Source organism: Solanum stenotomum, chromosome 5 (genome assembly GCF_019186545.1).
Source record: "Solanum stenotomum isolate F172 chromosome 5, ASM1918654v1, whole genome shotgun sequence".
Lineage (NCBI taxonomy): Eukaryota > Viridiplantae > Streptophyta > Magnoliopsida > Solanales > Solanaceae > Solanum > Solanum stenotomum.
The window spans coordinates 37,708,895-37,780,983 of record NC_064286.1 but is presented as its reverse complement, the minus strand read 5'-3'; the positions used below and the strand labels follow the sequence as shown (position 1 = coordinate 37,780,983).

At 33.8% G+C, this 72,089-nt stretch overlaps 6 protein-coding genes across 7 annotated transcripts; 3 read left to right on the top strand and 3 right to left on the bottom strand.

Moving 5' to 3' along the window:
• The first annotated feature begins 19,091 nt into the window (after window positions 1-19,091).
• Window positions 19,092-24,188, top strand: LOC125865926 (polyadenylate-binding protein 2-like). 2 transcript variants are annotated; one of them, XM_049546187.1, is made up of 7 exons: window positions 19,143-19,255; window positions 19,386-19,488; window positions 19,884-19,954; window positions 23,303-23,494; window positions 23,610-23,740; window positions 23,866-23,956; window positions 24,048-24,188. In XM_049546187.1, the coding sequence occupies exons 1-6, from the start codon at window positions 19,211-19,213 to the stop codon at window positions 23,912-23,914; spliced, it is 591 nt and encodes a 196-aa protein (XP_049402144.1). In that variant the 5' UTR covers window positions 19,143-19,210; the 3' UTR covers window positions 23,915-23,956; window positions 24,048-24,188. The 2 variants fall into 2 exon arrangements, with proteins under 2 accessions (XP_049402143.1, XP_049402144.1); XM_049546186.1 differs by having other exon boundaries at window positions 19,092-19,255; window positions 23,866-24,188.
• Window positions 24,189-32,040: 7,852 nt separating this feature from the next.
• Window positions 32,041-34,570, top strand: LOC125865205 (lysine-specific histone demethylase 1 homolog 1). The gene has a single exon (XM_049545411.1). It carries the CDS (start codon window positions 32,093-32,095, stop codon window positions 34,529-34,531), a length of 2,439 nt encoding a protein of 812 aa, XP_049401368.1. The 5' UTR covers window positions 32,041-32,092; the 3' UTR covers window positions 34,532-34,570.
• Window positions 34,571-35,056: 486 nt separating this feature from the next.
• Window positions 35,057-36,254, bottom strand: LOC125865580 (uncharacterized). The gene is made up of 4 exons (XM_049545780.1): window positions 35,631-36,254; window positions 35,464-35,556; window positions 35,313-35,380; window positions 35,057-35,235 (listed from the first exon to the last, which is right to left on the bottom strand). The coding sequence occupies exons 1-4, from the start codon at window positions 36,252-36,254 to the stop codon at window positions 35,121-35,123; spliced, it is 900 nt and encodes a 299-aa protein (XP_049401737.1). The 3' UTR covers window positions 35,057-35,120.
• Window positions 36,255-45,970: 9,716 nt separating this feature from the next.
• On the top strand, window positions 45,971-50,054 carry LOC125864490 (putative late blight resistance protein homolog R1A-3). The gene is made up of 3 exons (XM_049544511.1): window positions 45,971-46,503; window positions 46,978-49,223; window positions 49,586-50,054. The coding sequence occupies exons 1-2, from the start codon at window positions 46,066-46,068 to the stop codon at window positions 49,198-49,200; spliced, it is 2,661 nt and encodes an 886-aa protein (XP_049400468.1). The 5' UTR covers window positions 45,971-46,065; the 3' UTR covers window positions 49,201-49,223; window positions 49,586-50,054.
• Window positions 50,055-63,776: 13,722 nt separating this feature from the next.
• Window positions 63,777-65,186, bottom strand: LOC125863912 (uncharacterized). Its single transcript, XM_049543884.1, has one exon. The coding sequence runs from the start codon at window positions 65,184-65,186 to the stop codon at window positions 63,777-63,779; it is 1,410 nt and encodes a 469-aa protein (XP_049399841.1).
• A 45-nt stretch (window positions 65,187-65,231) lies between these two features.
• LOC125863911 (uncharacterized) lies at window positions 65,232-66,122 on the bottom strand. Its single transcript, XM_049543883.1, has one exon. The coding sequence runs from the start codon at window positions 66,120-66,122 to the stop codon at window positions 65,232-65,234; it is 891 nt and encodes a 296-aa protein (XP_049399840.1).
• Between the last annotated feature and the right edge of the window lie 5,967 nt (window positions 66,123-72,089).

Below are 72,089 nucleotides of genomic sequence, written 5' to 3'. Positions count from 1 at the left end.
AATCAAGTTGGATATCGACAGAAGAACCACCAAATCTGGAGTTAAAAGCCCTACCCTCTCATCTCAGATATGTCTTCTTAGGAGCCAATAATACTTTGCCGGTAATTATCCCTACCAATCTTCTTGAAAAGGAGGTGAAATTGCTCATTAAAGTACTGCAGAAATATATAAAAGCTATTGGATGGACAATATCCGATATAGTAGGAATTTCTCCTGGCATTTGTACTAACAAGATTCGGATCGACAGTGAATGTAAACCTAGTGTGGAACATCAATGGAGATTGAACCCTCCAATGCAAGAGGTGGTAAAAAAGGATATCATCAAGTGGCTAGATGCGGGAGTGATCTACCCTATTGCAGATAGTAAGTGGGTAAGTCCGGTGCAATGTGTACAGAAAAAAGGGGTATAACCGTAGTCCCAAATACAAAAGGAGAACTTGTACCAACAAGACCAGTGACTATGTGGAGAATATGCATGGACTATCGAAACCTTAACTCATGGACCGAGAAAGATCATTTTCCAATGCCTTTTAGGAATCAGATGCTCAACCAATTATAAGAAAGAGGGTGGTATTGTTTTCTGGATGGGTACTCCGGTTACAATCAAATCTCTATTACACCAAAAGATCAAGAGAAAATAACTTTTACTTGCCCTTACGGAACATTTGCATTCAAAAGGATGTCATTCGGGCTATGTAATTCCCCAGCAACATTTCAGCGTTACATGCTGTCTATTTTTGCAGATATGGTCTAAGACTCTATGGAGGTGTTCATGGACGACTTCTCAGACGTAGGGAATATATTCGAAGAGTGCTTGACTCACTTAGGATAGGTACTCCAAAGATGCGTGGAAACGAATCTGGTTTTGAATTGGGAGAAATGTCACTTTATGGTAAAATAAGGTATTGTTCTTGGGCATAAGGTGTCACAAAAGGGGTTGGAAGTTGACAAGACAAAAATTGAGGTCATTGAGAAATTACCCCTCCGATTTCAGTAAAGGGTGTTCGCAGCTTCTTGGGACATGCAGGATTTTACAGAAGGTTCATTAAAGACTTATCAAAAATTGCAAACTCTTAGAAAAGGAAGTGACATTCCACTTTAGTGATCCTTGCATGGCTGCATTTCAGTGTTTGAAAGAGAAACTAATATTCACTCTGATTATCATCAGCCCTAATTGGTCCAAATCTTTTGAGCTAATGTGTGATGCTAGCGGTATGGCACTGGGGTTGTGTTGGGGTAAAAGTGCAACAAACTGTTTCACCCAATCTACTACGCAAGCAAGACTCTCAATACTGCCCAGCAAAATTATACGGTCACCGAACAAAAGTTGCTTGCAGTAGTCTATGCATTTGAAAAATTCAGGGAATACTTGTTGGGCACCAAAGTAATCGTACACACTGATCATGTTGCACTTATGTACTTGATGGCAAAGAAAGATGCAAAACCACAATTGATTAGGTGGGTACTACTATTCCAAGAATTTGATTTCGAGGTAAAAGATCGAAAACGATGCGAAAATCAAGTGGCTGATCATTTACCTAGGCTGGAAGCAAGGGCGAATGTTGAGCATGAGGTTGACATAGATGTTTATTTCCCCGATGAACGGGTGTTTGCAATATCCTTCAAGCATACGCCATGGTATACAGATTTTGCAAATTACATTATGTGTGGGCTGATGCCGGATGAGTTGACCTTTTACCAACAGAAAAGATTCTTGTTCGATGTTAAAAAGTACTTTTGGGATGAACCATACTTGTTCCGAGAGTGTGCTGATCATATCATTAGAAGGTGTGTTTCGGAAGAAAAAGCGGTAGAAATTCTCCATGGTTGCCATACATCCGCAGTATGAGGTCACCATGGTGGTGTTCGCACCGCCGCTAAAGTTCTCCAGATTGCATATTACTGGTCGTCACTCTACAAGGATGTACATGAGTTTGCAAAGAAGTGCTCTAAATGTCATCAGCAAGGCGAAGTGTCTAAAAGACACGAATTACCTCTCACTCCTATTTTAGAGGTCGAGCTATTCGATGTATGGGGGATCGATTTAATGGGCCCATTTGTGAGCTCGTTTGGAAACAAATATATTTTAGTGGTTGTAGATTATGTTTCCTAATGGGTGGAAGTCATCGCACTTCCAAACAACGAAGGAAAAAGCGTTGTCCAATTTCTGAAACGCTACATCTTCACGAGATTTAGCACTCCGAGATCAATCATTAACGATGGGGGATCCCACTTTTGCAATAAGTGGTTCTCAATGGCAAGGAGTGAATATGGGGTTAAACATAAAGTGGCAACCCCATATCATCCCCAAACAAGTGGCCAAGTCAAAGTGTCGAATCGGGAAATCAAAACCATCTCGACAAAGACAGTAAATGTCAATAGAACTAACTGGTCTAGGAAACTCGATGATGCACTATGGGTATATAGGGCTGCTTATAAAACACCTATCGGTATGTCTCCATATCATTTGGTTTATGGTAAGGCTTGTTATTTTCTCGTCGAGTTAGAACACAAGGCACTGTGGGCATTGAAAGCTTTAAATTTGGACTAGTCAAAAACTTCAAGGGAGAGAGTAGAGCAGCTAAATGAACTGGATAAATTTAGAATCAGATCATATGAAAGTTCAGACATCTATAAAGAGAAGATGAAGAAATGCATGATGCTCGGATACTCAAACGGGACTTCACGGTAAGAGATTGGGTTTTGCTATACAACTCACGACTTAAATTTTTCCCCGAAAAGCTCAAATCCATATGGTCTGGACCGTTTAGAGTAACGCGAGTGTTCATCAATGGTGCCATAGAAGTTGAAGATCAGGAAGGACCTCCATTTACAGTGAACAGGCAACGTCCGAAATTGTATCTGGGGATTGTCAAGAGATTTCATTGGTCGAAGTGGTATATCTGGAAGATGCCTGAAGGCGTTATTGCGTCGTGCCGCGACGTTAACTAAGGCGTTGTTTGGGACGCAACCGAAATTCCCTTTAATTGCTTTTTTATTATTATTATCAATACTTATTTCCTGGTAATAGAATGGTATGTTGTTTGTGCAGGTGAAAGTATGCGAGGTGTTTGAAAAAGTGAAGGATGGAAAACAATAGATCGTGTCGACGAGTCGCCAAAGGGGTTGGCGAATCCGACCTTATCCACCGTTTAACACAAGACCTCGTCAACACTGAAGTCTGTAAAACTCGGCGAGATTTGGAGATTATTTGCGAATCACCAACCATTTCGGTGATCACGATGAAAACCGCCGTTTGGACCTTCCCAATGACTAAAGATTCTGTAAAACTTAGCGAAACAAGTAAATGTTTGGAGACACACCAACTAATCTAGTGATTCAGACTGATATCTCCGAGTACGTAGAAATTAGACGACAATTGAGTAAAGCTGAAACAAGGTGGCTATGAAGCATTCGAGAAAGTGGTTTGACAATAAGCGTGTTGGCTTGTTTAGCGATGTTGTGGAGAGCTTGCTGAATTACTCAACCACTCACTTAACGTCCCCACCTCGCCATCTTTTTAATGCTAAAATGGTGGAAGGTCTACACAGAAAAGTCACAGAAGAACCATGCCACCCTGACAGATGGAACAACCGCATAACCACGATCACTTCTTTACCTCTCTATTTGTCTTACTTATTTTTAGTGTTGGGTGCTATTATTTGCATTTGAGGACAAACGCTCTTATTTGTGGTGGGGTGAGGCCCACCTTGTTTTGCTTGTTTCGGATACTTGAGTTTTGGTGTACATTTGGGTTGTCTGTTTTTAATTGTGTTTTTAAAACTGCTTTGCGATTGTTTGATCTTGTGGCTCCATTTATTTTTATTTGCAAAATAATTTTGACCTTTCCAAAATTTTTTGAATTTTTCGCACATTTTTGCCACCCCTTGTGAGTTGATGGGGCTGTTCCTTTGCAAAAATTTTGAGTCCTGGTTTCGATCAATAGCGAGGAATGGAATAGTCCTCTCAATCGAACGAACATGAATGTACGGCTACAATGAGGTCAAATGAATTTGCAAAGACAATATGTAAATTCTTTGCATCTCATTGTGATTAGTCATTTATCGAATTGATTCTCTTGTAATGACTGTTGCACACTAGCGAAAGTGTGTGGTCTTGTTTGACTTAAGTGTCGATGCCTTGTGTGATTAGCTTGCTTTGAACCTTGCATGAATAAACCTAGAATTTGCCCTGTTAGTCTGATTGATTTAGAAAGGTATGCTCTTGAAATGATCTTAGGCAACTTTAAAGAGTGTGAGCCAAATTTGACATATACTTCTTTTGTGGCCTACCCGTGAGCGTGTAGAACTCTTATGAACACCCTTTGAGCCTTACCTTTCTTTGAAAGAACCTTGATGAACCCTAGACCTTACTTGACCCATTACCTATAATCCTCTTGATTTGTGGTTTAGAGAATAGCCAACTTAGGCCAAAAGCCTAATTGGGGGTGTGGTAAAAAGGAAAAGGAAAAGTCAAGAAGTGCAAGAAAAGTCCCCCTCAACCCCTGGTGTTGCAGAACAATGGAAACCCTTCGAAAAAAAACATATTTGTGGAATAAAGTACCAAGGAAATCGGGTTTCCAAGCAATCCATGGAGGTGAATAAAAATATGACTTAGAAGCACTAGAAAAAGAATTGATAAACGAAAAGAAGGGAATGCCTTGAGAATACCAAATCTCACGAGGAAAAAGTTGTTGAGCCTAAATGACCATACCTTTGCACTCATCCCCATTACAAGCCTTAGAAAGACCTTTTTTATCTTGAGTAAGCCGAATCGAAAGTCAATTGGAAAATAAGGGCAAACGTATAGGTAAAAACATGCATTGTGTTCCTCTTTTTAAGTGTGAGCATTGCATCTGAATCCTGATCTTGAATTGATTAACCTCTTTGTGAATATGGAATCATTATTTATGTAAGGACATTTAGATACTTCATGTTGAGCTTGATTGCACAAGTAGCATGTATTGCGAGAATGAGAATCTTTGGTAATGGTGTGTCACAACTTGAATCTTTGAGTACACAATTGATTCTTGCATAAGTAAATTTGAGTATGGTTGTGTGAATTCATGATTTAGTCTTGTGTAGCACTATTTGAGACACCTTGTTGAACGGCTGAACTTGAGTTTGCTTGAGAACAAGCAAAAGTTTAAGTTGGGGTGTTGATGAGTCCACAAATTGGACTAACTTAGGGCTTTATTTTGATAGGAATAGTGTCCTCAAATGCTTAGTTTGTCTCAATATCCGATGAAAACTCTTAAGTTTCAGGTATTTGAAGTTTTAGTGGAAGCATGGACTTAGGCACAAAAAGGAACAAAAAGGCTGAAAAGAACGAAGAAGCTAAATCCTGAGCATCGCCAATCACACTTGCGATTCACCGAAGGGACGCACTTCGCCCTTTGTTCCAGTACGCGAAGCCTTGAAGGAGGAGGATCAAAAAGGCAATTAAAGGAATAGTCGGCATTTCGCCGAATAATTCCACGAAGCAGTACTAGGTCACCCAATGACACAGAGCATGACGATGCTGAAGGCTAGTGCAAAGGGTGAATCACCGAGTTAATCGGCGATTCTGACTAAACTCGCCGAAAGATCTGCCAACACTATTTTCTGAAGTCTATAAATACTAAACTTGTTATTAATTTTTAAGAGTCGAACATTTATTTTAATTTCCAGAATAGAATAGTACTTTTTGGGATATTTTCACTCAAGTTTGGAGAGGGTTTTTGGGAGACTTGAAGAAAGAAGGATTTCATCTTCCCCAAGTTGGAAGTGGGTCTTCTCCATTCTTCTTCCTTTTATTAAATCACGGTTTAATTCCTTATACCCATTTGATTTTAGTATCATTTTAGGTGTATTTTGTTATTTCTTGATGTGTGACTAAAAACCCTCATTCTTGGGGTGTGATTTAGCAAATATGTGTTGATATTGTTGTTGGGTCTTGCTTGCTGATAGGATAGATGTATTTTAATGGTGATTTCACCAAGTGGTTGTGATTTAATTTAATGGGTTTGTAGTTGCAAATACAAACCACCCATGTATTTTTGGCTTTCCCGAGAGGAAAGTCGCGAAACCAAGACCGCTAGATTGATGGCCTAAGAAGTTGGTCAACATGAGGTTCAGCCCGAGAGGGTGAGCCCTAGTCCCATATCCTAACACTCAGCTCGAGAGAGTGAGTGGGGTAAGGCGTAGGCTGGCCTTCATGCGGCAAATGGGTGTCCGAGAGGAACGCATTTGAAACGGGGTAAGTTGCCCGAGAGGGAACTTATTTCCATCTTAAGCTTATCCTAGTCACTATTAGCTTGTAAATTTCCTATCGAAAGCATGTACCCAACGATTTATCTCAACTTGTATTGCGGTCACACCCCAAGAACTTGTCCCCATACTTGATCTTCTGATTATTTTTGTTGTTTTTTACTACTTGTGACAAAACACCCACTTGATATTTGACACATTTGTGTCACCCCTTTTAATTTACAATATTTTTAATCGTTAATGTCTTTAGCTACGACTAGTTTGAACTTAATTTTATTTTTCTACTAATTCTCAAAACCACTCCCTTGGGACACGATCCCAACCCTTGGTTGGGTTACTATATTATCGACAATCGTAGACACTCGTAGTATAGGTTAGTGTCGTTTGTCACAATAAGAATCAAATAATCAAACACCATATCCTTATCGCAAGAACTCAACGAAACCTCATACTTAAAGAATAGATCGCAAACTTCAAGAACTCATCAAGAATTTATCCACAACTCAAATATACTCAATCTTATGGATGAAATTCGAATATGTGAAATCATGATTGGCGTGTGGGTGAATGAACCCAACACTATGAAAACTTACATACCTCGATTTGGCGAAACAAATCCTCGATTTTCAAGAGATCTTGTTCGTTTCTTCCTTTTCTCCTTTTTTCACTTCTTGAACTCCTCTCAAAACCATAAGCGTAAATTAGGATTGATAAACTGACCCAAATCAAATTTGACCCCAAAATATTACTAAAAATCATTTTAATCTGATTGGGTAAGGAAAAGACCAAAGTATCCCTCCCTAATTCGGGTAACTTTCCTTAACTGGACATGTCAATTTCAAACGGTCATATCTTCCTTATACGAGCTCTAAATTTAAGAAACTCAGTGAAATTGGAAAGAGGATTCCAAGACCTTTCATTTGATATCTCATTGGCCACCTAACTTGTAACACCCCGACTTTTGGGAACTCTAATTTAACTTGTACCTTCGTGGAAAGACAAAGAGGGTGAGTAATAAATTAATAATGATGTGGTATGTTATATTTTAAGTGTTCAAGGGTTGTATCTCAAGTTTTGAAGCTAGGTAAGTGGCAAAATAAAAGTTGGCGAAAGTTATCGTAAGTTCTTTTTTAAAGATTTCTCTATAATTTAGGTCAAATATCTCAGAGTTTTTCTCACAATCTATAAATATTTATGGTGCCCAAGACCTATCAAATAGAAGGTCTATGAGTCTAGTTTCCAACACATCAAACCTTTCATTGATACAACTTCAGAATAGAGAGATATTTACGTTATTGCGAGACTGCACAAGTAGGCACATGAGGTGGGTCCCCTAGGTTGGTGGAACCTTATAAGATAGCATCTTCTTCATTTTTCATCATGTCAGCTCGTAAGAAACCCACAAAAATCAGAGAATTACTCCTCAAATCATCCTTGTGTGTTCATGATCTCTTCTTGGCTCCTTATCGAAAATTACCCTACATCGCGAGCTCGTCATTTTGGTATAATTTTCATGGTAAATTGAGCGGTGTAGATCCGTGGAGGCTGTGGCAGCAGGGTTTTTTCAGTTGTTTGATATTTTTCAAGTGTTCTGGGAGTGTAAAGAAAGTGGTGAGGACAAAGGTATTTTCAGCATAAATTATAAAGGAAAAGGTATGTTAAGGCTATTCCCTTCGTTCGGCATGTTTCCTTAAAGCTTAGGAGTGATATAATATGGTAGTTAATGTTGGTGATCTTGTGGATGCAATTGTGAGTTGTTGGGTGATTGAGTGGTTATAAACCCTCATTTTAGGGACTCATAATTTGTTAAGAACGACCCTAAGTTAGGAATGACTTGGAGACTATTCATCATATTATTTATAGTTAAATTGCTTGCCTTTAGCCTATTCAATTGTTTTTTTGTCGCCCTTGGGGCTACTATGGTTAGTTGTTGAGCTATGAACCGCCTAAGGGGGCTATGATGTTGTCTAATGTGACTATGTTATTGCCTAAGAGGGCTATGTGTTGCCCACGGGAATATATTGAAGCCAAAGAGTGTTATGTGTTGCCTACGGGGCTATTTTGATGCCAAAAAGGGCTATGCATTACCTACAGGGCTATGTTGATGCAAAAGAGGGCTATGTGCAGCCCACTGAGCTATGATGTTGCCTAAGAGGGATATGCTATGCCTACGGGGCTATATCATTGCGAAAAAAGGATATGTAACTTCTTACAAAGATAAGGGGCTATCGATAGGGGTATGTAGACTGATTTGGCACCTTCTGGGCTTATGGGGGCCTAGGTAGGTGGTATATTATTTGTACCTGCCGAGATTATTGGGGCTTGGTTAGGTTGTTGTTTGATTATTTTTGTATTTTTAGATTCAGTATTGGGTTAGCATGCTTATCTAAATTTTGATTTCCTTACTTGATTGCTTTCAGTATAGTATGATACTTGCTCATTTAGTTTATAGCCTTTCAAATGTTGTACATTATTTCGTATTGATGCCTCATGGACTGGGGGGGCTGCATTCATGCATGTAGGTCTCAACAGACGGCCCAGTAGACCTCCTCAGCAGCAGGATTGACTTCTCCCTTGTTGGCTAGCCCCTTCCTCCGGAGCTGGTAAAGTTGGGAGGTTTGTTAGCTTTTGTTGTATATATTTTTATGGGTAGGTTAGGCCCTGTCCCGCTAATGTTTACTACTCTTAGAGGCTTGCAGACTAGTGTGTTGGGTGTATAGCTATGTTATGGCCATGTTGGCCTAGTTTGTTGGTTTGCTGAAGCTTGTGAGTTGTTTGATATATTGTCTTGATATATACCTGCTTTCAGTTTTGGTATAGAGATCATGGTGGCCTCGACGGACCAACTCCAAGGAGCGAGTTACTTCTCTAAGATTGACCTTCGGTTGGGTTATTACCAATTAAGGGTGAAGGAAGATGATATTTCAAAAATGGCTTTTAGAACCCAGTATGGTCATTATGAGTTTTTGATGATGTCGTTTGATTTGACTACTACTCCGGCGACATTTATGGATTTGATGAATCAGGTGTTTAGACAATACCTTGATATGTTCGTAATTGTGTTCATTGATGATATATTGATTTATTTGAGAACTGAGGATGATCATATCAATCAGTTGAGGATTGTGTTGCAAATTCTCAAGGACCAATAACTCTTTGCAAATTTTAGCAAGTGTGAGTTTTGGCTAAGGTTCATAGCTTTTCTTGGCCATATTGTTTCAAGTAAGGGTATTGAGGTAGATCCTAAGAAAACGGATGCGGTCAAGAGTTGGCCTAGACCTTTATCCCCTTCGGACATAGAAGTTTCTTGAGTTTAGCTGGTTATTACAGAAAATTTGTTTAGGGGTTCTCTATTGCCTCTCCATTAACAGTTTTGACTCAAAAGAAGGTCAAGTTCATATGGTCCGAATTATGTGAAAAGAGTTTTTAAGAGTTGAAAGATAGACTTACTTTGGCTCCGGTGTTGACTTTACCGTAAGGAACCAATGGTTTTGTTGTTTATTGTGATGCCTTACAAATTGGGTTAGGATGTATGCTTATGCAAAACGAGAAAGTCATTGCCTATGCTTCAAGGCAACTTAAGGTTCATGAGAAGAATTATCCTACCCATAATCTTGAATTAGCGACAGTGGTTTTTGCCTTAAAGATTTGGAGGCATTATTTGTATGGTGTGCATGTAGATGTGTTTACTGACCACAATGAGCCTACAATATGTGTTTAATCAGAAAGATCTTAGTCCTCACCAAAGAAGGTGGCTTGAGTTACTTAAGGATTATGATATGAGTGTTCTCTATCATCCCGGTTAGGCAATGTAGTAGCGGATGCTCTTAGCCGATTATCAATGGGTAGTGTTGCCCATATAGAAGAAGATAAGAAATAATTGGTACGATATGTACATAGATTGGCCCGATTAGGTGTTTAGCTAATAGACTCTACCAAGGGAGGTGTTATGGTTCAGAATCGTCTTTTGTGACGGATGTGAAAACTAAGTAATGTATTGATCTAACTTTAGTAGAATTGAAAGAAGTGGTGCTTAAGAAGTCCGTAGAGGCTATCTCCCAAGGGGGAGATGGTGTACTTAGATATCAAGGTCGATTATGTGTTCCAAATGTCAATGACTTGAGGGAACAGATCTTGTTAGAAGTCCATAGATCTTGTTATTCTATTCACTCGGGAGCCACCAAGATGTACCATGATTTGCGGGAAATCTATTGGTGGAATGGGATGAAGAAGGCTATTGCGGGATTTGTGGCTAAGTGTCCGAATTGAAAATAAGTTAAAGTTGAGCATAAAAAACTGGGAGGTTCATCAAGACATTAGTATCCCTACTTGGAAGTGGAAGATTTGAATATGGACTTCATAGTTGGGTTGTCACGCACCCGACAACAATATGATTCGATTTGGGTAATAGTAGATCAAATGACAAAATCGGCCCATTTCATTCCCGTCAAAGTTTCTTATTCGGTGAAAGACTATGCTAAGTTGTATTTGAGGGAAATGGTAAGGTTACATGGAGTACTTGTCCATTATCTCCGATAGAGGTACTCAGTTTACTTCTCAATTTTCTAAGTCTTTCCAAAAGGGTCTTGACACTAAAGTTAAGCTTAGCACGACTTTTTCATCCACAAACCGATGGGCAAGTGGAGCAAACTATCTAAACTTTGGAAGACATGTTGAGAGCATGTGTCATCGATTTCAAAGGAAATTGGAATGATCACTTGCCATCGATTGAGTTTGCTTATAATAACAATAGCTATCATTCGAGTATTGGTATGGCTCCATTTGAGGCTATCTATGGTAGGAAGTGTAGATTTCCTATAGGTTGGTTTGAGGTGGGTGAATTTGCCTTGATGGGACCCGAGTTAGTTCATGAGGTCATGAAGAAAGCCTGACTTATTAGAGAGAGGTTGAGAACCGCCCAAAGTCGACAAAAGTCCTATGTCGATGTTAGAAGGATAGACCTTGAGTTTGAGGTTAATGATTGGTTTTACTCGAAAATCTCACCCATGAAGGGTGTAATGAGGTTTGGTAAGAAAGGGAAGCTTAGTCCCCGATATGTAGGCCCGTATCAAATTGTGAGACGTGTTAGTAAGGTTGCTTATGAGCTTGATTTGCCTTATGATTTGGCATTTGTGCATCCAGTTTTTCATGTCTCTATGCTTAATAAAGGTGTTGGAGATCCGTCGTCCATAGTTCCCTTGGAAGGTTTTGGAGTTGATGAAAGCCTTTCTTACGAGCAAGTTCCAATTTAGATTTTAGACTGGCAAGTTAAGAAATTGAGAAACATGGAAGTTGCTTCCGTGAAAGTATTATGGAGGAATCATTTAGTTGAGGGTGCTACTTGGGAGGCCGAGGCCAATATGATGTCCCAATATCCTCATCTTTTTCCTTCTACTCCTACTCTAGCTTAAAGTAATGAGTTCCTCATGATTTGTTAATTGTTTTGGATGTCATGTGTGTTTTAGATATTCCCATGATTTCCTTATGTTATGCATGTTCATGAAAAACTTGTGTTGTGAAAGAAAATGAGTTTACATGATTGATTTTCCTCATGATTATTGTGCATGGAGTATGAGTTGTCGTAGACTTATGAGATGTGTTGTTGAACATGCTTAAGCTATGCTTTTTGAGAATGAATTGTATATATGCTCCATGAGATTGTGATGAGCATGCTTTTAGCTTGGAGATGGTAGTTCCTGCTTGAAGATGAGAAATTCTGAAATTTCATGCATATTGGGTTGCTAGATGTAGTTCATACCTTCCTTATGGTGCATTAAGTGTGTTTAAGCTTGGAGTCAATGTTTCCTACTTGATTTGTGCACTTAGATGAAACTGCATGCATGATGGGCTGCTAGTATTGAGTCTTTTCTTTCGAAAGGTGTCTAGAATTCCATTCGAGGATGAATGTTCCCAAGGGGTAGATAATGTAACACCTCGGAATCTAGTAGGCTAAGCTAGGGCCAAGTGAGAGGGAATAAGCCGAGGAAGTGATGCTTGGGAAGCCTTCACCAAGCCATGCTCACCTCTGATAACCATCATAACGCCTCGTGGTGGGGACCACGGGCCGTGGTGCTGGGCGTGGTGTGCTTAGGCAATGAGCTCCCAAAACTTCCCAATAGGAGACCCTCCCCCACGAGCCACTTGATGGCTCGTGAAGGCCACCACGGGTTGTGGGAGAGGTTGTGGTTTAGAGATATATAGTTTTTGGGAATTGAGGGGTGGCAAGTGAGGCCACTGGTCAAGGGACCACAGGCACCACCATGGGCCGTGTGACCCTTGACAGCTCGTGAAGCCCCTCGTGAGGTGGGTTCGGCACACTTTAGTTCAGGGGTTTTTGGGTCTTTTCCAATTTTAATTAAATCAAAGCTATGTCATTTTACCCAAGCCTAGGACCCCTATATAAGTGATTTTAACCCCAAAACCCACCCATTCAAGTCATTATTTCCAAAACTTAAAAGAAATCCCAAAGTTCTTCTCTCAAATATTTCTCTCTCTAGAACTTGAAAAAAAAAAGACAAAGTTCAAGCTAGGATCAAGGCCAAGTTTACAATCCTCAAGCATTTGTGGGCTTTGTTATCAAGGTATGATGGCTTTTCATCCATGGAATCCTTTCATCCATGAAGCCCTTAAGATTCCCCAATTGAAAAGTAGAAATTCCATAATTTTAGTTAAGGTTTTCTTCTAATATTATGGGTATTGATGAATGTTGATCCAATTGATAGGGTAATGATTGTTTATGCTTGAATTGAGTAGAATACATGTTTTTCGGATGAATTTACATATACACATGCTTAACCCGTGTTTCTAAGTTAGAATTGATATAATCGGGTTTGATGCCAGAAAAGGAGAATTTGTGGGTTTAGATGTATTCTTATAGGATTGATGAGATACATAAGGATTGCTTTGATATTGAAGCTTATGAGATGATTATGATATTGATTGCTTTGATAATGAAGCATATATGATGATTATGAGATGTAGTGCTTTGAGAGTAAAGCTTATGTTATGAATTGTTGATTATGGATATAATTGTTGTGGAAGGGATAGTTCCCACATGAATTGCTTAAGTATGAATGTGAAAGGCTTGCTTACATTGAATGATTCTAGGTTGAAAGGATTGTTCACCTAAAATGAATCTAGACTAAAGGACTTAGAAATTGAAGAGGCTAGAAGTGATTACCCTTAACCTCTAATTGAGAAGGATATGAGGCGATTCCCCATATTCTTTAAAGGAGAGTAAGAGGTGACTACCCTTATTCCCTAATGTTGGACATGGAGGAGAATACACATGATCCCTGATTGAAAGATGTGGATGTGAATACCCGCATCTTATAATGAAATGATGTGGAGGTGAATATCCGTGTCATATGATGTTGGGCATGGATGCGAGTACCCATGATCCCATAAGATGGATATGGAGGCGAGTACCCATAACCATATAAGTAAGGCAAGAGACGACTACTCATTAGCCTTTATAGGAAGGCAATGAGGTGATTCCCCATGTTTATAAAAGATAAGCTAAAGATGAGAATAATAGGTGATGAGTTTGGATGATTGCTAAGGTTGCCTTCTATGATGAGTAAAACTAGGGAACGATTACCCATGTCTTGGCTAAGTATGTTTTGAGGTTAATTGAGAAGTATTCCTTACATGTTGTTATTATCTATTATTGTGCATTAATTATGCTTATGATGTATTTTGTCTAACTTTTATGTTTATGTTGATGTTTACACAAGCTATCATATTTAGTACATTCTTGTACTAACGCATACTCTTGCCTACATTTCTTATCCAAATGTAGGGTCCCGTGTTCCCGACTCTCATCCTCGTGGCTAGGATCTTAGTAGAGGCAAGACTCGAAGATTGGTGAGTCCTCACAGCATTCAAAGATTTGACCACCATTTCCTTATGTTCTTTCATTTTATATTTTGAAGATTATTGTATGGGTTGTGTCCCAATGACTCTTTGTATTAGATGGTTTTGAGACAAGTTGTATGAGACTTCCGCTTCGTTTATAAAACTTTGATGTCGTTGAAAATGTTTTAAATTTTATTGATTTTCTATTATCTTGACTAGGAAAGCTAAGTGGCTTATATGAGACCTCTCAGGGTCTTGTATGACATGTTACATCTAGGAGTTACCCCTGGGTCGTGACAATAAACTTGGAGCGAATTTGGGATTTTAAGTGAATGTGAGGGAATTGATGGTTTTTGAAGAGTAAAGGTAGTTATAGGACTTAGTTATAGGGTCAAAGCGACATAGTATAGAGATATATAAAGGACAGGAAAAGACCCAAAAGTCCTTGACTTGAAACTGTTGAAAAGGTTCTACGGCTTTGACCTATGGTTCATAAGAATTTCTATAGATCGTCGAGTCAAGTACTGGAACCTAAAATCCCAAACAATTTTCGCAAAACTCTCCTATGAGTTGTCATAACTTCTACGGTTCATAGACCCCACCCGTAGAACTTAATTACTAAAAATCTTCCAAGTCAAACATCTTTCTACGGGCACTAGTCTACGACTCGTAGACACTTCTATGACTCGTCTTGTTAAACCTAGACCTTCATTTGGGAATTGACATTTTTCCCTAAAATCTAACTTAGATTCTAGACTGCCATCCTACAACCCGTAGAACTTTCTACAGTCCGTAGGTAGGCTCGTAGAAACTTGCACCAACAACTTTTCCTGCAACTTCTTTTCCAAACTCAACTTATCAAATTTCGAGGTGTTACAATACATGTTCAATATATCTTGTCCAACCTCTTCATCAACTTCCTTGATCTCTTGAAGTTGGTCTTCAAACTCCTCTAAAAGTGAGGACCATACAACCCACCACTACAACTTCATTAGCTCACATTTACCTCATCTTTTGCACCAATTTGCCTTAATATATCTTGCACAATATCTTTGATGTGTTTCAGGCAAAACAACCCTTACTGCATCAAGCAGCTCTTGAATATCAAATGAAAATACTTAAATTAACTGAATCAGTTCAATTGTATTAGTAGTTTCTAATGAATTGCAACTAAGTAGTATTAGTGTTTAATATTATCTTCTACATATCTGAATGTCATTTCTTTACCATTATGAAGATCAAGTGAATATTACAACTGCTTCATGAACCAAGTCCAAGTCCATGTAGTCTCTTTGTCTACCACAACCCAAGCTAAAGGGTAGAAACAATTCATATTGTCTTGACTAACATCAACCAATACTTGTTCCTTAGCTTTTTCTTTAAAAAATGTAACATCTAACCAAATAGATGGTCTTAAATTTGCCTTAAAGATATACATCCTAAGAAGTTTAGATAGCGCCTTCTTAGATAAGTTAATCACAATATCAGACCCTGGATTGCAACTCCTCAATTCAGTAGCATAAGCCTCTAATTTATTGTAAGAGTGTAAAGCTACCATCCAAAGAATCTAATATCCCCCTTTTAGTTCTATTGCACTTGGCTTCACTTACGTTTAACTCAAACACTCTATGTAAGTCAACCTTCATATCTTTGACCTTGTACTTAGGGTCACTTTGCAATTTCTCCTTTAAATACTAAGTTATTGTTATATAATCAATTAAAGAGTTGTCATATGTTGTTCCACACTCTATATGATCTACTAATATTTTGACATTAACCTCAGAAGTGGTCTGATCCCCATAAATCAAACATAGAAATGGACATTCTTCAGCACCACATTTATATCTCAATCTTGTTTTTATCACTCTTTTACACAACTAGTTCTACCTTCTTAGCAATATCATAAAATTTGTAAAATTGTTTTGCTTCTTCTATGTCCTTGAAGGTCATACCCTTAATGATCTTCTTATAATCTTGCAAATCATTAGTTATTGTTATTTTCTTTTTTGTAGAAAATTTTTTAATTCATCAATATCATATTCTAAATAGCTAATAACCATTTCATTAGTATTGTCATTTTCACTACAGTCTACCTTCATTAGCTATTGGTAAAAGTAAAAGATGATCCATCATGCATAACAATATCATCAACTAATTCATAGCCATCAGTAGCAAACAAATGAATGGATTAATAATCCTCAGAGACAAAAGATAAAATGTCCTAACTCCTTCATCTCCTACTAATTCAAAATATTTTCAAGAAGAACCAAGCACAATAAGTTGTTGTGAACTTACAAAACCTAACTTATAGGTGTATTCATTAACTAAGTCAATAAAAGAGATAATATCATAATCATATCCTCTCTGATAATGGATTCATCTTTTATCATAATGTGGTTCTGGATTGTTAAGCAACTTACACCATGATGAAGGTATAGGTTAACATTAACCATTTTAGTAACCTACAAAGATTTAAACAAAGTAATTATACGCCACTAGATAGACTGTTATGTATTAATAAACTATTAAGTGTTAAAGATAAGCCAAACTATGAAGAGTTAACAAGTCATATTAAATTGTTAAATATTTAAGTTAATTATACACTACTACATCACAGATAAGCTAAGTGAAATAATTAAGTGTTAAAGCATAAAGTTAGTTAGTTAGTTGGTCCTCACATTAAGAAAAAGAAGAAAAAATGGGCAATGGCAATGGTATTGAAGTTAAGTATTCACATCACTTAAATTTTTAGGCATTAAAGTTAAGTCACTAATTTACTAGATAAATTGTTAAGTGTTAGTGTTAAGATAAGTTAAACTAGGAAGAGTTAACAAATCATATTACACTGTTAAGTATCTAAGTTAATTATACACTACTACATAACAGATAAACTAAGTGAAATAGGTATGTATTAAAGTCTAAAGCTAGTTAGTTAGTTAGCACTCACGTTGGGAAAAAAAACAAAAAATGGTCAGTGACAATGATATTAAAGTTAAGTATTCACATCACTTAAACGGTTAAGCATTAAAGTTAAGTCAGCAATCTACTAGATAAACTATTAAGTATTAAAAACGGTTAAGTGTTAAAGATAAGCAGACAGGAAGAGTTAACAAATCATGTTACACTATTAAATAATAACAAGTGATGTCAAATTGTTAAGTAAAAAGCAAGTGATATTAAACTGTTAAGTATCAAAGTTAAGTAAAAAATAAGTCATATTAAACTATTGAGTATTTAAGTTGATTATATTATACATTACTACTTGATTATTTCTTATTCATGCACAAGGCCAAAATAAGGAAGGAGTTGCTTACATAATAAAAATTCTCTAATTCTAAAACTCTAACATAGCTCAAAATTCCTGATTAATGATGACGAGTGGGCTTTTCCATATTAAAGTATTTTAGGTCAACTCTAGAAGGTGGAAAAGAGTTGAGAAAGAAATTCTCATTAAAAAAAATAAAATAGATTCATTTAGAAAAGAATTATAGTTTTGCAATGGCCTCCAGGTCATTTCTATATTTATGTCTCCTATCCATCGTTTAGAGCATTCCTATCGCCATCCCAATTCATTTATGACTTGTTGGGACTGACAGTTTGATCGCATGGTTGTTTATTTGGTTTTTATGCAAGTTTTAGTGTTTGGAGCTTTTTAAACCTTGAACGGTTAGTTTTGATCAAAAGTTCAAGAAAATGACCTCAAAATCCAATTGTGACGATTTCACCAGCTCTGGAAGGATTATTTTAGTCTAATAGCATGATCGTTTGTTTGGTTTTTATGCAAGGTTTGACACAAAAAGCATTATTTGTTCAAAGAGAATTTTAAGAGTATAAGTCGGTAACTACAAAAAATATTTGAAGAATTAAAAGTTGTAAATTCAAAAAAATAATATTGATGAATCAGATTAAGTTATATTGAAGATTATTAGTTAGTAATAGAGAAGATATTAATTGAAGACATATCATTAAATTGAGTTTTGATAATTGAAATATTATCAAGTAAAATACTTATTTTGTATTCGTGTAAATTTCATCTGCAATAGAAAATCAAACTCAAGATATATGGTAAAGTCTCGTGTTGATAATGTATTTATGAAACTATAAAACATAAAAAGAAGAAAGTAGGGTGAAGAGTTTTTTTTTTCTTGAAGGAGGATGATTTTACAATAAAGAAAACTCCTTATTTTTCTTAGGAAAATTAAGGGAAAAAGGTCTGAAATATATCTAAAATTTGATCGAAATTGTTGTGACGATACCGAACTTTCGAAATGACATTTTACCGCCCTGCACTATTTAATAGTGTATTTTAAAGGTATATATGTGTCCACGTGGACATCATAAATATTGCATCATTATAAATAGTAACATGTCCACGTTGACACATATATACCTTTAAAATACATTATTAAATAGTGCAAGGGTAAAAGGTTCTTCATAAAGTTTGATATCGTAACATCAATTTTGGCCAAAGTTAAAGTATTTTACAGACCCTTTTCCCGAAAATCAACTTGATCTTATAATTTCTAACCTTTCTCCAAAGAAATAAAGTAGACATTTACTATGACACAGTAAATATACTCCCTCCGTCCCATTTTATATGTTACATTTTTACTTTGCACTTGCATTAAGAAATAATGTAGTTTTACTCTTCTACCCTTATTTAATTTTTTTGGAACTCAAGTTTTCAATCAATGAATATGAATTAATTTATTTTGATTAATTATTTAACCAATGAACATGAATCATTTACTTAGCTTTTCTAAGTTGGTCAAATGTATATTTTCAAGGCTAATAACTCACAAGGATATAAAAGGAAGAATATGATAATTTATGCATTGATTTTATAAAATGACAAGTATGATGGATCAATTATTTATAGAAAGGGATGACATATAAAATGGACGGAGGGAGTATTTATTTTATATTTATAACAAATAAAGAATTTAGGGATAGTAATTAATTGTAATTTGGTAAATAATAATGATTAAAAAAAATCATGTTATTTGGGTATTTTTGTATAGTTTCCATATGTGGAATAAATTTTTTGGTGAGAGAAAGAAATCGCTGTATGTGGCGCTGCTGAGAAAGAGGCGAGAGGAGCAGCGATGGAGGACGACGTTGAGATGGCAGCGGGGGAAAACAGCGCCGGGGTGATTCTTCTCTATTCCTCTTTTTTTTCCTACGCTTTTCTCTTATTCTTCAGTTCATATGTTGTTTTCTCCTGAAACCCTAATTCATGATATTCGCATTTATAATAATATAAATAATGTGTGTAAGCAGGAATTGGATGACATGAAGAAGAGGTTGAAGGAGATGGAAGATGAAGCGGTTGCTCTCCGTGAAATGCAGGCCAAGGTCGAGAAAGAAATGGGCTCTGTTCAAGGTCTCCCTCTGTTTTTGTGTGTGGTGAAATTTGACTTATTACTGAAATGTTTATTTGTGCTGCTATTTTCATTTTTATAGTAGATAATTGTAGAATTGTTTTACGGCAACGACGAGATAGCTAATTTGATCTTATTGTATGGTTCGTATTACCTTTGATCCTATTGATAAGTTGAAATTACTTAAGTAGCTATCTTTTCCTTTACAGATTGAAGTTTTAACCTACATTTTCAAAAGATAGTGTTTCTGTTTGGATTTCATGGGGATGTGCAATGATGGTTTCTAAATTCTTTTAGTTGATTTATTTCTAATTATGAAGAAAGCTTAAAGTTTACTCATACCTCTGTTTCTCCATTTATTGCATTTTATTTATTTGTTCACCTCAATTGAAGGCAGACCCTGCTGCTGCTGCTGCAAACCAGGCAAACAAGGAAGAAGTGGATTCTCGATCTGTCTTTGTTGGAAATGTGAGACTTCTGCCTTCCTAAAACTAATGACATCTCATATTTGACCTTTTTTCTGCATAGCTTAACTTTTGTGTTTCCCCCTGAAGCACAAAATTCAATTGCAAATGATAAATTATATACTTTGGAGTTTATCCTCTAGCTTATTGACATCTTTGTGAAATTCTGTGTACAAGATCTATATCTCCCTTTTCCTTTCTTTTTCCTTTAAAATGGATGCTTATCCAACTATTTGTTTTCTGGCCTAAATATAGTGGTGTATGAAATTGTGGGAGAGCAATTATGCAACAGTGGGTCCATTACTCTCACTTTTCATGATATCTTCAAAATTGGAGAACTGCTCTTTTTTGTACTATTTTCCATTTTAAAAAAAACCTCTTTTTATCAATTTTCCAAAATTTGCCCATGTATTTTGCTTGTATTAGCTATTTGCCTTTCTTGACTGGTATTTGGTTTGATCTGTGTAATTATGTGTAATTTATGCCTGTTGAAGAATATGTAACTGGGTAAAAGATGTCAAAAATAGAATCACAAAAAAGGAACAGAGTAAACACACCTGGTTTTTTGATGCCTATGGGGATGTGTTAGCACCCAGTGCTCACAAGGAGCAGAATTCTAGGAAAGGTGGTGGGGGGAAGAAGCAGAATTCCAAGGAAATATAGCTCACAGTTGAGGAGACTCTTCAAATCTAAGGAATGGAAGACCTACGTAAAGTATACAAGATGTGAATAGAAACAAGAGAAAAGGAGTGTGATAGCATATTTTTGTAATGGAGAAATCCCCGAGAGCCAATGATATATGGTTCAAAACTTTGTGGATAATGGACTTGTTCCCCTTTATCCTTCTTTGCTTAAATTCAAGGCTTTTATGTGCGACTGATTCAAGCTCGTGATGTACCCTAGCCCAACATTACAAGCTACACTCTTACCCCTAGACCAAAACCTTGGGGCATTAACTTGTTTCTATTCCGACTTCTTTTCTCATCTTTACATATTCATGAACTAATGTTTCTATTGGTATCACAATCTACCTTAACAAATATTAAACTAATTTGGAGATAAGGAATTGGATGAACTGACATGTGAAGGCTACAAGGAGAGAAGTTGGTGGATGTGTCGGAAAGTAGCTTTGCTATAGGTGTACTTTGGTTTAGTTTGTAAAGGTTGCAGTCAGCTCTTGTGTTTGGATAACTATCTTCTTATTAGAAGGATGGTCCTAAGAAAAGATGAAACAAGAAGAATGTTGAAATGTGTGACAATCTCATCTAAAAGTGTAAATTGTTTGAGAGAGCATTTTATTACTTAATTATGACTTCTACAGTTATACTTGCCTCTTCTCATGCAAATCTGGTTCTGTTTGATGGACTAAATACGTGGTAATTCTTTTCGATAATAGGTGACAGTGAGAGTCAAACCCATGACCTCCGCATGCTCTGAAACCATGTTGAAGTGTGGGATTTAGATGAGATAGTCCCACACTTCAACATAGTACCGTAGCCATCTCTTAACAGTTTCTAACATGTTTTTACAAATCATCTTTTTTGTTTTTATATTTGTTAATTACGGTGTTAACTGACATCTTTTAAGTTGATCAGGATTGGATTATTTTGACTTCCATTATAAACAAGTCACAATTTTATTTCAAAAAGAGAAAGAAACTTACTTTCTTAAATAGGTAAGGGAGAAAAAGAAACATATGTACAAAATGCGTTAGAAAGAAAAAAATGTGTTAAATGTTTTGTATATCAACCTCATTTATAATAACCAGATGAATATGACATACTACATTTACCAGAAGCATACATAGCAGAAAACATATCCAATTTTTTGTTCTACTATAAGCAACGTAAGGATTTAGGTAAAAAAAAGTAGTTTCTTTTTCTTTTAAATGGAAAAATTGTTGATTTTTAGGTATTTCCAATATATAATGACAACTAAATACCATACAAAAAGTACTAATTACAACTAAGTGAGATTGAAATGGTTTTGGTGTAATGCTTAGTTCTTTTTCTTCCGTTTTTGAATGAGTAGTTATTTTTTTTAATTCTACTCTCGCTCTCTTATCCCATTTCCCATATATCTACTTGTTCCAATTTATACTTTTTCTAAATCTGAATCAGCATTAGATTAATTTTATTTTGCCTTCACATATACTAAAGATGAATTAGAGCTTGTATTATGATATTATATTGGTTATAAGGACGGGACAGTATGGAAAGAGAAGATGTGGAACCTAATAGAAATTACTACTAGTTGAACCAAAAAAGATTTTTTCAAGCGATTGTGTGATAACTTTTTCTTCTTTTCAATCATTCAAGATATTATGTGAATTGATATAGTACTAAATCGAATGAGTTTACCTTAAAAGACATAGTTTGCTTGTAGATTAAGTTATTGGTGGTGAATCTTGACCAATATACCAGGGAGCCTCGTATGTTTGGGTGAGTATAACTGGATGTGATCAGAATCTTAAAACATGCCTCCAAGACAAATAATGAATAAGATATCAACCCCACCAATAGCCAAAACTAGGGGATGCTGGATGGTTTTCAATATTGTGATGCTCCTGACTAATAGTGTTGGGAGAAAGTCATTATTTAATAGCAGTGATGTGTGGATCAGTTTGTACTTTGTACAGACTTCAACTACTTTACTGGGTAGTCTTATCCTCCCACCATATAGGCACTGGCCCGCACTGCTTAATTCAAATTTAGTCTGATGGGAAGAAATTACCAACTTTTATGATTATACAGTGATACAAACCTTGGTATCCCCACAGTCTTCATCCAACTTCATCGATCTTCATGTCCCTCTCTTGGAGTTGTTATCTGACTCATATGTAATAGTTTAAGGGCCCATTCGGCCATGTGAGATGAAATCATGATATGAAATCATATGATATGAAGTTGATGTTCTGTTTGGACATGCAATTTGGATTTTTAAGTTGCATTTTTTGCTCATAAACATAAAAACCCATAAGTTGTGCAAACTATCAAATTTGCCCCACAAGTTCTGGTCAGGGGTGCACATGTAATTATATTGGAACTACTTTTTGTAACAAGTACAGGGAAGGAATATCCAGTCATAGTTGCTTTTTAGGTAGCTATCGTGGATAAAGATTCATATTAATGCTGTAAAAAGTAAACTATGTACAACTATTCTGTCTGTAGTTGTTTCGTTAAATGAATGATAGTGTTGTTGCTATTTTCGTTGGTTTTATTTATTAAGCATGTCATCCAGGTGGTTGTTCCATTCAGTTTTTTCACTGTCAAGACCTTTGGGTCCAGTCTGAGACCATCTCTTGTGTGTTTATTTGGGTCAAATGGTTTGAGATGCTAAACTTGTTTTATAGGTGGATTATTCATGCACTCCAGAGGAAGTGCAGCAGCATTTTCAGGCATGTGGGACGGTAAATAGAGTTACAATCCGAACTAACAAGTTTGGGCAACCTAAAGGATATGCTTACGTCGAGTTTGTTGAACCGGAAGCTGTCCAAGAAGCTCTTCTTCTGAATGAATCTGAACTTCATGGCCGCCAACTTAAGGTCAACCAATTCGTCCCTAAATCGACTTTATTTATATGGTCGATACATTTGAACATAAAACCTTTCATTTCTGTCTTCATACCCTTTGTCATCTGTGATTGCGAATGTTGTGTAGGTATCAGCTAAGAGGACTAATGTTCCCGGTATGAAGCCATACCGTGCTAGGCGTCCTAACCCGTATATGGGATTTCGAGGCCGGACACCATTCATGCCTGCTCCTTATTTTTTCCCTCCTTTTGGATATGGGTAACTCTATTTGTTCTAATTCCATTTATGAAAGTATCATTAGTTATAAACAATTTTGTGTTTGCTACCCTCACTTTCTGTATATAATTAAATTTGTGACATGACTTCATTAATTTATGCTGCAGAAAGATTCCAAGGGCTAGGGCGCCGATGCGTTACAGCCCCTACTTCTGAGACTCTGTTTTGTTTTTCCGTAGACGTACATACCTCTGGATGGTGGGACATATCATTAAAAGCAGTAGCTTCTTATCCCATGTATGGTTAATTGCCTTTACAAATCTTATTAATCCCGAAGTTGAGTTTTAAGGTGAGCTTTGTGGCAAATAGTGTGATGATGAATCCTTTTGGTTTTGTGTCTTTAGAGTTGTTGAGAACATATGCATGTTTGGAATTTCCACTGTAATGTTGCATTCCACTGCAGAAAAGAAAGAAAGAACCGTTTGGGCCATTATTGTGTGGTTGTGTAGAGCTTTTAATTTTTATTGGATTTTGTGGTATGTGTAGGTTTCCGGTCGCACCAATCTGGTGAAGGAAAGTCTTTTCTTTTTCCCTCCAAAAGGGAGGCGCCTGATGAAAGATGGTACAGTTGGTTTAATTTTGATATTATTATGCAAAACTAAAATTTTCAATAATTGAAACAATGTGTGTTGTATCTGAATTTCAACCTATCCGTGCGGTTTATAAGGAATCATTGTGATATCAGGGACTACAAGTTTTTCAGGTGATGAAAATTGCAATTATAATTTGAAGAAATTGTGGTATAATGAACCATTTGCTTTACAACTCCCCTCCCGTTTAGTAGTATTTTTTATTACACGAAGATCTAAGGACCATGATTAAAATTTAGTTAGCTTTCTAGATCAGTACTAATGGAATTATTGCTGGGATTTCCTTCTGACTCTGAAAGTGTTTCTTGCCATGAAAATAATTTTGAAGACTTGATCCAGGAACCATGAGATTATTATGCCAATAGAATAAAATACATATCTTGTGAGGGAAGCAAGTGTAGGATAGGATGTTGGCTGAAAATTTTCGTCTACATTACTGCTGTCAGTCGGTAAAGATAAAAGGCATAACCCATCAATGGCCCCTTAAAATTGGCATCAACTTTCACTTGGACAACCTAACTAGGCTTTGTTCATTTTGAGCATCTCATGTCAAATCTCATCGTGTCATTTTGACACTTTTTTATATTTTCAAAACCACCTTTTAAGTTCTTACATCCAGACGCCTCTTATGTGAAAAAATAAACGAATCGTTATGTGACACGTGGAAATTTTATTTTATTTTTTAAAAACTTAATTTTACTTTTGTTTTTTTTCTTCCAAATCCCAAACCCATGCCCCCACCTCTTTTCTTCTTCTTCTTCTTGTGCCTCCATCCCTTTTTCATCTGTTCTTCTCCGTCAAAAAGGCAAGAGCATAGGTTAGTTCACAAAGTAAAATACGTTGGGAGCATAAGAGAAATCATATCAAATCGAAAGTTTTTGTATGACATTTAAAAGAAGTTGATTTCTTGTGCTACTACGATTGGGATTTACAATGAAGGATATGTAAAATAAATTTCTTTTTTTTTTCATTGGAGGTTGTTCTTTTTTTTTTTTTTATCCCTTGAAATCAATTTAATTTCGTAGTTTCAATGGAGAAGGTAAGAATATAAATCAGTTTATCCATTTGAAAGAAGTTTATTTCTTTTTTTGTTCCCTTGAAATCGATTTTGTTTTTGAATATGAATCAAGATGCAAATTCGATTTTCAAAAGAAGATGGAAGAATCAAAGAGTGTAACCCAATAAAGTATTGTATAAATTTTTTTTTAAAGTTGTGTGGTGATGGAGGATGGTAGAAGGTGGAGAAGGTGGAGAAGATGGAAGGGAGAAAGCAAGGAAGAAGAAAGAGAAGAAAATTTTTACAAAGAAAGTCGGAATATTTACAAAAAAAAGTTTCTGACGCACTTAAAATTCGTGTAGCACACGTACCATGCTTACTCAGCGAAAAGTGTCAAAATGACACAACGAGACGCGACATGAGGTGTCTAAAATGAACAAAGCTTAGGGCATCTCCAACCCAATCCTCTATTTTACTCTCCAAATATAGAGTTCTCTATTTTTTCAGACAACCAATTCCAACCCAATTCTCTATTTTACTCTCTAAAAAGAAATCTTTTTCTCTCTCCTCAATATTATATTATTATTTCTATTTCATTCTTATTTTCTTATTTCATAATATAAATCTTTTATTACTTTTTTCCCAAATAATTACTTTATATAATTATTAATGTGCTATAAAATTATTTTTATTCTAAATTTTTAAATAACATAAATTGCAAGAAAATATAATATAATACATAAATTAGGGGACAAATTCAAATTAAAGTGACATACAATTACATAAACACTCAATTTTCAAAATTATTACGTTGCTCCCATAAATGCTCTATTAATACATTACGGAGTTCAAAATGAGCATTTTTGTCTTTAATTTTTTTATGTCTAGCTAAAAATTGTTCAAATCGAAGATTTTCATCTATCACCATTTCTATAGTTGGAGTTGGAGCCTCTACTACATCTTGAATTGGTGCATTGAGATCACGTTCATCCTTAATTATCATATTGTGCAGTATAATACATGTAATCATTATATCATGTAGCACTTCGTTTCTCCAAAAACGTGATGGTCCTGCAATAATTGCAAAATGTGATTGCAAAACTCCGAATGCACGTTCAACATCTTTTCAGCACGATTCTTGTTTCATCGCGAGATATTTCTTTTGTTGGGAATGAGGATCACGAATAGTTTGAACAATTGTAGACCATTTAGGATATATACCATCAGCAACAATTCTCGGAATCATATCCTAATTTTTTTCCAAATAGTGCTAAGTCTGGAAACGACCTACCGGATTTCTAAATTATTGTTGTGATCAATTAATTATTATGTTATGTATTGTATTTTATCTTGTATTTAAATTATTATGTTATGTATTATATTGTATTGTTATATTGTATTTAAATTATTATGTTATGTATTGTATTGTTATCTTGTATTTAAATTATCATATCATGTATTGTATTTATAAATTAAATTTTTTCATCTTGCCATTTTAATTTTGCGTATTCTTTATAATGAAAATTAATAATAAAATAATTATTCACAAAAATTAGAAAAAAAAAACTAAAATACTATTAATTTGAAATTAAAATAGTATATATTAAATAATATTTTTTTAAAATATTATATTACATTTAAAAAGGAATTATGAATATTAGATATTTAATTAATAGAATTATATGTAAAATAATATGTTAATTAGAAAGTAATAGAAATAATAATAAAATAATGAAAAAGTGAAATAGAGAGTGTGAATAGTAGTTCTCCAAATTTGGAGAACTACTATTCAACTCTCTAAATTTGAAGAGTAGAGGGAGATTTGGAGGTGGGTTGGAGTGCCTATTCTCTATTTTACTCTCCAAATATAGAGTATGGAGAGTAAAATAGAGGTGGATTGGAGATGGTCTTAGTTGAAGTGTCTAAGTGAAAGTTTGTACCAACTTTAGAGGGTCACTGATGGGTTAGGCCAAGATAAAACAAAGAACAACTGAGTTTTAATCATGATTTAGGGGATTATAGTAAGGCAAATATTGACCCCTATGTATGTCCTTAGTCCTCTACTAAGCAAACGTATGGCACTTGACAACTTGTTCATGATCTTGTTATGCCAAGTCAGTTTAAAACTCTAAGAACTTTACATGACACTTATGTGGTGTGATGATGTGGTGGGTTGTCGCACTCTCCCCCACCTGATGCTGTGACGACCATAGTGCATTACTGCTGCATAAACTATTAAATCTTATCTTTGAATAACCACAAGTTCTCATATTGTTCTCGTACAGCTTCATTCGACAATTTCTCTTTTCCAATGGACGTGGAACACGACAATAACCTTTTGTTTGTCTCATTCAAAACTTGTAGTGGTTTCTAAGAACATCAACCCCTCCTCCTTGAGCCTCTTCACAAGTTGAAAGTTGTGCTTGATTTTGTTCGTGTGGTATATCTAGTTATTGTAGGCAACATGCAAGCTCCTTCTCGTTCTATGACCCAGAGAAAATTGAGGTAGGGATCGATCAAGGAATGACATTGTGTGAAGAACTCTTTCCCTAGAATAATATCAAAGATATCTTTGGAATGATAGAGTTTGTTATACCTTTGCAGTAGCCCAATTTGACATCAACGCCACTAGTAATACCATAAGCATTTTGAGGATTAGCATTCACAATCTTAACACTAGAGTTAGTTGAAGTATGCTTCAACTCTAGTTTGTAGCCTTGGACATAAAATTATGAGTTGCTTCACTGTCAAACAATGCACGAGCAAGCTATTGTTAATGATAAGGTCCACGTACTAAAATTTATTATCATTAACTTGGCTAGCGGACTTTGTGATGGCTCCATATAGTACAATCACTCCTAATTGAGCTGTGACCTAACTCGCTCCTTGCACTTGCTCATTTTGTTCACGCACAATAGCTGGTGCGGATCCAGAATTCTTAGAAAAGGGTGTTGATGGTTGTAGTAAGAAATTATAAAAAATATTTATAAGGCCGATAAAGCTTTATCACACAACCTTAAGGAAGGTTTGCAACCCCTTAACCACTAGACTAAACCTTTCACATGCGTCAAGAGGTGTCAATACTTTTATATATATTTATTAAATCAAAATTTGACCTTTATATACAATGTAATTTTTCGGCGAAAGGGTGCCGCTTGACACCCCTTTGCCAAGGGTGGGTTCGCCCATGACCCAGGGATAAGACTCTTTAAGTTGGGACAACTCTTGAAACTATTTGTGGCCCCCTACATATGTAGCATCCTTTCGTTCGAACTTCCTTGTAGTATTGACGATCAACTGACTTCTTATTATCGACCTTGTGGGTATCTTGAGTCTTGTATTGTTGTTGATGTACTTCCTTGCTTTCATCACAGTCTCCTTCACCCTTGACAATGATATTCTTTGACTTATTACCTCGGTCTTTGTCATTCTTCTCATTCCTGAAATTCATCAAAAACTCGGCTTTCACTATAACTTGGTCTACATTAGAGAATCGTCGGCGTTGCAATTCTTGCTTAGCCCAATTTAGAAACCCATCCATAAAGTGAACAACAAGTCACCGTTGGTGAGATTGGAAATTTGAAGAATAAGGATAGTGAACTCCTTAATATAATCACATATGCTTCCATACTACTTCAACTCTCGAAGTTTACATCTTGCCTCGTACAAGATATTATTTGGGAAAAATTATTGCTTTAACTCGGCCTTGAACTGATCCCATGTGCTAATAGTGCACAACCCTCTTTCAGCATCAGCCAATTTACGTCTTCACCATAGCATGATAGTCTCTGACAAATTCAATATTGCAGTGTTGATCTTGGCATCATCGTCCCTTACATTTTCATGTCAGAAATAATATTCCAAGTGCCAAAAAAAGTTCTATACTTCCTATCCATCATGAACACCTTTGAACACTAGTGGCTTGAGAGCCTCGATCTTAGCCTCCCTCATCACATTAACATTCCTGGCGAACTCAATCATGCCAATGTTTACCTGCACTTTGAGTGCCTCTATTTTTGCCTTCTTGGCATCGATAGTGTTCAATGCCTCTATGAGCCTACACTCTAATGTAGCAATGGTCTGCCTCGTCTCTATCTCAGTCAGCGTATGCCCATCCAAGTCACTCTGGATGCTTTCGATCGCTTCAAAAGTATGTTTAGAACATTTAGAGTGCCTTTTACTTTCCCCAACCATTGGCAAAGTATTTCGACTACCTCCATTCCTGCATTAACCTTCGTTGGGCAGGACCTCTACATCATCCTCGTTGGCCTCAGTGGTTGAAGGTTCTTGGGATGTAATCCCTTCATTTGGCTCAACCTCGAGCGTCATCTCTTGATTTTTGTCAGTGATATTCTTCTTTTTGCCATAGCCCTTCTTGTCGGTGGCATCCTGAGTGACATTGGCTTCGGTGTTAGTAGCGTTGATTTTTCCATTGTTTGTCATTCTCTTAGTTAGGACCTCACTCTGATACCATGTTGTCACGTCCTTAGTCTTCTACTAAGCATACGTGCGACACTTGACAACTTGCTCACGTTCTTGCACCACTTGCTCACGATCTTGTTATGACCAGTCAAGCTTAAACTATAGGAATCGCTAAGATAATGGAAGAGAGCACGTACAAATATTTTTAGGAAGAATTATGTAGAGAACTTTGATTAATTCTTAATTGATTTTTGCTTGATGATTTTAGAAATGGGTGCTCCTCTATTTATATTACTCATCTAGGGGCTAAAGTGTTAATAATAATTTCTACATAAGTCCCCATATATTTACATTAGAATCATTTACTCTCTACATACTTAAAATATTCTAGAGATCGTCTATGCAATTCTATAATTTTCCATCAAAAAAGTTAAATATTTCTCTAGAATCATCCACAAGGACAATTATTTCTCCTATGTAAGCTCTCCACATGAGTCACTTTATGTCATAGGCATTTATGTGGCAATTATGTGGTGTGATGATGTGGTGTATCGTCACACCTAGATCAATATGTGAATAGATGTAATAAAACTGAGTTTTAACCATGGTTTAGGGGAATATTTTAGTAAGGCAAATATAGACCCCTACATCAAAGTGAATAGGTGTAATAATATTGAAAAAATAAAAATAACTAAGTAAACATTTACTAGTGAATTAATTAATATAACTATAGTTTCATCTAATCACAATTAGTCAGTATTGTTTAATGAAAATTGCTATGAACGATTGGGACTTACCAAAGTGATTTGTATCAAAACTTAACTGTCTTATATTTTGCTGATCTTCCCATTTATATAAATCACACTCTCTCTCATTTTACCACTTATTAATTTTTTTCCCCCTAAAATCACTCAACGATATCAAAATTTGTATTTTGAAAGGTATCATTTCTCCCTACTTCGTAAATTTCAAGTAGTTTTTGGCGGTTTTCAAAGAATATATATATATATAATTTTGTTTATCCATTCATAAAATTTCATCCCATCTTTAATTTTTCAGTTAAATTAGAAGTTATATATGAATTATGGCTGAACAACCTTCATCTCTAAAAGAAATTGCTTATAGTAGCAATTAATTGAAAACAACTGATGGTGTTGATTCTGGGTCAATGGATCAAGACATGAATAAAGAATTTGAGGTGTTTGTATAATCTAATTTTGTATTTTTTGTGATTGTATTTGTATCAATAAACTCGAGACTATGTTGTATATAACTCTATGAATTTATTTGTATCAGTTATATGGCTAGAACTTACTATTTGTATAATTTTCTTTTGTAATTTGTGGTTATATCAATAAATTCAAGATTATGTTGTATATTACTCTATGAATTAATTTGTATCCATATTTTTTTAAAATCTTATTTGTATCAATTATATGGCTAGCACTGAGTATTTGTATATTTCTAAAAAAAAAAAGATTTTTCTATATCTTATAATATAATTAATACATTTTAATTTGTATATTTACATCATTTTTGACTCACGTGTGACTTTTTAGGGTTCATATTTGTATATTATCAGCAAGTACACGTTTTAGTTATTTTTTTTTATAATTTCAACATTTATATATAGTCACTTGTTTTTATATTTCAATTAATTGTACCCATATACAAATAACTATTGTTGAATAGCAAATGAAGAACTTAAACGAGTTTTTTTTTTTTTGAATTAATCAAGCTTTCTTGATCTCATGAACTTAGTGATTATGGTGTTTTTTGTGTGACAGAAGTCTTATTTGATTAGAAACTCTTATAAGATTACACTAATAGTGATTTGTGAGATTGTTTTCCATTTTAATAACCAAAATTATAGCATATTTCATTAATTAAGTTAATATTTTAATTTATATAAAAATTTCCATTTTAATAACCACAATTATTGCATATTTCATTAATTAAGTTAATATTTTAATTTGTATAAAAATAAAATTTTCAATCAGATATACAAATAGAGTAAGGCATAGCTACTAAAACTATAACTACATTACGTAATTAGACAAACTATAGCTAAAACGGTTTGTTATATTTTAACTCGCTATTTATGAAATTTGCTTGCTTAATTAAAAAAAAATTAACTCAAATCTTCTGTTTCAAGTTGAAATTGGATAAAGGACAAAATTGAAAACATCAAAAATCTCTATTTTATTATTTGTGCATAATATTTATCGATTTTTAAGTGTTTGATTTAATTTGTTCGTTTCATTGTTTTTTCCATTTATTTTATACACCCTAATTTTAGCCTCTGTTCAACTTCTCTATTCCTCAATGGAAACATCCGCCGGACACCCGCCGGAAACATCCCACAATGTTAACTCCGACGAAATTCTCCGTCAAGACAACCACCACAATGCCAATTCTTCCCCTCCCCAAACGACACCCGAAGCTGCCGTTTCAGACTCTCAGCTTGACGACCTTCCAAAATCATCCGAAACGAAAATATCCTCTGACTTGCCACCTCCCACCGGAGTCACCCCACCCCAAGTGAAAAGACGACGTCGTAGAAAACGATTCTTCACTGACTTGATTCCACCCTCTGTTTCCGCCGCCGCCGTGAACGGCCTTCGTGTTCTCCGCCCTAACCCTAAACCCTCCACTGCGTATTCATATTCCGAGACGGAATTGGCCACTGGAGACGACCTCTCTAAGAATCACAATCGCCGGAGAAGGATGTCTGATCTTGCTAAAGAAGTCGATGTTGAGGCCCTAATTGCTATCTCTGTTGGGTTCCCTGTCGATTCCCTTACAGAGGAAGAAATTGAAGCTAATGTAGTTTCTCAAATTGGGGGCATTGAACAAGCCAATTATATTGTCGTGCGTAACCACATTCTGGCACGTTGGCGGTCTAATGTCACTGTTTGGCTCACAAAAGATCATGCTTTGGAATCCATACGAGCTGAACATAAAAATCTTGTGCATTCTGCTTACTCTTTTCTCCTACATCATGGGTATATCAATTTTGGTGTAGCTCCAGGGATAAAAGAAGTGAAATTTAAGCCACCTGAAGGGGCCTTAAAGGGGAATGTGATCGTTATTGGTGCGGGGCTATCGGGTTTAGTTGCTGCGAGACAATTGATTTCTTTAGGACTTAAAGTTGTGGTTCTTGAAGGAAGGGGTAGACCTGGTGGTAGAGTGCGATCCAAGAAAATGACAGGTGGACAAAATGGGGTTGTTGCTGCTGCAGATTTAGGTGGAAGTGTATTAACTGGAATAAATGGTAATCCGTTGGGTGTTCTCGCAAGGCAGTTAGGTGTTCCACTTCATAAGGTGAGAGATATATGCCCTTTGTATTTGCCAAATGGTAGAACTGTTAATCCGGATATGGATTCCAAAGTTGAAGCATCTTTTAATAAATTATTAGATAGGGTGTGTAAACTTAGGCAGGCAATGTTGGATGAGGTTAAGAGTGTAGATGTTTCATTAGGTACTGCATTAGAGGCGTTTAGGCATGTGTATAGAGTGGCTGAGGATCCCCAAGAGCAAATGCTTCTGGATTGGCATTTAGCCAACTTGGAGTATGCTAATGCTTCGTTAATGTCCAATTTGTCTATGGCGTTTTGGGACCAGGATGATCCTTATGAAATGGGGGGTGATCATTGCTTCATCCCTGGAGGAAATGAGAGGTTAATTCGGGCTTTAGCAGAGGACATTCCTATTTTTTATGATAGGACGGTTGAAAGTGTAAGATATGGTACTGACGGGGTTTTAGTGTATGCTGGTGGGCAGGAATATCATGGGGATATGGTTCTATGTACAGTTCCCCTGGGAGTGCTTAAGAAGGGTAACATTGAGTTTGTACCAGAGCTTCCTCAGCGTAAGAAAGATGCAATTGAGAGATTAGGATTTGGATTGTTGAATAAAGTTGCAATTCTTTTTCCCTATGACTTTTGGGGTGGGGAGATTGATACTTTTGGACACTTGACTGATGACCCGAATATGAGGGGTGAGTTTTTTCTGTTCTATAGTTATTCTTCAGTTTCAGGTGGACCACTTCTAATTGCTCTTGTAGCTGGAGAAGCAGCAGTCAAATTTGAAAAGATGTCTCCTCTTGAATCTGTTGTGAGGGTTCTTGAAATTCTGAAGGGTATATTCAGTCCAAAAGGAATTGCTGTTCCAGATCCACTTCAAGCAGTTTGTACACGTTGGGGACAGGATCAGTTAAGTTATGGTTCTTATTCCTATGTTGCAATTGGAGCCTCAGGGGATGACTACGACATCCTTGCTGAGAGTGTTGGAGACCGAGTTTTCTTTGCAGGTGAAGCAACTAGTAAACAGTATCCTGCAACAATGCACGGGGCGTTTCTCAGTGGGATGAGAGAAGCTGCTCACATACTTAGAGTTACTGATAGGAGGATATCTCCAGCTGATACATCAAATATTTGCAGTCAGGAAAACACTAGTGTTGTTGATAAGTTCTTTGATACTCCAGACCTTAAATTTGGAAATTTCTGTGTGTTGTATGATCCCATGTCAACTGACCTGGAGTCTAATTGCTTAATACGAGTTGAATTGCAAGGGGAGAGATGTTTACATTTATATAGCCTGCTCTCCCGAAGACTAGTGCTGGAGCTAAGCAAATTAGAAGGGGATCTGAGCAGGATAGAAATGTTAACACGTGACTTTGGGGTGAAATTGGTTGGTTGGAATAATTTATCCGTTGCTGTAGGATCTCTACTCACCTCCATTGAATCGGCTAGATCAGTTTGAATTTGGAGCTACTGGTTATGGTTGATGCAGATAAGATGAGATACATTAGTAGTTTAGGACCTCCTCAATTCAAACTGAATTAGTTTGAATATGACTGTTGTAGATTCAGGGACAGAATCCCTGTCAAATTGAACTGCTTCGATGTTACTATTAACGTGTTGTACGCACTGTCCTGATCAACTTTTGGTAGTTAGCTGGTTAATAATACTGAAAAATTGCAGTCACGGGATTTTAGAGGTTTTCAAACAAGCTTATCACTTATCAGGTGACATCACTCTTTGTTTTGTAGTTTTATGTTCTGAAGCATTTATCAGAAACCAATTTGGAACTTGTTGCTGACAATTACAATGCAATGAATTTTATGGCACAAATGTACAGTTCAATTGAGAATGAAAATTCTACAATGTACATCAATCCCTTATATCGATCTTTTTCTTTTCTACTTGTCTTTAAATAATTCTGATAATTATCCGTGACTGATTCAACAATGGGTTCAATAAAACCCAGTTATGAAAAGCGCATATACAGTTATACATTTGAAATTTGAATTCTAAATCCGTCACTAGCTGCAGAATGGTTGTCCAAATTATCAATCATCAACAAGAAATGCCTTCAATTGTTTAGTGAACTCCTTTGGTTTCTCCAAGTTGACTGCATGCCCCGCATTTCTGATAACTACTAACTCAGCATTCCCTTCAATATGCCTATCATTTAGTGTTGTAACATCAGCGATTGATGAAATAAAGTTTATGAAAACAAAACATGAGTATGTTGTTGTTACCTCTGCAGTCTGTACCCCAGTTCTAATGGGAATATCCTGTCTTGTTCTCCCCAAATAATTAACGTCGACTATTGGGAATAAGAAAGAAACCAAATGAACAAGTGAAAATAAACTAGTACTAGAAGAGAAAAGAAGTTGGGAAAATGCAGACCTGGGAAATCTTAGGAAGATTGGAAAGTTGTCTATCTCTAAGTAAATTTTGTATGAGCTCTCTTTTCTCGTTCATATAATCGTTGCACATCACCTGTGTAATGTAGATATAAGCATTTCTGTGATAACATATATTGTACGTAGCCTATTTCATTCATATATACTTACATCTATAAAATCAGAAAGAAAGTAGGAAGGCATGACTTTCACAGGCTTAAAAAATGAAAAACGCATCAATTCCCTTAGTTTCTCAGGTGTTTGTGGCAATAAAATGCTAGCAGCTTCATCCAAATCAGAAACCTGAAACAATCCATCTTTCATATCTTTTTCCTCTAAACAAACGCCTGCACAACACAACACCAATCTCTCCACTGCCTCTGGATATTGAGCTGCAACGCTATAACCAACAAACCCTCCATAACTAATACCTACAAGACTCGTCCTAACAACACCATGCACCTCCATCAATTTCTTAACACATGTTGCTTGAAAAGTCTCGGTCCTTTCAGGGCGTTTGGTGGAGGAGGCACCAAAGAAGAGGAGATCAGGAAGGTAGACATTAAAATGAGGAGTAAAATGTCTTAGAAGATCACTATATTGCCACATTGCATTGGCACCAAATCCATGAACAAGAAAGAGGTTAGGTTTTGTTGGTTCATCAACTTTAGGTATCCAACAATGCATTGTGGTTCCATCTTCAAGATCCGTTGTAACGGAACGAAGTCCAGAAAAAGAAAAGAAATATCGATAAAAACGATCTCTTGAAGCTGTGAAGCTAAGGCATTTGGCCATTCTGTATTATTCAATCTCACAACAATATTCAAAATTCCTTTCTTTCAACTTCCCTTCATGACTATTATTAATTGTGATGACTATTATTAGTCTACCAAAATTTAGAGGTCTACCATGAATTTCGGTTTTATCTTTTGGAACATATTTCATCACCTGTCAAAGAACTCACTACAATTAATTTGACCAAGTCTAACATAATGTCTACTCTATTTTTTTCAAGTTAGAGACTACTGTGAAATAAAAGTTGGAACACAACTCATGTTAAGTGTAATTTAATTTTATTACTAGTGATTAGTAAATGATAATTTATTGATTAAAAATATGTTTTTTTTTATAGATATAATTGAGAGAGAAGAGGTAGTAAATTTTTCCATACGCATCCATACAAAAATCTATTGTGTATAGGGATGAAAACATAAGAATATATATTTCTTAAAAGAATTAGAACTAAGATGATTTGCATTTTTCATTTTTTGTTTCTTTACAAAATTAAGGAAAGTTTTTAATAAAGTTTGTCACTTCAGTCTAAGTATATAATATGTTGTAGGCTAATGCTAGCAACCCCTAATCTTTTTTATTAAGAATGAAAAGAAGTTTGATATTTTATAACCTTAGTAACATGCAATTATATGAAAATCTTATGAGCTCTACAATATCATTGAGTAATCCCCACATAATAAATGAATTCAGCAAAGACCTATATTTATAGACCTTGAAATGTGCTTAACATCTTCTTTTGAGGTAGCTTGAACCTATCTGATTTCTGGTGACTTAGAATGATAAACTAAGTTACATGTAAATTAGTTTAGTATGTCCTAACACATCTTAACTTGTCAGGTGACGACTCTTCTTGTTTAATTCCTAAAAGAGGTTTCACATGTCGAAGGCTCGTCTTTTGCGGGTAAAATTGTAACACCCCACTATTTGAAAGAACTAGAATTAGAAAGAAACAATTTTTGGAAAGATTGACAAAATTAAGTTAAGTAGGAGTTTTGGGTCAACTTCAAACAACCATAACACCTAGCTCAGGATGAGTTAGGTGTACTACAAGATACCGTAGGAAAGATCTTTGAATTATCTTTCCAACGCCGAGGAGTTTGCACGATTTCGAGTTCGTATGAGGGAGATATTCCCATTTGAAGTTGGGTTGTCTAGATAAAGAAAATTAAAGCTGGATTTTAGAAGGGTACTTTGGTCTTTTCCCTACCCAATTATTTAATTTCATTTTTTAGTAATTAAGTTGGGGTCTAAACTAATTTGGTTCAGCTTACGCTTCATAAAAAAGAGTTAGGGTTTTGAGAGAAGAGAAAAGAAGAGGAGAAAAGAGGAGAAAAAGCAAGGATTCGTCGATTTCTTGAGGAATTGAGTGTAGATTTCGCCAAGGATTCAATACTATGAGGTATGTGAGACTTTCATAACGTTGGGTTCGTTCACCCACGTGCCAAACATATGTATTTCAGCGTGAAGTCGTCATAAAAAGATTGAAAGTTTGAATGTTCTTGATGTGTGCTCTTGAATTGCTTTCGTTCTTGAATTTGGGTTGAGATTGAGGAGTTTCTTGAGGTTATATTGTTGTTTCCTTGAGTTGTTTGAGTTAGATTCTTGTGTTCATATATTGGGTATCTGAATCTAAAGAGGAATTGAGAAAGATAATCTGTCACGACCCGGGAGCACCCCCTAGTCGTAACCGGCGTACTCGACCTCGAAGAGGTCTAATACAAGCCTCTTAGCATTCATTCATCGCATAGACACCAAAACTATAAGGAATTAAAAACTTTCTTCACACACGAAGATACTTTCAATAAATAGCAAGCGGAAGACTTTCTAGACTTTATACAATATGTCTCAAAACCATCTAATACTTGAATATAACATTGGGACTAAGCCCACTCAAAACCTAAGCAAATACTAGAGAGACATAAAAAGAACATGTTGGTTATTGCCCTCGAATCTATGAGGACTCACCAAGTCTTCATCTTCAACTCTTAAAAACCTATCAAGTAGCCATGACATATCACCATCTCCAAATCCCTACACTTTAGTCAAAAAGCGAAAGAAAGGGGTTAGCACAATTAAGTACTAAGTATGGAGACCATGCAAGAAAATATGCACAACGGACATTTACAAGAAATGTATGCTTTCATGTCCTTTGATAAAACCTTTCCTTTACAAGTATAAGAGACATAATACAAGTCAACATTAACATATTAGACCATAGCCAACCATACATATACTTAACATAAATCCATATACAACCCATGCTTAACTTTAGAAGGACACATGTCATTTCATTACCATAGGACCTCTACCTAATATAACCTTAAGACACACTTGAGTGAGACAAGAAGTGACCGCCCACACAATCCTCTTCAAGCACACTTAAGTGTTCCCCAAGATTACCTTAGATAAGGACTTTATAGGCAAAGTGCATAATCATACCCGATAGATAGCATATTAATGAGATGATATGTATAATGATGCTTACATAAAATAAATCATATTTAGTGGGGCATAGTACATGTGTGGTGAGTGACCATCAATATAGTATTTCCAAGGCCTACCACCCCCTTGGAGAGGCGAAAGAGGTACAAACCCCTCAATGTGGTTACCCGGGCCTACCACCCCCCGAGCTAGGGACCAAGGTACAAACCCCTCGATATGGTTATACGGGCCTACTACCCCCCGTACTAGGCAACCAAGGTACCAACCCCTCGATATGGTTATACGGGCCTACTACCCCCCGTACTAGGCAACCAAGGTACCAACCCCTCGATACGGTTATACGGGCCTACTACCCCCCGTACTAGGCAACCAAGGTACCAACCCCTCGATATGGTTATACGGGCCTACTACCCCCCGTACTAGGCAACCAAGGTACCAACCCCTCGATACGGTTATACGGGCCTACTACCCCCCGTACTAGGCAACCAAGGTACCAACCCCTCGATACGGTTATACGGGCCTACTACCCCCCGTACTAGGCAACCAAGGTACCAACCCCTCGATACGGTTATACGGGCCTACTACCCCCCGTACTAGGCAACCAAGGTACCAACCCCTCGATACGGTTATACGGGCCTACTACCCCCCGTACTAGGCAACCAAGGTACCAACCCCTCGATATGGTTATACGGGCCTACTACCCCCCGTACTAGGCAACCAAGGTACCAACCCCTCGATACGGTTATACGGGCCTACTACCCCCCGTACTAGGCAACCAAGGTACCAACCCCTCGATACGGTTATACGGGCCTACTACCCCCCGTACTAGGCTTGGTCGACTCACAACACTTATATAGAGAAAATCATATACATGTGTCCATTTCATCATCATTTCAATAATTATATAACTATTCGATTCATAGGACGTACATTGGACCTTCCATTTCCTAAGGATTCTATAAATGGGCATTTTATCAAACACATGATGGGCTATTGTTCATGTAAATGAAATCATGTACTTCAAGAGTACTAAGTCCAACCAATTTCGAAATACATATAAATCAGCCCACCAACAACATACATATATATATCAACCTTCATAATTTGATCATGGAAGCATGAAAACCATAAACATCACATAATAATTCCATTTCATGATAATATGCAAAATAGACCATAATAGGATCATCACAAGATCACATAAACTCATTCACATCATACCTTCACATATAGCTTCACATAAAACTCATTCACATCATACCTTCACATATAACTCATTCACATCATACCTTCACATATAGCTTCATATAGGACTTTACATCTAGCCTCATATGTGTATAATAATACAACAATATAATAACATTCACATAATGCCCTTCATGGCCTCAATTCACAACAATACAACAAATAACCACCTCCACCAAAGGTGGATCAAGCCAATCAATAACAATATTATTAATACTAAGAGATCAAGCCATCTCACCACCCTTTTCAAAGGCCATAAGCCACAATACTCAATTCCATGCCAATTATACAATATTTATCAAGTTTGATCAACTTACCCTCTTTCCATGGCTATCTTCATCATCCTCATCTTCCAACAATTTAACAATACAATAACAATGATAATAACAACAATCAACTATACAAGCTAAGCTAAACAATATCCAATAACCAACATAAAGTCTAAATCCCAATTTATGACCATTCAAGGCTACTACCTCACATTATACCATTCAATAACAATTTCTAGCAACTCAACATAGCTAAGATCATATAAGAACAGCCCACATCAACCACTCAATAATCCTACATCAATTACTCAAAATCATTAAACTCACTTTAGGCTAAATTTAAAGAATTTGAGAAGACATGGGTTCACAAATATTTCTTTCTTAAAACCATAAATAATCATTAATAACCACATGAAACATCATTTGAAATTATTTAATGCAAGAACCCATGCTTAGAATTCGAAATAGGATTTTTGTGTATTTGAAAAACCTTGAAAACCTTTTGATTGGGCTCCTTGAAAGAAAGAATAATCAAGGATAAAGGATCCCCATACCTTAATCTTCAAGAACCAAACGAAATTGGTGAAGAAATCAATAGCCACCATCCACCCTAGCTTCAACTTTCACCTTAAGCTTCCTTGGGGTTTTGAGAGAGTTTTTGAGAGAGGGAAATGTTTTTTTAGGGATGGGAATTGGATTATGGTATCTAGGAAATAATATAAGTCCTTTGAAAAAAATGGTCCAACACTTAAAAAATAAAATGAGGCGGGTGAACAGTAACCCCGCATACTGGAAATTGTCATTTCCTACCGGACAGATTTTACGAAAATGGGCATAACTTCTTCGTCCGAACTCCGAATGAGGTGAAACGAAGTGCGTTAGATAGCTAACTCCAAGGGCTTTCCATGGATATATTATTGGCCACCAAATAATTTGTGTGCTAGGAGATATGACCCTCCAAAGTAGACCCTCGAAAAAGGCTTCACTTGGAAATTTTGGATTTTGATACGGTTGCTCTAAAATTTGGGTTAGACTCATTTCCCACTCAATTTGACCCCCTGAATAAGAATACGAAGTCGAATTTCCGAAATGATGCACGGATTTTGAGATATATGGAAATTACAATTTATAGGTGTTTCCGAAGCACATTTTCGGGCATTTTTGGGGTCGTTTCATAATCGAATTTAGGTGAATTGGGGTTAGAAAATGAAGAAGGAACAAGTCGGGAAAATCTGGGTAATAGGTCCACGTCGCGGACTTGTTCCTTAGGATTGGTAAATACTCTCCCGCGTCACGAAGCGGTCACAGACTGTTCTGCCTCAAAATATATTTCGCGACCAAATAATTAAATGCATCTCCGCATCGTGGACTTGCTTCCAGGCAGTGATTTCTTGATCATTTCTCATGTTTAACTATCTAAAAACACTCCTAACATCATGAGATCTTTCCTATCACAAATCACAATCCTTGAATCCATAAATTCAAATTCAAGGAAAGTTAAGAGCCAAGTCAAGAGAAGTTCATAGAGTCTTCCAAAAGTCTTTTGCAAATGTTTTAACTTTATTTTAAGACCTAAGTTTTGAATTGAGTAAAGAGTAAAGAGTAAAGATTGAAGTTCATCTCTTCAAAGAGTATATGGGGACTATGTATTCCCAAAGAGTAAAGAGGTTTTCACATTTAAACAAGAAGGAAACTGAGATTTCCAAAAAAGCCTTTGAGCTAGTTTTCAGTAGAGAGTAAATGCTTTCACAATTAAGCAAGAGAGGAAACACTGATTTCCAAGAGAGCATTTGGGTTAGTTTTTGAGTAATTATCTCAAACCACAGAGTTATGTTTTTAAACATATGAGCTAGTACATTTTGGGAGTAGTATTGAGCACCGATATGGGGGGGAGTTCAGACAACTCCCAGCCCCCATAAACCATGCAGCCATCATGGGTAGAAAAGTGTAATACTTTTTAGATGATTCCTTAGTGCTTTCTAGCATAGACTAGTGGATCCACTTAATAGTTAGGTTCTATACCTTCTGCAAGGTATAGGACGACCCTGGCAGCGTGAGGCAAAACGATGTATCATCACAATAGCTCTTAAGTGATGGTTGTCGGTTAGGGAAACTCCTACATCAGTATTTTGTATTCTTATATACATTGAGTTAATTGTATTTTTATATACATCCAGAGTTCATTTGTATCTTTGCATACATACAGAGTTATTATTGTATTTCTAAATACACAAAGTTGTTACCCATGTTTTAAAAGTTTTTCTTTATATTGCATATATAGTATTGTTTTATATTGAAATGAGTTAAGTTGAGTTGAGTTGAGTCCATCAGTTCCTTTCAAGATTATGTCTTGTTTTAGCATTCCCCTCGCATGCTCGTACATTCAATGTACTGATGCCAGTTGGCCTGCATCTTTTTATGATGCAGATTGAGGTAACCAGGATCAACATCAAGCGCATCGTTGATCCAATTGAGCTTCAGAGTTGTTGGTGAACCTCCTTCCTTCCGGAGGATCCACTTTTCATTACTTTATCATTTTAGTTCATTAGGATATCGTGGGTCTTGTCCCGACGTCCATCTCAATTGTTAGAGGCTTCATAGAGACGTTAGTTCTTGAGTGCCATTTTGGCTAGTGAATGTTCTTTATACATTCTAAGTTATTTATTGAGCAGTTCAGTTTACTTTTTAAAATATTTTATCATGAATAGGTCTTTCGCTAAGAGTTAAGCCAGGCCAAGGGTTCGCTTGGGGCTAGCAATGGCTCTCGAGTGTCAGTCCCACCCAGGATGTAGGCTCGAGGCGTGACAAAAATAAGGTGCGATGATAACAATGTTATGTTTCAGGTTGAAAAGAAAAAACAACAACTGCACATTGGTATAACTTATGTTAGATTTTATATATATATATATATATNTATATATTATTTTTCATTTTTGTAACAAAACAGTGTATAAAGTTATGCTAATTTTGATACATGGATAATTCCCTTTTAAACCAACAACCAAATAAAATCTGTTCAAATTTTGATGAATAAAGTTACTTACATGAATGAGTTAAGTAAAGGATTTTGAGTTCACGGGTAATCATGCTTCCCTCCAATGGTGTCAATAGTGATTGGGTGCATTTCTACCAGTGAGATAAGAAATTCAATTCCTATGTCCTACTAAATTAAGTACTTTTTAAAGGGTAATGCTAAATGACCAGAAATTTTTGTTAGAATTTGGTCAGAAATTTTAAAAAACTATCATATTTTTTTTTATTTTAAAATAAACTGATATTTTCCCCATGTTTTAGTTAAAAGATATTAAAGTTAAAAGGGTAAAAATATTTAAAAAGGTAAAATAACATAAAAAAAAATGCCATTCTGGCCAAATTCTAGCCAAAAAGTCTTTTTAAATTTCTTTATGAGATAATTACATTATAATGCAGTCCATAAAAGTTAGCATACATAATTGGGAGCCCTACATAATTTAGTCAAAACTTTTCAATGCTTACCTAAATTGGCTCAAAGGAAAAGTTTAAGGGATCTAGAGGGCTGTCATGAGCCCCCAACTCCCTCCCAATCAATCCACATTCAGAGCTAAATGATAGTATTTGATGAGACAAATTCAATGCAACAAGAATTCCATCCACAAATTAAAAAAATCACACATTATAGACGTGATTATCGTAGCGTACCAACAATTTTAAAAAAATATTTTCTAATCAAAATCTATTATGATTGATGATGTCTCACTTATCAGGATGATACACCATCACTAGATTTACCTCTCTACAAATTTTAAGAAGATTCCATCTTGACGTTTGAGAGAAATCAACTGACACAATTTGACGAAATTTTGATAGTTGTGTATACCATTTGTATATCTTTAAATACCGGATTGTGTCTTGGACTAAAAATTTGTACGGTCAGTTTTGAACTAAATTTTTAGAAAATCAGTTAGATAATGATACTTTTATGAAATTTTCCATTTCTTTATTTGATTTATTCTTCCAGAATTACCAATTCTCTAATTGGTATCCCTATTATCCTTTTGTAATACTAATTTAATTAAATAAAAAAGGAGTATTAAAATTAGTAGCAGCGGAGAATATAACATAGTCCAACTAATCATAATATCGTTAAATATATATATACCTATACACACTAAACTTTTTAAAAAAGTTCAAGTATTCATTATCTCATTTTAAAATTGAAGAATCTAATCATTTGCGGAATTGCCACACAATAATCCATATGGTAGCAATTGCGTCGCTACTTTGAAAAATCAATTTTATGGAGTCGTACTTGCTTTTAAAAAGGTAATTATGCTTGCAATTGCGTGGAAAATACACGGGCAAGTCACCATTCCAAAGACATCAACTTGCAATTATTCTACTCTTTTAATAAGCTGCTGTGGGGTCTTTTTTTCTTTTTCTTTTCGAAGCTACTCCCTTCGTTTCATATTAAAAACTCCATCTCTTCTTATTTATATGTCATTATTTTAGATTTCAGGTTTCTTAAGAAATTATGTAAGTTTTTCATTGTATCTTTATTTTGTATTCTCTTAAAGTTAAGTTTTTAATAAATGTATATAATTAGTTTGTTTTGATTAATTAAATTGGTCAATAAACATGAATTAATCATTTAGTTTTCATATGTTGATCAAATTCATACTTTTAAGGTTAATAACTCTTAGGGGTCGTTTGGTTTGAAAATGAGTTATGATGGGATAAGTTATGTTGGGATAAGTTATGTTGGGATTAGTTATGATGGGATAAGTTGTGTTGGGATTATTTTTTATTGAGTGTTTGGTTTGTTGTATTCAAAATAATAAATTTTAAGAACAATTTATTTGTTTACAAAAATGCCCTTCATTAATGTAAAAAGTGATATAACAAAAGGGTTGAAAGAGACATTTTTGTCATTTACCTATTTTATCCCGGGATAAGTTATCCCGGGATTACTATACCACCCAAAGAGAGGGATAACTTATCCCGGTACTAATTATTAATCCCGGGATAAGTTATCCCGAACTTGCCAACCAAACAACAAAATAAGCGGTACTATAATTTAATCCCGGGACTATTTGGTATTGTCCCTCACACCAAACGACCCCTTAAGGGTAAAATAAGAAGAATATTGTTATCTATGTATTGGTTTTGTGAAATGACGAATATTAACAAACATATATATATATATAGGAACCGAGGGAGTAGACACTTTCTATTTTACGTGGTAATAAAAAATTATTAATAGATTGATCAATTTTACTATTTTATCTTTTGTTCACATTAATTAGACTCTTGAAAAAGAAATTCTTAGATCCATATTAATTGTAGAGGTAAAATAAAAAGAATTTAATTAATTCTATCTTAATTTTAATAAGCGATCAAGTAATAATACATAACAATTATTTTTAATAAAATGTCTATTTAATATGAGTCGAAATAGTATGATGACTGGGTAGGAGACTAGAAAAGTGATACTCATTTTGTTCCTTTTTAACAACGAAGAAAATATAATATTTTTTATTTATTATATCCTCAATTTATTGAGAGAATTAATATTTTTAAATGTCATAAACTTTTTTAATGAGTAAATTTATTTTGAAATTATATTAAGTAATATAGATAAAATGATAAATTTATGACGTCAATTAAATTATTATTTTCTTAATAAGAGTACGAAGCAACAAATAAGTGGCCCTTGAAAAGGCATAAACTTTCAATTATTGTACTGTCCTAACTCCTAAGCCTTGGGGAAATAAATAGGAAGACTAGAAAAGAAAGACTTAAGTGGAGTCAACACCCATCACTTGCATTTCATATTTAGCAATTGAAGCCTCTGTTCTTAGTTGGAAGAATCAGAAAAAATGGCGAACGTAGCTGTAGAATTTCTCGTTGAGAACTTGATGCAGCTGCTGCGGGACAACGCAGAGCTAATTAGTGGAGTTAAAGAGGCTGCTGAGAGTCTACTTCAAGATCTAAATGATTTCAACGCCTTTCTTAAGCAAGCTGCCAAGTGCCACATCAACGAGAACGAAGTTCTGAGAGAACTCGTCAAGAAAATCAGAACAGTGGTTAACTCTGCTGAAGATGCTATTGATAAATTTGTGATTGAAGCTAAGCTACACAAGGATAAGGGTATGACCAGAGTATTAGACCTTCCCCATTATAAAAGAGTCAGGGAGGTAGCTGGTGAGATCAAAGCTATACGAAACAAAGTCAAAGAGATCCGACAGAATGATGCCATTGGACTTCAGGCCCTTCAGGATGATGATTCATCTGCCAGAGGTTTCGAAGAAAGAAAGGTATCACATCCTTAACAATCTTTTTTAAAAAAATTGGGGAAATGGGAAAGTGAGCAATCTAGTTGCAAAGATCAATATAATTGTGTCGTTTAACTTGGTTTCAGCTCGCATTTGTATCCTCCAACTTTAGGTCTACACTAGGAGACACTTAAACTAGTATAAAATTGAATAAGTAGACACACGTCTTATGTAACATAATACATGTAGGACGCCACATAGGATGTGAATTGCTAAAGTAGGACGCCACGTAATATGTATGAGTCTATTTGTTTGACTTTATATAAGTTTAAGTGTCTATTAGTTGTCGAAGACAAGTTACATGACATGTTTATGTATAGTGCCGTTATTGAGAGTACATGTATGTATGTATGTATGTATGTACCACTCTTGATAAATGTCACTCTTCTATCTGTGCTTTTTTAGCTCTTACTTGTTCACATATCTAATATTTATCTTGGCTGTATTAATCTAAAGCCTCCAGTGGTAGAGGAAGATGATGTGGTTGGATTTGACGAAGAAGCAGATATTGTAATCAAACGCCTTCTTGGAGAATCAAATCGTCTAGAAGTTGTTCCAGTTGTTGGTATGCCTGGTCTCGGCAAAACGACCCTAGCAAATAAAATATACAAGCATCCTAAAATCGGATATGAATTTTTTACTCGTATTTGGGTTTATGTATCTCAATCATACAGGAGAAGAGAATTATTTCTCAACATCATCAGCAAATTCACTCGAAATATGAAACAATATCATGGGATGTGTGAGGAGGATTTGGCTGATGAAATACAAGAATTCTTGGGAAAGGGAGGAAAATACTTGGTTGTCTTGGATGATGTATGGTCGGATGAAGCTTGGGAACGTATCAAGATAGCTTTCCCAAATAACAACAAACCGAATCGAGTATTGTTGACCACTCGAGATTCCAAAGTGGCTAAACAATGCACTCCCATACCTCATGATTTAAAATTTCTGAGTGAAGATGAAAGTTGGATATTACTGGAGAAGAAGGTTTTTCACAAGGATAAATGTCCTCCTGAATTGGTGGTACCATCTGGAAAGAGCATAGCAAAAAAATGTAAGGGACTACCCCTTGCGATTGTTGTTATCGCAGGAGCACTAATAGGGAAAGGCAAGACACCAAGAGAGTGGAAACAAGTGGATGATAGTGTGAGTGAACACCTCATAAATAGAGACCACCCTGAGAATTGTAACAAACTGGTGCAAATGAGTTATGATCGTTTACCTTACGACTTGAAAGCGTGCTTTTTATATTGTAGTGCATTTCCCGGAGGCTTTCAAATCCCTGCTTGGAAGTTAATCCGTTTGTGGATTGCAGAAGGTTTCATTCAGTATAAAGGCCACTTATCTCTTGAGTGTAAAGGAGAGGACAACTTGAATGATCTCATCAACAGGAATCTAGTGATGGTAATGGAAAGAACGTCTGATGGTCAAATCAAAACATGTCGTCTTCATGACATGTTGCACGAGTTTTGCAGGCAAGAAGCTATGAAGGAAGAAAATCTTTTCCAAGAAATAAAGCTAGGATCTGAGCAATATTTTCCTGGAAAACGAGAACTATCCACGTACCGTCGCTTATGCATTCATTCCTCAGTTTTGGATTTTATCTCTACGAAACCTTCAGCTGAACATGTGAGGTCATTCTTATCTTTTTCTTCAAAAAAGATTGAGATGCCATCTGCTGACATCCCAACCATACCAAAAGGCTTTCCGTTGCTAAGAGTTTTGGATGTAGAATCCATCAACTTCAGTCGCTTTTCCAAGGAGTTTTACCAGTTATATCATTTGAGGTATGTTGCTTTTTCATCTGACTCAATCAAGATTCTTCCTAAACTCATGGGAGAACTTTGGAACATCCAAACCATCATAATTAACACGCAACAACGCACTCTTGATATTCAAGCAAATATATGGAATATGGAACGACTAAGGCATCTGCACACTAACTCTTCTGCTAAATTGCCTGTCCCTGTTGCTCCAAAAAATAGTAAAGTTACATTGGTAAATCAAAGCCTGCAAACTCTCTCCACAATAGCTCCCGAAAGCTGCACTGAAGAAGTGTTTGCCAGGACTCCAAACCTGAAAAAGCTGGGCATCCGTGGGAAAATAGCTGTGCTTCTTGATAATAAGTCTGCTGCGTCGTTAAAAAATGTGAAGAGGCTAGAATACCTTGAAAACTTGAAGCTGATAAATGATAGTAGCATTCAAACAGGAAAGTTACGCCTTCCACCTGCATACATATTTCCAACAAAGTTGAGGAAGCTGACTTTATTAGACACCTGGTTGGAGTGGAAAGATATGTCTATATTGGGTCAGTTGGAACACCTTGAAGTCCTGAAGATGAAAGAAAATGGGTTTACGGGAGAGTCCTGGGAGTCTACTGGTGGTTTTTGTTCCCTACTGGTGTTGTGGATTGAAAGGACAAACTTAGTTACTTGGAAAGCATCAGCTGATGACTTTCCAAGACTTAAGCATCTTGTTCTCATCTGCTGTGATAACCTTAAGGAAGTCCCCATCGCCCTAGCTGATATACGCAGTTTCCAAGTCATGATGTTGCAAAATTCCACCAAAACAGCAGCAATATCTGCACGTCAAATACAAGCCAAAAAAGACAATCAAACTCAACAAGGGACTAAAAACATTGCCTTCAAGCTTTCCATATTCCCTCCTGATCTCTGATTCTGTGCACTCCTCCTTCACAGGTCAGTTTCATATAATAAGATTGCAGAACTGACAAATCACAATCTTTTTTGACATTCAAAGTAGTACTCCCTTCGTCCATCTTTACTTGTCCACTATACTATTTTGAGATATCCAACAATACTTGTCCAGTTTATAAAATCAATGAATAATTGTCTATTTTACCCTTGCTATTAAAAACTATTCATTTTTCAATGTTTAGATGACTTATATTTAATAAGGGTGATTTGATAAAATTACTCATCATTTAATGCTTTTGAATCTCTGTGTCAAGTCAATAGTAGACAACTATTGTTGGACAGAGGGAGTATTAGTGATCATGCTGCATAGCCCTTCCGGCCTCTGATTATTGTGATTTGTGCAGGTCCTCAATGAATCACACTGCATGAGGGCTGGTACCCTAGCTTGGATAAAGAAAGAGCCTCTATCTATCAATTGTTTTCATAATTCTTGAGTGGATGTCCGTCTTTCATGGTTGTTGTCATCTTGATTGTGGCCTTAGCTTGTATGTTCTTCATTTTGTGGTATGTTAATCTGTAAGAACAATGTATTTTGCATTCATCTATTCTGTAGTCTTTGGCTTCAGAGCTGTGTAATATTGTAAGAAATTATATGTATGGAGAGGTTCTAGGCTTGGATATTGTTTCGTTTGGAGGCTTGGAGGGAAGTATTATGAAAATACTTTCTCCTATACCTTCAGCAGGTCAAATTGGAGGTCACTCTTGGTGGGATATACTATTAATCATGTGGTTGAGTTATAGTATTTTATGTAATCCCTTGTAAAGACTATTTATTTCATTCTAGTTAAATATAATAAAGTTTTTATTTAAATAGATCATTGTGTTAATATGTGTCTCCATTGCTTATATAGTAGACGATTTTTGCATATGGAGTTATTTAACTCATATGCAGAAGATTAAAATTGTCGATTCTTATACGTCATAAATTAAATATTCACAACAAAGATGAAGTTGGACAAACATCTTGATGATTGTAGCACAAGATTAAAGATAATTCGATCTTAATTATGAGAATGGCTAAATTTCAACTTCTTGTGCTAGTACATTCCGTGTGTATTGAATGGACCAATTAGAGATGTTTGTTTATGTTCTGAATATTTATAAACAACTTCTCTAGTCCATTACGTGTACTTATACTCTTAATCTTGATATAATTATTATGATCTATGTGGTTTGATTTATTATTTTAATCTATTAAAATGTGAGACTATATTATGAGTCAATATATTCCCAATAGATTGGCTAATGACAAATCACATTAGTGAGCTAATAATTAGTTGATAGAACCATGTCTCAGACTTGAGATAGAAGACACCCTTTTATGGATACTTATAAGTTTTCACATGAAAACCCTGCAGGTGGATTTTATATTCGTCATGCGAAATAAGTCAAGTATAATAAAAAAGGATTAAATTAGTCAATAAATTAAATTATTCAGAAAATTTGATTTAATTAATTGGTGTCACTAATTCTAATATGAGGAGTTAAATAAGATGTAATGGTAGATTTCCAATTTAAATTAAGGAGTGAAAATAAATATTTTTAGTGGAATAATTTGTAATTTATTATTATATGATAATTCTTTCACTTACAAATTAATATCATAATAAGAAGCCTCATATAATAAGTCTTAGGCCCTACTATGCTTGATTAATTAATCAAGAATTTAAAAAGATCTTCTACAAGGAAAAAATGATTTGCCTTTTCATAATTTATATTATTATTGAGAGAAGCAAAAACGTTTTTGCTAGTCTCTTAAAGTGGTTATATTGTCCTTAAAGTAAGAATAAAAATGTTTGGCTTTTATAGTTGTTGATTGCCCTTTATGGCAATTGATAGCCTCTATTGTTGCGAACATTTTGACTCTTTGCCCCTCCCCTTCTTTAGTAGAGAAGTGGATATAAAAGGTTGAATAGCGATAAAGAGAAAATCATTCTTTTCTGAAAATAAATTACTTGTCCACACAAAGGTCGTGGTTAAAAAAATTATTCAGGTCATCATCTCTAAACGAGGTTTTTGAAAGCTTCAACAGGTTAGTAATACTTACTTAAATTTCGGTTTTGATTTATATTAACATGTTAATATGTAAGTTTCTGATCCATGATTATACTTCTGTTGCGTACATGATTTATATACTCTAACAACACTAACTCTAAGCAGAGCTGGATCCATAATTTTAAGTTTCTGATTCCTATTGAGGTACTTATCGATCTATTGGTTAAATATTTGTGTTTAACATCTCAACTTATTATAGTTATTCATTTTTAATTGCACTAAACCGCCAAGTACCGAATCAATAAGATCATCGGTCGGCCTATGTCATATTGAAAGATAAAACATACATATGTGCTTCTCTAAATCACAAATAAAATATGTATTGGAAATCAATAAAATAAATTCTAAACTAGTATATCTCCACAAATATAAATATAATAACGTTAATAGACATTATAGTGAGTAGTGACTTAAAATTCCGACTGGATTAACAATTGTAATAATATCACCCTCACTTCAACAGTTTCAACCTATTTAAATAGAAAATTTGAATTTAAAATAAATAACTAGAACTCAACAAAAACTTCTGAAAGAAACCAAGAATATTTTAGAACCCAACGAATTAGACTACTAAAAAAGGAGAAAGTTGAAAGTATTGTTTTCCTAAGTTGGGTTATAAATGATGCACTGATATCATATTACCATTTGAAACAGATTATGAGATAATATAATGAAATTGTTTACTGGAAAAGGAAAAGAAAACGTATAGGCTTTTCCTGATATCTACCTATATACTAGTATACGTATCCGCGCGTTGCGCGAATATATTAATCTTTGATTATTTTAGTTTCAGAAAATATAAATAGTTCAAATATTTTTACACGTTTGTCATGTATTATTTTTATGTTGTAACAATTCATTAATTCAAACTTTTCACATGAAATGTTATTAAATCACATGTTGGTTTATTTTGCATATGTTTTTTTGGAATAAAAAAGGTTCAAAATATTTTTTACATTCTTAAATAAAAATAGATTCGAATTGAAAAATAATAGGTCTTTTTTGTACCATTTTCTTTTAGAATCTATGGACATTTTATAGGTTTCTATATTCTAAAAGTTAAAGATAGTTCATTTATCTTAAGTATACTAATAGTTTAAAAAATTTACTTTTCAAATAAATAATATATAATATGATTTCATCACTTCGTTCTATAATTTATTTTTTTGTAAAAGAAAATATTTAACTATAGCTTATTATTTTATTCCCATTAATATTTCTGTAATTTAGGCCATAAACATAATATTTTTTTGTAGTACTTTACTATACTAAAAGTTAATGAGGTTATTTATGTAATGGCCCGAATTTGAAAGGTCATTTTGTGATAATTTTGAATAATCATTTAACAATAGTTAATTAATTTACGGATAATTTATTTATTATTAATAATAATGGATCAAGTCTGAAATATTAAAATAGATTAATAGGAACTATTACTTTTAATAAATAATTAATTTAGAAAAGAAAGTAAAGAGAAGATAGGAAATCAACCTGCGCGGACGCGACGTGAACACAGAAGGACGAATTGCTCCTCTCCTGTAAGGTAAATTTCTAAGTTAAATTTACAGATTTGCATATAGTAGCATTAATTGCTCCTGCAATGCCTGCATTAATTGCATATATATTATAATAATAATGTTTGAGAATTAGATTGATTTTAGGGTTATACTTTTAGCGTACTGTTTCTTCTTTTCCTTTTAAATGAGTTTTATAATCCTATCATTATAAAATTTGTAGAAAATTGATGTATGTTATTGAAAGATTTTTTGAAAAATTTAAAGTTAGTCTTTTGCACTTTTCTGTAGTTGAAGTTACTCGGTTCGTAACTTGGATTTGATTTTTGGATTTTTTTTGATAGTTATTGCATTATAATTCAAAGTTTTAACATATTGGGATGGCCAATTAAATATAAGGTGTATTATATTATCTAAAACCTATTAGGGTTGTAGCGTTTTGAGAAATTATGACTTAACCCTAGGCTTGAAACTTAGAAAATATGATAATTGAAATGTTAGTTGACATCAAGATTTTTGGAACTTGATTATAAACTTGGGTGAATTTTTGGGTCAAGGCTAAACACATAGTAATACGAGTGTTGTTAGTATTCAGAAACTTATCGTGGTTACTTATTTGAATAGATTGCTTTGAGTTGGAAGTTCAACGAGATGGGAAGACTCAAGACCCAGAGTGATTGTTCAATTAATTAAGGCAAGTGGATTTCTAAACCCTTGTTAAGTGTATGGAATTCGTGTATTTCCTTGTAATATGTGTTTGGGGGTAATGAGACTTGGTGATGGGTTAACTTGTCCACGTTGATTAATTCTAATGATGAAAAAGGGGTAATAAAAGGCAATGTGATTAATTGTTTGTGTGTGATGTGTTGAGAATTGTTTGTGACGGGCATTGGTACGACCAGTGTTATAAAGGGAAAGTTTATTACTATAGAATGCGGATTGTAATTCGAGAATGCCAAAGCATATGGGCATTAGTTGATATATTATTGACTTGATTTATTATGTGTGATTGTGTTCTTTATTGAACCCGTATACTGGTGATAGCTGAGATGATTACATATCATATTGATATCTGATTGAGATACATCATCCCTTTTATTGAAATCATATTGTGCACATGCATTGACATGAGATTGAGTATAAGTTGGGCACATGGAGATCGTCCGTGCTGGGGATGGTGAGATGTTAAGTGTCACGCCCCGAGCCTACACCTGGACGTGGCCGGCACTCGAAGACCATTGCTGGCCCCCAAGCGAACCCTTGGCCTGGCTCTCTTCACTCAGCGGAAACTTAACTCAACAGAATACCACCATGTAATGCAAGGACATAAAACAACTTAACTGATAAAATCTGGCCCATAAAGGCAACTCGAGTCTCAAAATAGAATATTTACATATATACATAGATGAGAGACTCAATCTAACTGACTGACTGTCTATGAAGCCTCTAAAATATTGAGATAGATGTTGGGACAGACCCCACAACATCCTAATAAAACAAAACTAAGAGAACAAAATAACTGAGTCCTCCGGAACACAAAGAGGCTCACCACTGACTCTAGAGTGCTTAGCTGGATCAACGGCGTACCGGATGCTGGTCCTAGGTACCTGTATCTGCATCGTCATAAGATGAAGGCCAACTGGCATCAGTACATTGAATGTACGAGTATGCGAGCTGGAAAGCTAAGCAACAAAGGCTATAAGGAAAATCTGGAAGAAACTGAATAGCTTACCTGACACAAATCAACTCAACCTGACTAATTTCTTTCAATATAAAGCAATTTAAAACAAGTGCGATATAAAGAAAGACTGTTTAAAACCTGCTATAAACTCTGTGTGTATATAAAGATACAATTAGCCTGAGATGTATATAGAAATACAAATGAACTGATGTATATAAAAATACAATAACTTCTATGTATGAAAATACAATAACTGTTGAGTATGAAAATACACTAACTGCTGTGTATGAAAATACAATAACTGTTGTGCATGAAAATACAATAACTGTTGTGTATGAAAATACAATAACTATTATGGGAGTTTCTCTAACTGACAACCATCACATAGAGCTGCAGTGATGATACAACGATCGACCTCACGTTGCCAGAGCATCCTATACTTGGCCAAAGGTATAAGACCTGAACTGCCTAATGGATCCACTAGTCTATTTGGAAAAGGATTCATCTAAAAAGTATGATCCTTTTCTACCCATGGTGGCAAACATGGTTCTATGGGGGCTGTGGGTTCCTTGAACGCTCCCCCAACTCGGTGCTCGATACTGCTCCCAAAAATGTACTGGCTCTTATGTTTAAAAAAAACATTTCCTTCCTGCTGATTTGAGATTATTACTCAAAACATAGCTCAAAGGCTATCTTGGAAATCTCAGTTTCCTCTCTTGCTTCATTTAGAAAGCGATAACTCTTTTCTGGAAAACTAGCCCGAAGGCTCTTTGGAAATCTCAGTTTCCAATCTTGTTTAAATGTAAAAACATTTCTTTAAAACTTCTTTGGGAATACATAGTTCCGTAATAATTTTTGAGAAATGAACTCAACTCATACTCTTGGCTTGACTTAAAACTCTTTACTTAACTTGAACCTTGAGCCTTAAAAATGAAGTTAAAACATTCAATAAAGACTCTTGAACAACTTTAAAGACTTGCTTCTTAACTTCTAAGATTAACTCTTAACTTCACTTGACTTGGAAACTAACTTTCCTTGAATTGGATTTATGGATTCAAGGTGTTTGATCACATGTTATGGATGAGTTCTTGACGTTTAGACGTACCTTGGAGTGTTGGAAACAACTATGAAACATAGGTACAACACGTAGGAACATGTATGAAAAAGTGAGGAAGGAATGGGAAAACTTGGCGCTCTGAGAGGCGCAGAGCGCCAGACCAAAAACTTCAAAGGGGGCCTGCTGGCGCACTGCTAGGCGCGCCGCCCCAAGGGGAAAAGTTCAGAGCCCCTCTTGGGGCGCGCTGACAGGCGTGACGCCCACCCGTTTTCCCTGAAAATCTGACTTTTCTCCTTAGTTTCTCCAACTCTAAAGCCTCTCAACAACAAAGATTCTTCCCCCAAACACTTAGAATCATCAAAACCCTCAACATACGATAGATTTCAACTCACAAACACCACCGGAAACATGTCCCAAATCAACAAGACTTCAACACAATCACAACCAACAACTTCAATAAACATAATCAATCTTTTATCGAAATTAAATGAGCTTGGCGTGTGGGGGAAAGGATCAACCCAACACTATGAACTCACATACCTAGTAGGGATCACCCCCGACGATATCCACGACGAATCCTTGGTTGATCTTTTCTTTCTCCTCTTCTTCTCCTCTTCTCCTCTTCACTCTCAAACCCTTACTCTCACTCTTTAAAAATGAGAAAAAACTGATCAAAATCAGTCTAACACACTAATATATATCCAAAAGAAAAGGCTAGGGAAAAGACCAAAATACCCTTACAAATTTTCGGGTAAACTTCCCTGCCAACAGCCCAACTTCCAAAGGGTATAACTCACTCATACGAACTCGGAATCGAGCAAACTTGGCGGCGTTGGAAATCTCATTCCACGAACTTTGCAAGAATAACTGGAACTACACCTAATTCATCCTGAGCTAGGAGTTATAACTGTTCAAAGCTGGCCAAAAACTCACTTTTTTCCATACTTAACCAATTTTTTTCCAGATTTTTAATTCTTTCAAAAAAATGACTATTTCCAATTCTAAGCCTCTTCATAGCTATTTCAAATTGCCGGATGTTACATTAAGATTATAATTTGGGCACGTGGAGATCGTTCGTGCGAAATTTATTTGATTTATCATAGTGCGTTGAGATCGTCCGCACAGACACGTGGAGATCGTCCATGTTGGTATATGGACCTCGCGAGTCCCCCATGGGTCATGAACTCTCGATGTATATTCCGAGGAGTATCATGTATATACGGTTGAGAGAGTACTTGGTATTCTGAGGCATATCATTTCATGGTGTCATATTGCATTGCATCCCATGACATCCTTCATTCTTGATGATTATGTGTTTTATTGGTGGTTGGAAAGTACTTGATGTTTGATTACCTCTATTTGATGAACTTGACCTTGTATGTTGTTGATATTTGTGAGTGCCTTTTTGTGAAAGTTGTGATTGATGAATATTGAGTTTGTTGTTGATGATATGTAATTTGTTAAAGTGATTGTTGTTGAGGTGGGTGCTATGTAAACTGTGAACTGTTAGGTTAGGCTGGTTTTATGCAGGCTGTAGTTGTGGAGGTTCAGTTGGGATGTAAGGAGTACCCGTATTCTATTCCCTTAGCTTGTGTTTAGAGGTGTACTTGTTGAGTACCGTGTGGTTTAGTACTCACCCCTTGCTTCTACAATTTTTTATAGGTTACAAACCTGGATTTTGTGATACTTTCCATTCTCTTATTTTCCGAGGCTTCTTGGAGATTTGTGAGGTAGTTGTTTGTCATCTCAGCGGACCTTCTTATTCTTATTTATGATATTGTTCTATTTTAGAGACAACATCATCTGAGACTTACGTTTTCTTTCAAATCTATTGTAATACTTTAGAGGCTTGTACACGTGACAACCAGATTTTGGGGGTATTTTTGAGTTAATTATGAAATTTCCGCATTTTATTGTAATGGGTGAGTGCTAGGCTGACTTGTCTTGGTGGGATAAGGCGAGTGCCATCACGTCCATTTTTGGGTCGTGACAACTTAATTATTTGTATGCAGTTTATATAAGGATAGTTATCCATTTTTTTTAAAAAATAAATAAGTTTGATTTTTAAATTAATTAATTAATATATTTAACTAATAAGTACTATTCATATTCATAATTGAATAACCCAACATATATGTTGCATGTCTTATTTTCTTTAACCTTTACTTTTTGAAGAAAAACATATCTATCTTTATTTTTATAAGTATTTTTTAAAAAAATATCCATATTTATTTTTATAATTATTTAAGATTGAACATAGGGATTTAATTTGCCATGTTTGTTATTTTTTTTTTCTATTGCATGTCTGTTATTTTGGGTTGGAGATAAATGGTATATTGTGCACCTATGATTTTGAAGCATGTTTTCCTGAAGAGTTTAATATGGATGAGTTATTTAATTTTTTTGTAATTTGTTTAAAAAATATCCATATTTATTTTTATAATTATTTAAGATTGAACAAAGGGATTTAATTTGTCATGTTTGTTATTTTTTTTTCTATTGCATGTCTGTTATTTTGGGTTGGAGATAAATGGTATATTGTGCACCTATGATTTTGAAGCATGTTTTCCTGAAGAGTTTAATATGGATAAGTTATTTAAATTTTTTGTAATTTTTAATATAGATAAGTTGAGCATGTGAAATTTTTTGATTATCTATTGTTAATAATAAATACTTTCAAAATTTACTTTGAAAAAAAAAATCATGATAAAAATATGATCCAAAATACATTAGGCGAAAAAAATCTTAATCAGTTACCTTAATTTTAGGATTCCATCATAAAACTACCATACACAAATTTAAAATTGCCCTTAATAATTAAAAAAAAATAACTGCAATAATAATTGGAGATAATTTAATTATTTTAATCATCATAGGAGACAACAACTTGCCTTGTAGTTGCTATTAAAAAAGGGTAAAAAATAATAATCATGATTTACACTTTTATAGTAACCATATTTAGTGACTTTGCAAATAAATAAATTTATTTTTATTCTTAACAAATTTGAATTTTTTATTTTTGTTAATCAGTTTTAAAAGTTCGTGGATATGTAATGGAAAGTTGTAAAACCGACAATTTAAATTCTAATTGTAAATAAAAGTTTAATATTAGAAAAACAACAAGATAATATTTAGTTAGTAACTCAGTTTTTATATTCACGTTTTATTTAAATTATTATATTTTTTTAAATGGTTATATCATGATGAATTTAAGTAATTCTTTAATAAAATTTAATTTTTTAAATTTTAGTTTAGAATTTGATATGATTACAAATTACAAATAATTAATTTTAATAAGGAAATTATTTTTCTATGATGCAATAAGATCGTTGAAATTCTATTTTGTGACTTTTGTCTAATAAATCATAAGTTATAAACCTATCCAAACATGCTCTAATAAAAAAAAAAATAGAATTATCAAAGATATTCTATCTATAAGACAAATAGTAACTTTATCGAACTTTATGGAACTTAAAGGCCATGAAATAAAAACTAAACTAAATAAACAGAAGGCTTAAAAGAATGGATAATGCATGATCCTTAAAACAAATTAGGCCAACTAATTAATTAGTCAAAATAGAAATGTTAAAATTTTAGTTTATAATAAATACTATCCTTAAACGGTTACGATTAGTTTTAAAACTACATATTTTGTTTCTAATTTTAATCTTATATTCTTAAAATTAACTAACCACTCTCAATTAAAAATTTAAAATTTAAAAATATTATGTAACTCTTTAAAAAAAGTTTATTTTTAAATTTTAAATAGTATAGCCATTTTTATTATGTTGTTGATACGTTTAATTTTTTGCAATTTATTTATTTGTTAAAAAAATATTTTTTGAATTGAATTTTCTAGATTTAGGAGCATTAAGATAGAATTACCTTTTTTTTTTTTTCAAAATTTACCATATTTGTGGGGAAAAATAAGTTAACCTATATTTTTTTTACCGTATTAATAACTTTAAATGTGCGTATAAAAAAGGAATCACACACGTATTTAATTACTATTAAAATTTGAATTTAAAAAAAAAAGGTTAAAAAGTTAAAGTAATAGTAAAAATTAGATTGACATTACTTTTTCTGTTTTTTATTAGCGTATGATTATTATTTTCAAAATTTAAAAACATATTTTTACTCTATTTATTTTTATAGATAGGTGGTTTGCTACTATCCTTATTAATCTCAACTGTTTTTTTTTTTTACATATAAGGTGGTTGATATCTATTCTTACTTATCTCAATATTTAAATATTTTCTTTAAATAAATATATTAATATCCAAACAAAAAAACTGTCTGTTAAAACTTCCTCCCCACATATTTCCATCCAAAAACTGTCGTATCCATTTAAAGAAAACAAAACTTCCTTTATTCAAACAATACCCAAAATTCTCACTTAAATTTTCAAAAGACGATTTTCTTTCCACAATTTTATTTTCCCATCCCAAAAACTTCTTTATAAAATTTAATGGGTTCTCTATAAAAAATCAATGTTGTGGTTCAATTACATATATTTTAAATAGAAGATTAATTGGATTCAGCGGAAAATAGAATGTGGAAAATATGGGCGATTGATTTAAATCCATGACAAAGAAGAAATGAAGAAAAATTGGAGAAACATCAAGATGTCAATCGAACGAAGATATCGAAGACTGCATATTAAAACTTTATCAATAAAAGTTCAACGACATCAATTGACTCAAATATTTGATGGGTCAATATTAAGAAGTTGTTATAATAATGTTTGGTGTATCTAAAAAAAATATTCTCACTGCACATAGATTAGAGTAATTAATTTTATTATCATCAAGTGTTTATATAAAATCAGCATATTATATATGATTACCTACTCTTGCATGTAGGTAATAACACTATTTACTATTTTTATGAAGATAATTTTCTTTAATGTATGTGCTTACATTTTTCAATTTTGTGATTTACTACTATTTTAAAGTTCTTAGGTGAGAATTGTAAATATAAAGGTTGAGTTTATAGTATGATGCAAAATTATCCCATTAAACTTCAACTTATTGCATATATATGCCATTAGCATATATATAGAATATAATTATTTTATATATTTTTTCTACCTGTTAGGATGTTATGTACAATAAAAATAATTTTATCTTCTTTTGCATTGAGATTAAATAATAATATTTAAATAATGACATACAAAATATACATTTATGAAAAAACGTAAATCAGAAATATTTGAATCCAATTCCAAAAATATTGGAAAAATTTATTTTAATATTAATGTTTGAAAATTATTTTAAATTAAAATAAAATGTTAAGTAAGAACTTTCACCAACTAGCCACGAATTAAGGAGCCCTATTAAACGTAAAAATTAAGAATTTTAAATTTGTTTTAAATTAAAAACCTATCTATTAAATCTGCATGTTTGTCTTTTTATTAAAAAAAAAAAGAAAAAGAAAAAAGAAAAGAAGCAATTCCAAGTAGTTATAACTATATTTACAACAAATTAAATCATGACATAGCTCCACACACACTTCCAAATAATATTAACTTAGAATAAAAATATCAATTCAACAAATATTAGTGTTCAAAATTTCTGTTCAACAAATACATATAGATTACACACATAAGAATTTCAAATGTCAATATTAACAATGTTAAATTCAAATTCTAATTAAAGATTCTTATACTAACTAAAATTCTAATCAAAATTAGATTCAATTAAAGTATAATAATAATGCTTATCTTCAAAATTACGTTTTCAGAATTTAGATTTTTTTTATATCTACTAAAATTTTGAATTATTTTTGGGTTTTAATATTGTTTTCAAATATTTTACAATTTTGTAGAATTGTGGATTACAATTTTGAATGTTGATTAGCAATTTGAATGCAAGACAATTACTCAACAAGATTATACTTTCACTTAATCAATATCGATGTTTATTCGAATTCATATTAATTTCTGTAAAATATATGATAATAACATTAGGTCACACAACTTAATTTACATTTTCTTTTATAATCATCAATTATAACAAATCTTTTATATTTTAAATTGTCAATCATATTGTCCAAATACCCATAAATATCAAGGATATGGTGACTTATTACCTAAATACAAAAACAATACAATAAGAATAAACTATTTCATAAATTAAATATTCAATTTATAAGAATTTATCCCATAATTGGGAAAATCAAATTTATCTAAATTAATTAGCTATTATTATTATTATTATTATTGTTATTATTATTATTATTATTATTATTATTATTATTATTATCTATTTTAAGAAGATTATGGATCAATTTTGGATAATACCGTAAGTCAAATTTAAAGAAAAAATATTGTCATGATTAGGTAAATGGATTCATTTTTCGGAGTACTATAATATAAATCTAGCCTGAGATTTTTTTTCTACTGATAAATATAAGGAAAAATTAGAGAAATCCCACCTTTTAGTTTACTTATTATCATTATTCCCTGTAAGTTTTATAGATTTCCAAAATTTCTCATTTTCGCGCATCAAATTAATGTATCAGCGCTTATATTATTGTATCTCGCACATCAGATTAATGTATCAACGCTTATATTATTGTATATCGCGCATCAGATTAATGTATCAAAGCTATATAAGTGCTGATACATGTGCGAGATACAATAATATAAGCGCTGATACATTAATCTGATGCGTGAGATTCAATAATATAAGCGTTGATACATTAATCTGATGCGCGAGATACAATAATATAAGCGTTGATACACTAATTTGATGCGCGAAAATGAGGGATTTCTGTAATTACAATAATGTGATTTCTGTAATTTGCCCTAAAAATAATATATAGGAAGAAGAAATCGACTTATATTTGCTATATAATAGGTAAATAAATATATTAAAAAATTGGGATGTGAAGTTATCAGGATGATGATGATAAATGATTATATGTATGCGATTATTACCAATATAATTATACATTATTCCAATTTTGAAGCTACATAATCGCATACTATTTGTTGTTAGATTCGTTGGGAAGCAAGACAATTAACAATTTCACTTTTTAAATATTTCTTCATTTTCAAAGTACATCCACAATAATTGTTAAAGTTGAGCTACGTCTTCTTATTCCGTTCTTCGATCTTAAAATATACAATGACTAAAACATAATGTTTTAGGCGATCGATCAATTATTAGAAATAATTTTGTATTCATTACCTTTTTAATTCTATTTAGGTGATTCAACTAAGATTTGATGCTCTTTGCAACTTAAAATTTTATGATAAATTTGTGTTATATTTGATACTTGTTCATAATTTTTAGTAACATAACATTATGGTCATCAATTAAAATTGTTTTTGTTGTTGTATGAACATAAAAACTATAAATGTTCTATTCGACTATTTAAGATGTATCAAGAAGTGCTAAGATACTTGCTTTGCTAATCATCATCACAAATGTGCAACAAAAACTCACAAACTAAAAAATCTCGCTCATTGATGTATATACTAATTTAAATTTTTAAAAAATTATATAATAAATGTATAGTATATATTCAAGCACAGTAATTACTTTCGTTAATATTATCCGCACATCGCGCGGGTACGTATACTAGTTATATAAACAACACACATAATATTAATTTAAAATAGTTACTTTTTGAATTTGAATTTAAAGTGGTTACCTAAAACTGCTCCACCCATTATCTCTATTCTCTCTCTCTATATATCTATATATACATAACTAAATTCAATTAAATAATTAATGGATCTATTATTCTTCAAATGTGGAAAGTTATTTGTTGAATTAGTTTCATTCTTCTTATCTTTATCTTCTTTTGGGGTGAATTGATAGATTATTTTTTGACTAGCCGAAGAAAAAATTGAATATATTTGCAAAGAAAAAAGTGAAAGTCAAGAAGAAGAAGAACAATATCTATCAAAATTCTGTGTATGCATCTTAGGAAACATTATTGGATGACACTCTACTGATACACAATGAGTTCGTGTTGAGAACGTGACCATTGAAGCAGAGGCGTATCCAGGATCTCAAAAACATGGGGGCACCATTATCTTCAAAATAGACAATTAATTCAATTATATAAATTTTACGGTGAGAACAAGTTGACGAGCAAGTAGGTAGTAGCAATCTTTATATAGTAATATATTAGCAAAAAACATCATTCACTTACAATTGTCCTCGACGAGTTTTCATATTTTGAAAACGGTCAATAATGGCATCATTACTTACATTTTAAAATATACTACGCTCTATATAGCAAACTAAACAACCATTCAAAAGATCTTCATCCATCCTATTACGCAAATCATTCTTTATGTACTTCATTGATGAGAATGCTCTTTCCACGCTTGCGGTAGCAACAGGAATAATCAAAGTTAACTTCACAAGTAGATACACAAGTGACCAAGTTTGATCTAGTTTTGTCTCTATCATCACTTTTGCAAGATTCTTGATTCCCTTCAAGTTGAGAAACTTGCTATCACACTTTTGAGCATAGACAATAAAATCATCAAGTTGAAAATTGAGTTCCCGAAGCTCTTTATCACCAAACTCACTTGAGTAGTACTCGGCTAGTTTTATTATCCTATCCTTGTGAAAATTAGCAAATGAATCAACCAGACTCAAACTAGCCATACCGAGGAGCAAGTCACTAGTCACCACATCAAAACGATTATTGAGTTCTTGAAGTGCCAAATCAATGACGGCATAAAATACTTCCACACGAAAGTGATGCAAATATGAAATATTGGACCTCTTACGCTTCGACTTCCCATTAGAGTAGTCTTCATTCATTTTGGGAATTGAAACTCCATGTTTACCACAAAATAAGCTAACCTCATCCATCATAGAGTCCCATTCATCCTCTCTCATCATTTGCAATCGTTTCTTTGAAAGGTCAAGCAATCCCATAGCATTAACGATATCTTGATCTTTTTTTTGTAAAACTTTATTCAACTCATTCGTCAATAGCAACACCTTAAACATCAAGTGCAACATAAAGACAAATTCAAATTCATGAATCTTGCTCAAAAGATTTTCCGCCGCAAATCTATCAAGATGATATGGACAATCACGTTTCATATCCTTAAGCACATTAACAATTGAAGAAAAAAGAATCAGGAAATTGTCCAAGGTTTTAAAATGAGACCCCCAACGAGTATCACCCGGTCGTTGGAGGCCACGTTCTTGATTCAAACCTTGCCCTGTATGAACTTCTCCAAATTTAAGCAACTCTTCCAACTTATCTTCTTGATGTTGTCGAAGTGAATCTCTGCGTTTAAATGAAGCTCCAATAGTATTCAAAATATTAGTGAGAACATAAAAAAAATTATCCACATCCGAATTCTTTTTGGAAAGACCTACAAGTGCCAATTGCAATTGGTGAGCAAAACAGTGAATAGAATATGCAGATGACGTATCTTGTAAAATCAAAGACTTGAGACCATTTATTTCCCCTTGCATATTACTAGCCCCATCATAACCTTGACCACGTATTTTGGATGTACATAATGAGTGATCCAAAAGCAAAGAATAAATTGCCTTTTTTAATGATTGAGAAGATGTATCATTTACGTGGACAATACCCAAGAATCGCTCTATCACCATTCCACTTTTGTTGACATATCTCAAAATTAGAGCCATTTGCTCCTTATGAGAAACATCCTTTAATTTGATTATCAACTAATATTAATAATCACCGTCCAAGTCTTCAATGATAGCCTTAGTTGTTTCTTTAGCACAAGCCTCCACAATATCTTTTTGAATTGTCGGACAAATCATCATATCATTTGCATTACCTAATATTACTCTTCCCACATCAAAACTTCTATCCCCATACCATTTCAAAAGTTCAAGAAAAGCACCCTTATATTCGGAACCTTCACTTTCATCATGTCCACGAAATGGAAATCCCGATGTCAAGAGAAATCTTGCTACATCAATTGAGGCATTTAAACGCATCGGATAATCACTTCTTGCCTTTTCACTTTGCTTGTCAAAAGAAGATTGGATCGATTGTCGTTGGTTTTTCAAATCTTGCATCCTATTGAAACATTTATGATGGATACTATTTACCTTACCAACATGTTTTTTGAATCTTTCTAAAGCTTTGTTCCAACACCTAAAACCATCTCTTGTAAATGAATCTCTGGCATTTCCACGACTTTCAAGTTCATTCTTGAACAAATAACAACACAAACAAAATGCCGCATCTGCTTTAATGCTATATTCCAACCATTGAGATCTTCTCTTAAACCAAATTGGTTGAAATTGACGCATTTTTTCTCCAAACTTAGTTTTAGGGAAGATATGATCAACAGGCTGACATGGCTTTTTTTGAATGTAATACCTCCTTACCGCATCTCGAATATTAGGACCATAAGATGAAATAGGCATTCGATCTTTGGGATCTGCTTCAAGAGATATAAAATCAAGCATATTATCCATATTTGAAAGTGGAAAAGAATTTGTATGTCTTTGAACTTCCGGAGCAACTTGTGAACTCACAAATGGTTGATTAGAGCTAGAACTTGGTTGGCTATCTTTAGGCTTTGGTAACTTGATGAGAAACTTATCCATTTGTGATTTGATGAATTGATTGTAAGAATTATTTTACCTACAAAATTAAATATTCACCCTTCTATTCAATCTTATAAAAACAAAATAATTTTTTAAAAATATTAGCACAAATAACAAGTTTACTAATAAAAGAATCACAATTATTAGATAACTATTTAGAAATCAAGAAATTCTTATAAATTTAAATATTCAAGCAATCAAATAATGGAACCACTTCATAAATCAAGAAAAACCTATAGATAACTATTTAGAAATCAAGAAATTCTTATAAATTTAAATATTCAAGCAATCAAATAATGGAACCACTTCATAAATCAAGAAAAACATATAGATAACTATTTAGAAATCAAGAAATTCTTATAAATTTAAATATTCAAGCAATCAAATAATGGAACCACTTCATAAATCAAGAAAAACATATAGATAACTATTTAGAAATCAAGAAATTCTTATAAATTTAAATATTCAAGCAATCAAATAATGGAACCACTTCATAAATCAAGAAAAACATATAGAACAAATGAAGTACATTAATAAATAATTTTTTTTTTTAGATAACATACCTTGTTGTTCTCAAATCTCACTTCTACTTCACCATGAACAACAAAGTGAAAATGTGGAATGAAGCCAAAAGAATAACAATATGATGTCTTTACTCCTTTTTACCTTTTAGTTTAGGGCTTTGAAAAGTCAAAAGAAAAAGTTAAAATAAATAAATAAGAAAAACGTCTAAATAAAGAAGGAAAGGAGAAAAAGAAAGTAAAAAATATAATTTGACTTTATTGACACTTCTAGCTTAAGGTCTAGACATAGCTAATGCAACCTAAAAATATGGGTAATTGAACCTCTTTTTATTTATAAATTATTAAAAAGATCTATGAAAAGTGGCACATTTTGTTATATTAATTAAAAATTAAAAATGTTAATGTGGATAGAAAAATTTGAACCACAAATCTATAAGTTATGCACCCCCTATTTGTACTTACTTATCAATATACTAGAGTATTCTTTTTAACCTTGGGTTCACCAATACAAATTTAAAAAGATAATTAGAAAAATAGTAGTATTATATAGGGGTTAGGAAGGGGAGGATGGGTGCATGTGAACCCCATCCCCTTCATGTACATATGCCTCTGCATGAATTATAAATGTAACTTTTGCATTAGAATTGTCTTGATTGACGTTCTCTGTAACATTCAAGTGAAATTTTTCCTCCTATATACGTATTAAGTATAAAGATTTTCATGTTTATGAAACAAAAAAATTCTAGATTTATGGAAAGAAAATTAAGTAATTAATTTTTAAAATGTTTGTTATTCTTATTTACTTAAATTGGACAATATTTTATAACCAAAAACCTCATTGGGAAATAAAAATCATTTCTTTTTTATATAGTTTTTTTATTGGTATTCTTTGACCTTCTCTTACACATACTATAAATTAATTTTTTTTATATTTAATTAGTTAATGAACTCTTGAATTCTCCATTTTTTTTGTATGAGGTTGGCTAATGAAGAAATAAGTTACAAAGTTATATAGAAGATGAAAGAGGTTATAATGGATTAAATGTAGTAATGATAGTTAAAAGGTTTAATGGGTTTAAATAAGATATAAGTTATAGTTGTTTGAGTAAATAATGAGAGTTAATACTTAAAAGTGAAAGAAAATACATCATCATAAAGAAATATTTTAAAGGAAGAGAAACGTTGAAGTTACAAAAATAATGAAGAGTAAAGTTCTTTCAATGTGGGCAATTGATTATGTCATTTCTTCGAAATTTCCATGTGTCTTAGTTTTCATACTTTTAAAATTAGAAAAAATGGTCAAAAAACCTACAAAAAAAATGAATAATATTTTATGCCTTAGAGAGCGTCATGTCGTTAGGTCTATGTTTAAATGTATTTTTTTCTTGCACATAATAAGTATATTATAGAAATATTAATTCCAAAAAGCATTTCGTAAAACATACATTTTGAAGTACTAATTCAATATAAAATCAAGATGTTACCAACACATTCATTTTTAACTATGAAGTACGTAAATGAAGAAATAATAATGAATATATCATAATTGAAAAGTCAATAATTTATGAACTTCATAAGATAACTTTCTTAGGGTTTTGCCCTAATTTTCTTACCATAATTTAAGATTTATTTTTCCTTATAGAAAAAACAAAACATTACCATAAATGTTTTTACTTTTCTTGAAAGGAAAATATAATATTATTTTATATTTGGTTTATTCTATCCTTTTCTAATAGGAAAGGTTTTAGGACTCTATAAATATATGTTTGTTTCTTCTAAATCAAAAACAATAACATCCACAATGTAGTCGTTTAAGAGTCTTGTTTATGGAGAGATTTATTCTCTCTAAAGTTTCAATGTTTTTCTTTATATTAGTTTTAATTTGATATAATAATATTTTGATTTTTAGTATAAGTTTTTGTTATCTGATTTATCAACTATATGATTTGCAAATTGTAAGCTTCCGCATGACGACCTAATCACCTTCATAACCCAACAAACTTTTCTATCGAGCTAACATGTCACTGAAATTAAATTATATTGTTAAAATACATCTAACTATCAATCTGCAAGTGTATATCTCTCTCAATTCTAAACTATAGATATTCCAAATAATTATTATCATATTAATATGGAGTATCATTACTTTTAAATTTATTACACATTAAAATTAGGATAAATGACTTACTATTTTATAGAGAATTATTATATATTGTATATTGTAATTGAAAAAATTATAGAAAAAAATTGTCCAATGATTCTCTATCAGTTGAAGATTATTTTTTGTTGCCTTCGATATAGAAAGTGTAAAATTTTATAGTAGCATCTTGTCCTTGGATGATACATCTTGTATTTGGAGAATTAACTTAAATATATTAAAATAAGCAACAACAAATATATTTATACATATATTTGTAAATCATTTAAACTTTTATTTAACCAAACTAATTCAATTATCTCTTTTTGATAAATTTTCGCCACCATCATTGAACTTCTTTTTTCATATCTTAATGAATTTGTACCAAATTAATCTGACCTTTCTCTTTTGTGAATCTTGTATATTGCCTTTAAACTTCCTTTTCATCTTGATAAACATGTATTTGACTTGACTATCATGACACAAAAAGAAATGTTCGAAGAATATATTTATGATCTGCATCAAAATGATGGTCACCTATTTTATATCATCTCTTTTGACTATTAACAACATAAATGATGAAGAAAATGAAGGAAAAATTTTAAAAAAGAGAAGATACATTGATTAAAACAAACTGAGAAAATGAATATGAGTAGCTAACAACTCCATGGAGGATTGTTATTTATAGATTGATTAATCATGACAAATTAAGTAGAAGGAAGTTGAGACATGAGATTTAAAATTAAGAGTGACATTAAGGTGTCAAAATTAAATGGCGGTGAAATAAGTTTTAATTATTGAGTGTAGGTGACAATTATGTAATTAAGGATTAAGGATTGTGGGAGTTGCCCTCAAGTTTTTAAGTTGACAGTTTGATCCATTGTATTAAATGAGGAGTAAAAGGGTAAAAGACTAAAACCAAATTTAACCAATTATGGTGGGAACCAAAAATGGAGGGAGGTCAACGAACCAAAAGGGAAAATAAAAGCTGCAAATCTCCCCCGCCTCCCCGCCTGATTCCTCCTCTTCTTCTTCTTCTGCTTCTGCTTCGTTCTTGCTTGCTTACTTTCTTTCCGTTCTTTTCATCTTTTTGTTCTTCTTCTTGTTCGTACATTGTTGGTCTTGCTGCTATTTCTTCTTCTTCTTCTTGAATCAGATTTAGCTAATCAGCGGATAAGATTTCGTTCTATATCAATTGCCATTACTTCATAAGTGATTGTGTTCACACGCCATTATTTGGTAAGTAATATTAATAGTTCTTTGAATCATTCATCATCATCTTGTATACCTGTAATTTTTTCAATAATTTGGTTATATCGATTGCAACAGTTGACTCGTGCTAAATAAATCAGATATTGGAACAAATGATAGTCTTATGTTGTGAAAGGTTATATGTCACAACATATGACCTACATGTTGCAATAAACTAGTCATATGTTGCAATATATGACTTCCCTCTTGGAGATGTCGCAACAAAATAGCCATATGTTGCAACATATAATTTATCAGTCACAACAAAATAGTCATTTGTCGCAATATTCAACTTACACATGTTGCAACATATGATTTATGTTTGGCAACAGAATAGTTATAAGTAGTAAAATATGACTTACATGTCACAACAGAATAGTCATATCCTGCAACATATAGCTTACAAATGTTGCAACATGTGATTTATGTGTCGCAACCAAATAGTTATATGAAGCTACATATGACTTATATGTCGCAACGTAATAGTTATATGTTGCAATTGATAACTTACACATGTTGTAAGATGTGATTTATGTGTCGCAACATATGACTTTTATGTCGTAACAGAATGTTCATATGTTGGAACATATCACTTATATGTCGCAACAGAATAGTCATATATTGCAATATGTAATTTATGTGTCGCAACATAATAGTTATATGTAGCAACATATGACTTACATGTCGCAATAGAATAGTCATATGTTGCAACATATAACTTACACATACTGTAACATGTGATTTATGTATCATAACCTATGACTTTTATGTCGCAACAAAATGTTCATATGTTGGAACTAATGACTTATATGTCACAACAAAATAGTTATATGTTGCAACATATACCTTACACATGTTGCAACATGTGATTTGTGTGTCGCAACAGAACAGTTATATGTAGTAACATATGACTTTTATGTGGCAACAAAATGGTCATATGATGCACCATACAACTTACATGTTCCAACAGAATAGCCATATGTTGCACCAAATGACTTGCACCTCTTTCAATATGTAACTTATATTTCGTAACATAATAGACATATGTAGTAACATATGACTTTTATGTCGCAACATAATAGTCACATGCTGCCACATAAGACTCATATATTGCAACAAATGATGAAGTTGTATTCTATCATTAGTACTAATTATTTTTTGAGTTAATTTCTTCAGGTACAATAATTGGAGGGATTATTTGTAGGGATAGATTGTTGTGGTGAATGGATAGAGAGAAATATCGATATATTTGGCATTGAAAGGATGGTCTGAAAGAGTCGGTAGGAATGACTTTTGAAAGAAATATTTTGTATGATGATTTTGTGAATTTAATCATCCATAGTTATGGACTCAATTGTCAATCGAAAGATCTTCTCATCAGTTACATTTCCAATTTTTTTCATAATGAGAAGGTCTTACCTTTTAAAATAACTAATCAGCCTAGTTGCTTGTTTATTTGGGAGGACCTGTGGGGCCTATGTTAAAAGTCTACCTAGTTGAAATCCTATCGAGGAGAATCATAAGTTAGAAGAAGACCAATAAGATATGTTAAATGATGAATTTGATGATGTGGACATAAATAATCACAATGATGAAATCAGAAGAGATGAAGATCCGGACCTTGGGAGCAACAATCCTCCTATACCTATTATTGGGAGCAACAATTCAATTTTTTCTCAAGAGTCACAAAATGAGTATTGTTCATGTTCATGGCTGCCAAATGCCTTTTTGCACCAATCCAATCCATGCCTCCAGGATATGGTCTAATGCCCCTGACGTAGTCAATATCCCCATCCCATACAAACTCATTAAGTAACTGCTTTAAGCTTCTGCCATCAGTTGTTGTTGGCTCCTCGCTAATACTGTCGTACCTCTTTTTGAAGTTGGTATAGAAGTTGAGATCCATGATTCTATCCGTGAAATCATAGTTCTCATGGAATCTCAAATTCCTCTCACGCATGAGGCTAAGAATTTCATCAATATACTGAAATAACAAATAATATTAAAGAGTAAATAAGAGTAATGATTGAAAAGATAAAACAAACAAACAAACAT

Bases quoted from the DNA above. Each gene is read 5' to 3' on its own strand.
- LOC125863912 (XM_049543884.1), bottom strand. From the start codon at position 65,186: ATGGCTCTAATTTTGAGATATGTCAACAAAAGTGGAATGGTGATAGAG.
- LOC125865580 (XM_049545780.1), bottom strand. From the start codon at position 36,254: ATGGCCAAATGCCTTAGCTTCACAGCTTCAAGAGATCGTTTTTATCGA. The intron at 35,557-35,630 runs GTAAGTATATAT...TACATTACACAG, and splicing joins TTCTTTCTGATTTTATAGAT to GTGATGTGCAACGATTATAT. The intron at 35,236-35,312 runs GTAACAACAACA...ACTAAATGATAG, and splicing joins CTGGGGTACAGACTGCAGAG to GCATATTGAAGGGAATGCTG.
- LOC125864490 (XM_049544511.1), top strand. From the start codon at position 46,066: ATGGCGAACGTAGCTGTAGAATTTCTCGTTGAGAACTTGATGCAGCTG. The intron at 46,504-46,977 runs GTATCACATCCT...ATTAATCTAAAG, and splicing joins GAGGTTTCGAAGAAAGAAAG to CCTCCAGTGGTAGAGGAAGA.
- LOC125863911 (XM_049543883.1), bottom strand. From the start codon at position 66,122: ATGGATAAGTTTCTCATCAAGTTACCAAAGCCTAAAGATAGCCAACCA.
- LOC125865926 (XM_049546186.1), top strand. From the start codon at position 19,211: ATGGAGGACGACGTTGAGATGGCAGCGGGGGAAAACAGCGCCGGG. The intron at 19,955-23,302 runs GTGAGACTTCTG...CTTGTTTTATAG, and splicing joins GATCTGTCTTTGTTGGAAAT to GTGGATTATTCATGCACTCC. The intron at 23,495-23,609 runs GTCAACCAATTC...AATGTTGTGTAG, and splicing joins TTCATGGCCGCCAACTTAAG to GTATCAGCTAAGAGGACTAA.
- LOC125865205 (XM_049545411.1), top strand. From the start codon at position 32,093: ATGGAAACATCCGCCGGACACCCGCCGGAAACATCCCACAATGTTAAC.